The sequence below is a fragment of the Apteryx rowi genome, unplaced genomic scaffold (assembly GCF_003343035.1).
Source record: "Apteryx rowi isolate R43461 unplaced genomic scaffold, aptRow1 scaffold_67, whole genome shotgun sequence".
NCBI classification, from domain to species: Eukaryota; Metazoa; Chordata; class Aves; order Apterygiformes; family Apterygidae; genus Apteryx; species Apteryx rowi.
The window spans coordinates 1,125,035-1,195,196 of record NW_020450949.1 but is presented as its reverse complement, the minus strand read 5'-3'; the positions used below and the strand labels follow the sequence as shown (position 1 = coordinate 1,195,196).

The 70,162-nt window shown below is 52.1% G+C and overlaps 1 protein-coding gene across 1 annotated transcript; it reads left to right on the top strand.

The window, feature by feature from the left end:
• Positions 1-28,525: 28,525 nt before the first annotated feature.
• Positions 28,526-64,869, top strand: AJAP1 (adherens junctions associated protein 1). Its single transcript, XM_026085437.1, has 4 exons — positions 28,526-29,300; positions 57,503-57,590; positions 62,561-62,803; positions 64,797-64,869. Exons 1-4 carry the CDS (start codon positions 28,526-28,528, stop codon positions 64,867-64,869), a joined length of 1,179 nt encoding a protein of 392 aa, XP_025941222.1.
• Positions 64,870-70,162: the final 5,293 nt, after the last annotated feature.

Here is a 70,162-nt window from a genome sequence, read left to right as displayed (position 1 = left end):
ATGACCGGTGGCAGAACCCAGCCTAATCAATGTTTTCGAGTTTAAGATTTTTTTTTCCTCCCCTCTCCTTTCCTGAACTAGAAGCTGCCACATGGAAGAAACTCTTCAGCCAAGCCCAGAGGGAAAGCAAGCAGTCGTTATTGGTTTCCCCTAGTTCCCAAAGCTGGAGCTTGGCTCTCTGCGCTGAGTACACGTTTTTGATCGAATGATTTTTTTGTTGTTGTTTTACTGGAATAATATAAAACTCTGGACCTGAACTGCCCCTTTAAAAATGAAATTAGAGTCGATATGAATATTTCCTATGGCTCCTCTTACTGGGACCTATATGGCAGAGTTGGATAGCTTACATAATTTCCTATGATGGAGATGTACTTCATTTAATTTCACTTTGAGATACATTGATTAAATCAGAACTGCTGAGAGATTTAAACTGAATCTCTGTGGCCTGAACTTAACTGTGGGAGGTTTACCTACCTTTATCCTTCAACACTGATTTGGTTTTATGAGGATTCCTCATGAAATGAGGCTTTGTCTGGCACTGAATTGCTTCTGCTTTCTGGTTTTATCAATTTCTTTCTCTGGCCTTAGCAACTCGGCAAGTAAAAACTGTATTAAAACCTGCCTTTTAGCATTGCATCGGAATGCCTTTCCATGGAGATCTATTAATAGGTGGAAGTTCTAAGACAGATAAGCACTGGAGCATTAATTGGAAAATAATGGGATGATTTCTTCCTGCAATGTGGCCCACACTTTAGAGAAGTATTTTATCAGCAAATTACTTGGATACCTCTATATGAAAGGCTCTTGGCAAGCTGGGTTCAGGCAAGCCTGTCGCAATTCAGTGATGATCCCGCGGCATTACCGTTCTTCTGAGGTATGTGGGAGTTCCAGGGTGCAAATCCTGTCTGATGAAGCTCGCTCAGTGAAGCAGTGTCATGAGCAGTGATGCTGAGGCTGCTGTCGCCTGTGACGGCCGCCTTCGCCGCAGTTGCGCAGGCGCGTGTGAGAGCATGCCAGGAAAGCAGCTCAACAGTTGCATCCAAGATGCTTTGTGCCCTTTGAAGGGAGAGCCTGTTTGTGATGTTTCTCTTCTGGAGGTCGTCAGCACTGGAAGGACTCATCAGCGTGGACTCTGGTCAACAGTAATCAATAGAAAAAGAAATACAGACCTCAGTTACTACACTGGGGTATCAAATGGGATGAAAAAATAAGGGAGTAATAAGTGTTGCACATCTGCCTAGAATGTGCTCAGTCTGCATAGTCGGTACCTGGCTCAGAGCTTCCTTGAAACAAGACCGAACTTCCTCCCAGCTCGTTACAGTGAGGAGACGGAGGATTTTATCTCCTTTCCTGTGATCGCCTATCAAGGACTGGGGGACTGACTGAAGGGACCAAAGGAGGGACCTGGGCATTTCTGATATAGCTCTTTCTTTCCAGTGCTTTTTGCACAGCTTGTATGAGCTCATGCTTCAGGCAAAGAGCAGGCTACATTTTGAGCACAAGGACAGAAGTGTCATGAAAGGGTGAGATTGTACTGAGACATGTCTTGTGCCTTCCTCAGAAACACCTGATACTGACTCCTGGTATATGATTAGATAATCTGGAGGCCTGATCCACTCCAGAAATTTGAATTGTCTATATTTTGTCATGAGGTCTTAGTTTTGACCCCACAGCAATCAGCTGTATCCTGCCCTGACAGTTCTTACCTTGCCCTCTGTGTTCTCCAGCTGTCCATGTTGCAGGTCCAAGATCCAGATCCCAGGAAAGGACCGTTATTGCTCTCTTGGGATTGGCCAGTAAATCCCAAATGAGCAACAGCTGTAGGAGACCTTCAGCCCTGTCTTGTCTTCTGTTTCCAAGATGAGCTGCGAGGAGCTGCAGGGCCTGGGAAAATGTATCTTGTTGGGGTGGAATATCGTAAAAATGGAGGGTAAGATGGAGACTTCCAGTGACAGTCCCAAGCACAGGAAGAGCTGGCACTTCTTCAGCGCTTCCTCTCATCAGTGCTGAATGATTCAGTATTTCTGGTGTCAAGGAGCAGTAATAAAAAGCAAGAGAAATCTGGCTTCACTAGGGGTGGATGCACAATTGTGTCAATAGGGGATGCTCTGGGCGCAGGAGACACTTAGAGGAAAGAGGGCCAGCTCACAGGACAGGGAGCCCCTCGTGCTGTGGAGGCAGGAGACCGAGGCACCGGAGAGCAGCTTGCCCGAAGTCTTGCTGGGTGTTGCTGGCAGAGCAGCAAATCAAACCTGAGGCCTTTACTCCTGGGCTGAGTGCTTTTTCTCTATGTCCTATCACCTGTTGGCCAATGCCATGCTGAAGTTTGTCAAAGGCTTCCCCATGCCTCTGCTAATCCCCAAGGAATGCAGCTCCTGCTCCATCTGCCTTTGCTAGCTAGCACAAAATTAGTATAAAGCATGTCTCGCCCTTCATGGAAATGCTCATTTTCAACTCTAATCTGAGAAATGTCTCATTGACTTCTAAATAATTTATAGGGAGGAAATATATATGAAGTCATTAACATGTGATCTTTTTTGTTCAAATTTGCTCTGAAGGTTTTTTCACAAGCTCTAATTTTATGGAAGTGTTACAGCATCCGCAGTTGCATTGTATTCTTCCCGATAATAAGTGCTGGTACCTCATACATTGTGATGAGTAATGCTGCCAATGCTTATACGCACAGGGCTCGCTCCAACAGGATCCAAGTTGCCAATTTCTGCATGGTGCTTAAGGGAATAAACATCAGTCCTTAGCATTTTGTCTCCCTGGAAGCCTTGCTTGAGTGTAATGAAAACAGTTCTCCATTTTCTAATGAAGAAAATGGCTTGCAGTAAGTAAAAGCAGAGTCTCGTTGCTGTGATTTTACTGTTAGCTCCATCTTAAGCTGTCCACGGGACAAAATTTTGTTATTGTAGACAGTAGCACTAAGAGTGTTCCTTTCTGTCTGTCTGGGGGTGGGAGCATTGCAAATCCTACTAGTTTCCAAGTTTATTTTTCAAAATTAAGGCTGAGTAAAAGCTGCTTCAAGAACCACTTATATTTTCAGGGTTTAACAATGATTCTTGCAAAAGAAATATAGTTTGTGAGCAAGATGCAGGCGTGGACCTCTGAGACGAAATATAGGAGCTTCTCAGAATGCATGTGCCCTAATGTGAGAAAAATAAGGGAACATAACATATGCTTGCGCGGTTACGTGTCACAGGGTGAAGGTGAAAGTGTGGGCAAGGACATGTTCCAGAGCATAAAAATTCTTGAAAGTGGCTGCATTTATTGTACACAAACAGTTTAATAGAATTTAGCTACAATCTCTCAGTCATTCCCGTCTGTAAGGCACTTTAGCTATACATCCATTTCTACAGCATCACTGGATGTTAAGGAGAATACCTCTATGGTAAACTCTCAAGCAGTGGTTTATAGCTCTATAAACGGGCAATGTGAATAGCGTAATCCTAGCTTAGTAGCTGTACATAAAACTRCTGTAGCTCAGTGTGAGAGCGCTGGCGGGGTCATTGTTCAGAAGACGATGTTTATGGCTAACCCTAGAGCAAATAATGCTAATGTAATTTATCATTTAAGTGCGTATTATTTTGATTAAAGAAGTAGGTGGAAAGTTTGGAAATGAACCCAAATTTTCCCACTTTTGGACTTCTGGCCAGTGGAGCCATCCCTACAGCCGAATGCGTGTGGTGTGTTGCTTGCTCTCAGGTCATGTTTCTCTAAYTGCTGTTGTCCCCTTGCATGACACAAGCCTTGCTTTGGGATGGGTATGATATCATCTATTTGCTTCCTTCTGCAAGACTTAAGTAATGAAGTGTTAATTAATTGACATGGATTAGAACATCCACTTAAGTACTCAATGAAACGTCAGTGATTAATGCCTGGGAAGCAAACACCACGTGGCTGGATTTCCCTCTCCTGCCTCTCAAACGTAATCGGGCTCTGCCTCTTCCCCTTCAGAATTCAAGAAAACTGCAGAAGAGGTCTGTTTCTCGTGAACTACMGCTAAGTCCATAGTGGCTTTGTATTAAACAAGTTACGATTCCAGATGTTGACATGCATTCTTTTTAAGAAGAGCTTCCAGAAAGAATAATCTCAATTTCTACAATAGTTGCCTTTCATAGGCTTTTCTAAGTTTTCACCTGAAAGAGTGGAGATGAATTATTCATCTCATTGTTTCTTGGCTTCGTAAGAGGCTCTCTACTCCCTTAGAGTCCTCCGAAGTGAAATATTCAAAATGTACCCTGGGTTCCTGTCAAAGTGACACATTCTCTGGCAAAACTAATTTTGATAATTTTGATGGATGAGAACAGAAACGTTATGGATAATTCCTTGAGGACATTCTTTGCAGGCTTTGAACAGAAAGGGATATAATTCCATATGATTCCCTTTTGTCCTTCCTTGCACTTGAAAGGTCCAAAGCTCTGTGCGATGCAAATCTGCTAGCATACAGGCATGATGCTGGCATCCCCACTCAGGCTGTTATGCTGCATATTTCTGATTAAACCTTCCTTTTTTGGGGTATGAATAACTGTTAGCCCAGGTCGTTCCTCTGAGCATTAATGCTGAGGGATGAGGGACCTGTTATCTCCTTTGCARAGAGAAGTTCTTTTCCCGTGAGTCTCTTCTGCTCCTGTGAGAACGTCTGAATGCCCATTTCCATTGAATATGGAGTTTACTGGACCTTGTATCTTCTGCCCAAATAGGGTAAACTGAGACTTGAGGGACACTTTGTCTCTTAAAACTCCTACTGCATTTAGCCAAACCAGGAGTGTCTATGTAGGGAGAATATTTGAAGAGCTTTCTTTCAATCCGTACTGAAGGCTGTTGTGTGGCCCGGCCGAGGAGCTTTACTTTCCTCTTGTGCCAGTAGGCGTTACTGGAGTGAAGCCGGGGCACCAGGCTGGTCCTGGGCACGCGCTTTGGGGAGGACTTGTGCAGGCGGAGCTGTGTTCGTCCTGCACTTGCAGCCACCCGGGCCTGACTGTGCAGCTCTTGCTCCRAGTGCCGCGCTCGTGCGGGCAGGAAAGTCTCCCTGATGCCAGAAGTGTTTCGGGAGGTCCAGTGTGTGCAGGAGAGGTGTCCCCCGTGGCGAGGGGGGAGTGTGGTGCAGAGGAGCCCGAAGCACTGAGGTGAGACGAGGGGCTGCAAGCCAGCCTRTCCCTGCAGGAGCCTGTTTCAGGGCCCCAGCCTGGAGGATGCTTGTGGAAACAGGAGATAATGCAGGAGATGGAAGAAATTGCGGTGGCTTACAAAAAAGCAGTGAGGGATGAGAAAGGTCTCCTTGTCATCAGCATTCTGCCAGGCTGAAACCTCTGTCTCCTTTGCAGGTAATGCTTTGAAAAGTTTAATCTTTTTTGCAAAGGGGATTTTTTTAATAAGATGCAAAGCACAGTGATATCTGACTCACTAGCAATTAGACTCCAGAGGGTGTGTGCCCACAAACATCACAATGTTTTCTAGGCTCTCTCTAAAAATGAATGCCTCTGGTGACTCATATTCACCTTTATCCAGCAGGATTTCACTCCTGCTGTTCCTGTAGCAGTTATTGCCTTAGTTGAAAAGTCTGCTTGCTGCCAAGATGCAACTATGATCTTCTGTATGTGTGATGAGGTGGCAGTGGCAGAGAGAATTTCTCCTCCACAGAAAAAGAAATGGCTCAGTGCTAAAAGGGGTTCTAAAACTCTGTGTGAAAGGATCAGAGCTTTGCCCTGGGTTTCATTCTTGGTCTCTTTGCTTTCTATTTTAGCTTTGCTTTCTCCATCTCTTTGGCATGCTTTCTTTTTTTTCTGTTAAGTGTACCATATACCAGGTCGTGAAGCTTCTCCTGGAGCAGAAGCCACCAGCTCCAGCAGCCTTCAGCACAGTTTCTGAGCAAGGCAGCGCTCCTACAGGTGATTTGGGCTCCGGAGGAGCGCGAGGACAGCCGAGGATCCCCGTGCCGCAGCAGGGCGAGCTCGGCGCTTCCCGCGGGCTTGGCGTTGACAGTTTGGCTGCCTACGCAGATTTATAGTGGCAGGCAGTCCAGGGGAGTTGCTGTGTACCTTTTGCGTGCCTGCTGACTTGTATGCCACCCAAAATGAACTAAACCAAATTCTTCCGCTGAATTTGAACACGGTATGAAGAGAACACCTCTTTATTATGTTTCTACAGTGTCCAGCATAAGGCCCTCATTTGTGAGGGGGGGCTTTTAGCTTATACTGTAGCAGTACCTGTGGTGTTTGAATCTATGAATTGGTTGCACTTGTGTAGTTTTCCATCTGCTTTCCTGTATGATGGAGACTCTTGAGCTTCTATAGGCAAAGTCAGAGATTGATTCTCTTCTGTGGGATGTTTTAATTCCCATGCGACTAAGCAATTCAGTGAGGGCGTATTGGCTTAGGTAACAGGAGAGCCACCCCCAGATGTCTTAGAGCCCAGGCATTTATATCCTCTCAAGTGAGTATTTGACAGCAATGCCCCTGCTCCTCGTGGCAATTCCTTTTGGATCTGACCGTTTCAGGGATTCAGCGGAGGTATGCAATGGCTTACTCGGGAACAGCAGCCCGTCTAGCGATGGCTGCCGTGAGCTAGGATGCAGTAACAATTTCATCCAGCTTCCTTCTTGCTGCTGCATGTTTTCACAACTCACTAGATTACCTGGTGCCACTTTTTGGATGAGCTTGAGCTTTTTGAGCTGGGTTTTCTTTAAGAGCAGCAAGGCCAACTTTCTCAGTTTCTCCTCGGCTGTTGCTGCCTGAGCAGAGAAGCAGCAGAGGCTCTGTGGAGCCGTGTCCTCCCTGGCCTGTCGGCCACGAGCAGGTCCTCGCTGCCAGGAGCGAGCGACAGTGAGGAAGCCGCCACCAAAAGGGCGAATGCTTGCCGTGAAGCTTGCAGCCCTGACCACTGTGTAGTGTTTCCCTCTTTCACATCGGATCTCATGCTTTTGCTTTCTCCAGGATTTCATTTTGATGCTTTATACTTTCAAAGATTACTTTGCTTTTTTATTCTATTTCTTGCTCCGTAAAAGCTATCTGTTTATCTGTCTACTTCTAGTGGTTTTATTTCTCTCATCTTCTCTATTTCTTTAATGGTTATTGGATCGTTTGAAATTCTTTACACTCTCCCTTTGTTCATTTCCTTGTACGACTGGTCAGATTTTGTGATACTGTGCATCCGTAGGCTTGCAAAGAGACCGGGGACTTCACAATAGGAAGGCCGCATTTGGTTCTTAGTTGCTCCCATGTGAATCGAGAATCAAATTTGGTTGTTACAGGACTGTTTCTCAGGAGAATGCACAATCATGTGTGGTTATTGTGAGAATGTGATTTAGGCCTTGGTCCAGCAAGTGACTTGGGTGTTTGTCTCACTTTTGCCATGCGAATTGTTCTAGTTCAGTCTTCCCTACGGGAAGATGACAAACCCAGATGTGAGCTACTGAATGCAGGCATTTCCATTGAGTAGGAGGTTGTGACATTTCAAAAGCTATTCTCAAATGGAGTCGATGCTTATCTTCATTGCTGTGAAAATCCAATTTTTTGGAGAGATCTTCATTAAAAATTGTATTAAACATTTTTTGTCTAGATATTTTTCACATGGATCTTATTTTCCATTATTCTAGGATTCTGAGTAGAACTAAATTCTGGTACGTCATTCCCTGTGAAGTCATACTGTGTTACAACAATATGAGCCTATTTTAATTATTTTATTATAAAACTTATTAAGCTGCTACTTAATACATACTGAGCTAACTTATCTTATTTTTTAGATCAAAGTGTTTTCTATGTACATTGTAATGACACACTTGAGCACATTAATTTAGAAAATAAGATAGGCACTCAGTTTATTTAAGAGCAAAGCAGTTTTTTCAGCATTCTCATGCTAGCCTTCTCCCAGGTATTAAAAATAGCTTCTCTTCTAATTAATACACCGAGGTCTGTTTTCAGAAGGCCTGAAGTCTACCTAAGTCCCGGAGCGTTTCCTGCTGGCTTTGCCACAGATTCCTGTGGGCTGTGGAAAGGCCTTCAGCTTCCCAACAGGACCTACCCATCTGTATCACTTGGGGTGCATAGGGTTTGAAAGGATTAGTTGGTTGATGCGATGTAAAATACTTTGACATTAAAAGGTATTATAAGCAGTAGTCTTATTATAGTCATGCTTTACATAGGTTCCCTTTAAGACTAAGTGGTAGTTTGAGAAAGTTATTTTAAGAGATAGTGACTATGACTTTATGGATAGGGGTTTTAGAGAAAAAGTCCCTTTTAATGCACTTATTCCAACTCTAGGGACCCATGCAGGATTATTCCCCAAAGCACATACTCACGTTTTGCCCRTTCAACTTGGAAAGGTCTCCCTTCACTAGTCCTTTTGCTTATTGCGAGAAAACTCCAAACACTTGCCTTTTCAATAAGTCTCTGGATTTATATCTGGCTTTTACACGTTGATTTATTTTGTCAGATAAAAAAGCCTTGATCATTCTGCAGAAAATCTGGTTTGTTCGCAAATTGATTATACAGGGGATAAACATGTGGAAAAAGAATTCATGAGCAAAGCAGAGAAACCTGTCAGGAAAAACTCATTTTTCATTTGTGGCTACAAAGGAAACACATATTCCTCAATGAGCCCGCATCTGTCAGCCTCTGCGTCAAGAATGCCAATAAACTAAACCTGGCAACTTTACCTTTCAACTTCAGGATGAAAAAATGAGTATTTGATTACTCAATGAAAGGAAAATGAAAGCGCGTATATGAGAGAGATGTTCTTTTCTCCTGCCCCCTCCAAGCCACCCTGCGGCTTGGGCCGTGCTCTTCCTTGTTCTTGGTGCTGCCGCCAAAGAAAGCGGATGCCGAGGTAAGGCCCCATCCCGAAAAGCTTACAGACTGGGAGTGTGGGCTGCAGGAAGGGGAAGAACAGCGAAATTCAGTAGTGACTGGCAGAGCTGAAATAGGAGAAAGTGCAGGAAGTTTGAGTGATCGTGGGACTTGCTTTGGAGGTGCTCGACAGAAGCAGCAGGGAAAGGAGTAGTGATGAGCAGGGGTACAGAGCTAGTGAGGCAAAACGGAGTGGGAGAGGGACAAAATCGGCACGCAGGGCTGGGCGGCAGGCTGGCTGGAGAAGTATGGGGAGCAGGGCCGTCGAGTCCTTGCCTTCTGGTTGAATCAAAGCACAGCTACTAGATTTCACCATAACCTCTATAAAGGAGGCAGAGGTGGAACAGTTTGTTCAAGGCCAAATTGGGCCTAGAGCTAAACTGTTCTGTCCTTATTTATTCCTCACAGCRTTAGAGATAATCTCTAAGGTCCAGGGTTTATTGGTTTCCTACATATGTCGCAATCCCTTCCTTTTAGCAACACCACTTTTTTAATATATTTAGTAGAGGGGAGGTGTTCTCCCCTCCCTGGTTATGGCTGGGGAAAAAGGCAGTGCGGCCCTCACTGGAGGGGCCCGGTCTGGGCTCCAGCGTTGGGCAAGGGCAATTTCTCTGCCCAGCTGAAATACAAAAGACACCTGTGGGGACAGACAGTGGCAATGCACCATCCCTGGAGAGAGCAGCTGGGATTACTGAGCACAGTTCAAATAGTCCAGCATCTCCAGCCCTAAAGTCTCGTATGTTACGGAATTGTCCCGTTCAAGTGACTGAGAGGCATGCCGAGATGGCGAGTGGAGCCAGGAAGGGTGGATACGCCCTGCTGCCCGCATGCAAGGCGGTTGTTACTGATTTAGTAGGTAAAGGAAAATTTGTGTGATGACCGGAAAGCTAGGCAAATTCTGGGTGGGGAAGAGGTGCCATTTTTGGCATCCAAAACCAGGAGAGACTAAACAGTCGAAGGAATTGTCAGCTATAGAGGACCCAGATGAGTTAGCTGGGCCATGGAAATGAGCTGCCCTTCTCTCAAGGGCTGCCTTTCCAGGACAGGTCAGAGTTGCATGGGCCAGGCTGCTGGGGCAGGCCTGCGGTCCTGTCCAGTGGCTGATACGGAACTGAGAAGTCAATCCGGAGGCTGCCGATGCTGTTAAAGATCGTGTACAGAGTGAAAAACCGACCCATGCTGACCTGTAATTCCAGGGCATGTCTCTGGATGATGTCTGAAACCTCAAGGCTGCCGCGTGCTGGCGAGCCCCTCATATTCCCCAGGGTCAGCAGGTCCTCAGGCTTGTGTGTGCTCTTTGAGAGCACTGTTTCCCAAAACTGGGGGTGTCCTAATTCCTGGGGGTCAGGAAAGCTTCTCCATGTGTGCTGGGCTTCCCGGGTGTGCGTTACCTGGGAAAGTCTGTTCGGAGCCACAGAGCTGAATGCAGCCTAGGTTCCTCCCTGAGATGATTCGTGTAAGGACGTTTCTCTGTACTGCATGTCTGGGGATGTTTCAATTACGTGTTAGTGAGTAACRAATCTAAAAGGGTTTTATGATGCAGACTTGACAGGTCCCTTCCAGTTCTACATCTTTATCGATGGCCTGTAGAGCCTGCGTAATGGCTCCCCGTAAGGGAGCAGTAACTGCTGTTACTGCACATACTCCTGTTTCTACCGGGGCAGGTCTTATGCATACAAATGCATGCAGAGGTTTCAGGAGACAGAAAACAGAGAAAAGGGGAGAGAGGGGGAAGAAAAAAAGCTAATTCCATAGGGTTTATTTTTATTTAGTAACATGACAAGTGGAGCTCGAGATTATGGCACTTCTAAAAGGTTGTGGGTTGATTTGGAAATGCTGCGAAGACAAACTTCCCGGCAAGTTGTGTTTGAATTGCATCTCTTGCTTCTGCCCGATACCCAGTGCTGGTACAAAATTCTGAGAGAAGAGTTAAATAAATCAGAGACAGGTGCAGGTTTTATTTTAAAAGCCAGCTCGCACAAAACCCCTTTATCTAGACGGGACAAACAGCGAGTGTTATTTCAGACAGTTTGATGAAATGCCCTACTGTCCAGCCCTTCCACACTAAATACATGCAGTGTTTGGTAAACCCCTTTGGTAGGCTGCGTTTCAGAGCCGCTGACAGCGCACAAAATTGTTGCGGACTGTGACAGAAAGCAGCGTCAGAAGAGAAGAGCTGTCAGTGATTTCTTTAAACGGCTTTTGCCTGGCGGAGAAGGGGTACTCGGGGGCACAGCAGGACTGCTTAGGGTGCCCTGCATGGAAGGGCCTGGCGCTGGACCGCGGGGGCCAGAGCTCTCAGCTGAAATGCTCGCTTGCTCCGTGGATGGTCCGAATCTGGGGACTCTGGCTACAAATTCGGGGTGTTACTTGTGCCAAGTGGTTCCCTTTTAGCTATACATTCACCAAAGGGTCGATAGCAGTGAGAGATTTTTCTCCACGCTTTATCTGTCRGGCTGGACTTTCCCCAGCACCTGAACCATCTGCTGACTTTATGCTGGCATACAAACTGACACGAGAGCATGGAGAAGCTCTGTGCAGCTTTCCTCTGTGCTCCGGTTTTCCTGACCTTAAGCATGTGTGGCTTGGCTCTAGATGCTCACTGATGTAAGAGCCCATGTGTAAGGCAGCGTAAGCCCATGCTGGGATAGCGCTCTGGGTCCAGTTGTGGAGGCAGATTTCAGTTCCCAAAGACATGGTAGTGAATTTGTTAGCTATATCTTGATATGAGATCTCTGGGTCTGAGCTGTCTCCTTGTTTGGGATTTGAGCAAGGATTCCTGCAGAAGCCTGTCTTCCTTTCTCCGTTTTCCAAGAAGAAACACGAACCTCCTATTGCTTCTCCTTGGTGCAGCTTTTCTGACCTGGCTGGTAGCCAGCTTAATTGCTTTCCTCTGCCCCTTTCACAAAGCAAAGCCCTCCACGGAAGGGGAGGCTCAGTGCTGGGAGTTCAAGGTTTTCCAAACACTCATTGCCTTACGATGTCTGAAAGGTAGAACTGTAACCCAGGGAATTTGCATGGGGGATCTAGACAGTATATTGGGTTTTTCCTAATGACAGGCCAGACCCTCTTCAGAATAGCAGAAGGTGAATAACTACACTCAGGTTTTATACAGAAGAGCTTGCTGAAACCATTTTTTCTGTCTGAATGTACATGTTGAATTCCTGGGGTTCTCCACCTCCCACCCTGACACTTTTCAAATCATATCTGAAATAATCCCGTGAGACCAGGGAAAACAGTATATAACAAAAGTTGTCTTCATATTAGAGCAAATCAAAGTATGCTGGAAATCTTAAATGACATTCATTACCTTATTATGTGCATCYAGTGGATCCCTGTTACATGACTCACCTGTGCCAATTTTCCCACTCACTTCCGTGCCTGTCAGTGAGCATTTGGGAGCCGGGTGACAGGGGACCATCATTATATGTTGCTCATCGCGCAGTGAGGCTTCGGAGTGAGCTGCGGAAGAGCTTCGCCCCCAGCGTGCCTGTGCGCAGTGATTCCCCCTGGGAAGGGGTGTGTGCGAGCCCAGAGGACCGGCCTGGTGGGAGCTGTCCAGACCAGTCCTCTCCGAGGCAATCGGGCAGGGCCGTTGAGCGCTGAAGGTCTCCAAGGCTGTCTGCTTCTCTCCTCCYGTGTGCCACAGGTCATAAAACACCCCGTAACATGACGACAAGCAGCTGTCCGTTAGTGCAAAAGCCCAACGGCCGCAAGCGCGACAGTGTGCCACAGGAGGAAAAGATCATGGGCCTCTTAATGAGGCTGGGCCTGAAACGTTCAAACTGAATGCCTGAAGTTAGGCGCTCAAACTGATCTGCAGGTTGGTACATACATAAGTAGCCTGCTAGCGTTGAGTGCCCCTTAGTCCTGCTGGTCTCTGTCAGTGCTGTGAGACAAACTTTAAATCTGGATTTCCAGCTCAGTTCCAGTTTTGAAATGTTTAAATGCATACTAAGCATGTGGCTCCTGTGAAGTAAACTTGCGTTTCCAACACGGAATATTTCGTGCCTGCTTAGACTGTTCTCTTTAGTGCTATTTTGTAGGGCAGCATGGGAAAAAAAAGCTGCTTACACTAATGAGGTGGAAAGTGCTGATGCKGTTCAGGGTCCGACCCTCAGGTGCTGGGTTAGGCTTTGGGGACCAGCAAGGCAACGTTTCTGGTGAATGGCACTGGTTGGGCCTGTGATAGTATTTGTACGTCCCAGCGAAGATCCACCACAAGGGCTGGGTGGGGGCCAGTCTCCATCCCCAGTGAGAGCTGCTGCTGGTGGGTGAAGGCTGGTGTCTGTCTGAAGTTGCTTCCAACTTGCTGCCTGGGCGACAGAGCGGAAAGAGGGTCATGGCAGGGAAAAGCTCAGCTTGGCGCACCTGGCTTGAGGTCCCGCGCACTGGTAGGGGCATGCTTGGGTCCCTGCCTGCTCAGGGAGGAGGGAGGRCCCCTGAAGATTAGGGGACAGGATGGAGCCGGACAGCTGTGGGCTTGGGCTTTGGTTTGACCTTTCTCTGCTGCTGGAAGGACGGGACCCAAATGTGTGAACAGAAGGGGGCCGTAGCACTGCTGAGCCAGATCTAGTCTCTGACAGTCTTGGCAGGGTCTGTGTGTACAGTATCAGCATATTGGAGATACCACTGGGTATTAATTATGCCTTCCACACTCACTGCTATTCAAATGTTAAAATTATTTATTTGCAGCTGGGTGAGCTCAAGACAGTTGCAGAAATATCCTGTATATGAATTGCTCCTCTCTGCTGCTGTTCACCTTCCAGCCTACCCTTTCCTCTGTGCTGCTCCTCAGGATGTTTGGAACAGCATAAAATAAGGGAAACAGAGGGAATATATGTCGCTTCATAGGCTGAGATTTTCAAAGGAGTCCAGGGAGTCGGGCACCTAAACGTATCGACATTCAGTAGCAATTGAGTATGTAATATGCTCTGCTCGGAAAATACAGAGCCTAAAGGACTTACTAGTGTGAAATTGTAACAATTATGTGTTATGAGGGAGACTTGATTTTGAACAGAGAGGGCACCTGGAAGCCAATTTTCTCTTCAGGGAATATCCTGATCCTGCAAATGCATTTCAGGAGTGGGGAGCTCGGCACAAGCTGTGGTTTATCTGCTGTGATGGCACAAGGGGAGCAGGTAGCAAGGGTGCTCTTTGAGCTCATCCCTTTCGTTCTGGGTGGGAGACGGTCAAAATGCTGCAGTTCATGTTCAAGCCCTGCAGAGCCCCAGGCTCCCAGGAGGTTTTTCTCTCGGGGAGGTTAATTCCAAGCCACGCTTGGAGGGGCAGGCTGGCTTGTGGGGGTTTGCATCGTTTTGGATGCAAAATGGTGATCTGTGAGACTGTTTTGGCTCCCCAGAACAACAAGACATTGGGCTGTCTGTTGTGGGGTTAGGAGGTTCTCCTGGGCCTCAACCTGTCTCTGCTACGCTTGCGTTATTGGCTATTTAGCTTTTTTTGTGTAGTCCGTTCTTGCACAATAGTAGTCCGAGTGCTTCTGACTCCTCGCTCTCAAAAATGAGGCAGTTTTATCGATATGAATTACCCTGGAGCTACTAGGGATGGAATAATCCAGTCTTTTATTTTTACTAGTTCTCTTCATCAGAGCACCTGGTATCTTACCTCCGTGACTACTCCCAAGCAGAGGGCAACTTGCTTCTACATCCATTATAATGGAAATGGACACTGTCCTTCTGGCTTCAAAAACGTAGTATTGAGAATTCAGCTATTTCACCCTCCGCTAATTTTCTTCCATAATAAATCCCATCCCTTCCATCTCGGGAAATGTTGTCATTTTAATTACTTGTGAGGAGAAAGGGGGGAATGAAGCAACTCTAGAATGGTTTTAAATATTTTTATTAGTAGGTAATCCTAAAGCTCAGTTCTGTAATATAAGTAGGTAGTGATGTGGCACATTTAATTTACCTAGGTGCTACTGTCTATCAACTTTTGTGCCTTAATTCCCGGTCCCAGCTATAAAGATCTTTGTGGCCATACTTTCTCAAATTTATAATTATCATCAGACACTGCAGTGAATAGTGAATTGCAAGTTCCCTGTTCTGCCAAGCCTGTTAGGTCTGGGCTTAGAGTGACGTCTCGTGGCGCAAAACATCACGTAGGAGAGTGGAAATGGTAAAACTGTTGCCTCAGAGTGGGACTCGTGAATGTGCAGAGACTTCCCAGGGAAGCCTGAACTGCCRCTTACCATCCGCGGGGGCCTCGTTCGCGCTCCTACGTTTGAGAGTCCCTGTTCTCCTCCAGCTCGTCCCCCTTCGGTGCTGCCAGCCGCATCCGTAGCGGAGGGCGGGTGCCGCCTCGGGTGTAGATCAGCGCAGGCAGTCCACGTTAGCAGAGCCTCACGCCACAGAAGCTGAGAGCATTTCCTTTGCACTTCCCAGCCCAGTAGCTTGTAGAAGTGCCCATCGCACGGCCGTGCTCCTGCCTTAGCGGGGAGCAAGCCTGCGCGGCTCTCCAGGAGCTGCCCGAGGAGGCAGAGCTCCCCCGGCGTCCCTTCCCCGCACTGGCTGCTGCGGCCAAGGGCGCCAGCCCACCCGTGTTGCCTCGGGGAAGACGGGTCCATGAGATCTAGCCTGTTACTGAGCTTCGTTATCCCATGATGTAAATTATCACATCTGTTTTGTCATCAGTTGGTGTGATCTTCCAGCCCATCTGAGGATTCCGTTCAACCCTAGAATAAAATGGCAATGCTCTATTTCCGTGGCAATGTCTCCTAGTTTCGCCATGAAGAACGGTCACTTTGCTGCAGGGATCATGACATATGCGCAAAAACGGGGCTGGAAATGAGAAGTGCTGYGGCAGACATGGGTGTCTGCAGTCCCCACCTAGGAGAGGGCGCACAGTTACAGGCCAAATAATCTGCTGCCGTTAAGACTTTCCCCTCTCTTCCTTTTGCTCTGGTGAGAAAGTCACCTTCCAGGATATGGCAGTTTTTTCTTTGTAGTATGCTAGTGAATTCTTGCAAATATTCTCATAATGTGTCATTCTCTGAACTTCTTCATAGGGCATAAAACTGGATTGGCAAAGATGCTTTTCCCAGAGCGTACTGCATGTTTYTTGCCTTGTTAGAGCAGGCTTCCTTGAGGAAGCCACGCTTTGCTTGAAACACAAGCTAATGTCACTTCATAGCTCTTGTCACAGCTACTGGTTGTACTCTTGGCATTTGCGGGAATATTTTTATCTCTGTTTTACTTGGTATTTGGCAATATGAAATGCTTAGAGTTCATAAATCATCAAAACAAGGGCATAACCTTGATTCTCTGTGCAATACCAATATATTACCTAACGCAGTCATGAAATGGAAGAATGGTTCCATTTGTATAATTCTGCCTTAAAAATCGGCCTATTCTGCATTTCGTGCTGCCTGTGAAGTGTCTCCCCACTCATGGGAGAAAGGGGCCATTTTTGGATAGAAAACAAGTATCTTGTGAAAAGGATGCAAATAAGCACCTCTGTGCCGTTGCCCTATAGATTCACACTCGAGTGAGTCTTTTGAGGCTTCAGTGAAACGGGTTATTTGCAAATGGCTTGCAAGCTGCTGACAATTTGTATTTTGCAATTTATCTAAACCGCTCTGTGGCCATGATCCTAGCTAATTGCTCTGAGAAATTATCAAATTCAGGGATTTCCAGACGTGTGGATATACAGCAAGTAGCTTAATTCTGCAGCTGCTGGATTAACCCGTTTCGTGTCCGTGGGATACGTAGCTCTGGGGGACCCTGAGGAGCCCGAAGCCCGTTGTGAAGGTGGCCGTGATTCCCTGAGCCTCTCGGACTGAGGCGTCTCCCTCTGGCCTGCTGGGCAGAGCCTGCTGCTGCTGATCACTCGATTAACAGAAGCCTGCAGAGATGTTTGCATTCCTGCTATTTGTTGTGCCCTTTCTCTGGGTCCATAAATGTCAGACAGTGCCTGAAAAGAAAGTGCAAGGTGACTTAGATCCTGAAACGTTTCGGCTGCGAACAGTGACCTGTCTTCCCTTCCTGTCCATGTAGCTCCTCTTGTTCATCAGCCGTGTTGGATTTGAGCTTGGGATTTTTTTCTCCTGTTCTGAGTATAATTCTTTCCCTGAGGTTTTTTGTTTTGTGTGGTAGGGCACTTTTTTTGTGGGAGGACTCTTCCTTTCCTTCTCCCATCTTATTGCTCGTTAACCCATCCCTATACAGCAAGGGAAGATAAACCCTGGTGTGCGGAAGGGGGGGAGGTTAAGCCTGCGTGCCCGCCCGYGGGCATGAAGACGGGGCACCGGGAGCAAAGCTGTTCTGTGGTACCGGCTTGGTGGCTCGTTGCCGTTGCAGGCAGGGTGCCCACGTCAAGCCGCAGCGGTGTCCTGCGCATGGGCAGCCACCGTGCTGCTCGCTGCCGTGGGCTGCCTTCGGTGCCACCAGCCGCCTTGGGCCTTCTGAGGAGCTTGGTGGCTTCCTGGAACGAATTATTGACCGACGTCTTAGTGAAGCAGCTTGCGCTTGATCACTTGCTGGCAAGGCTGGACCTTTGCAGGCCCTCCGTGCCCGTCCCCAACCTGCCTCAGCTCCCTGGCGAGAGCCCGTGATGCTCGCTGACGGCTCCCTTCCCTTTCTGCGTGCAGGGGTTGGCATTGCACCGAGTTAAACACAAGTGGATAGTTTCCAAAACAATGTCAGCTTCCCAAAGCAGAGCTGGATTTCACAGGCTTCAGAATGTGGCACTGAGTGAATTAAAAAACAGGCGTTTTACCAAAATAACAGCTTTTCTGAAAGGATCTATTTCTTGCCCAGTCATGGCTACCTCAAATGGTTCTGACCTCCTGTGTCTGAGCTGCAGAGCACAAAGAGCAGGCATGAAAAACGGCTCAGTGTGAGGCTGAGGACTGAGGAGGCATCRGAGCCGTGAGCCCAGGTGCCTTGGCCCCGTCGGGGCCTGAGAGGTGTCTGGCTGGCGCTCGGCCCCGCGTGGCTCCGTCTGCTGTTGCTCGTGCCACGAAGGCTGAGGCGCYCAGGGTGGTGAGAGCTGCTTTGGAAGTGGTGTTCTGGGGCAGAGACAGCCCCAGGGAGGAGGCTTGCTCGAGGCCAGCAGATGTTGTACAGCTGGGCCAGAAGTTGGACCTGGTCCTCCTGCAGCAGCCTAGGCCAGCACTGCGCCTACCCTTGGGGTAGTAGAAGTGTGAAATAACATGCAACATAAGGCTGTTTCATTCCATTTGTCCTGGCTGCTCTCATTTTTCATGTTTTGGTTTTCAATACATATTTCTGTCAAATATTTCCATGATCCTGTTAGGTACTATCTTACTGTTGCATACAACTCCATCACTTAAAAAACAAAGATAAACTGACCCCTTAATGCTTGTTATTGGCTTGGAAGCATCGTGTAATTGATACAAATAATGCTTAGCTCCTGTATGGACCGTGCGTATGGTTCAGGTTTCAGAAGTACTGCAAGAACCGTGATTGCAGACTGGCAGTCCCTGGGAAAACACTGACTTCTAAAATGGCAATGTGCAGCGTGTTTGGTGTCAGGTTCTCTCAAATGGTTGGAGAGACGCTKGGGACTAGTCTTGGTAGTCCAGGATTTTACATGTTTGAGGTAAGACCTTAGAACAGTGATGATAATATCCTAGAACTGAGACAACAGTGTAATCTTAAATTATAGGTTATAACATAATCCTAGAATACTAATTAACAAAACATTTCATTTGCACATGCTTAATTTTCAAAATGTCCAGGGACTTCTGGGTGCACATTAAGCTTCTCGGCATCACCTGCAGGAATGGATTCATTAGGGCCCCTATCGTACTGGCGGGGAAGAAGCTGAAAGCTCATGAGGAACGAATGGATGAGCCAGGACAGGGAGCCCGGCATTTCTGATCCCGCTGGGGGTGATGAAATGGCTCTGAGACGCAGAAATCTAAGTGAAACGACCCCTTGGAGGACGGAGACCTTCCTTGCCGAGGGCCGGGGAGGGTGTGATGATGGGCCCTTGCGGTGACTGCTTCCTTCTGAAGTGGTATTAACTGGTCAGCTGCTGAGCCAGGGCACCTAAAGCTAARCTTGGAAACTGGGCTGCAAACTGGGCTTGATCGGGGTTTCTTAAGCACTCTCCAGTGTGTTCTCCTTCCCCCCCACTCGGTAACGTGGCAGAGACAGGTTTTGCAATGCGTGCCCCGCGTTAGGCGAGGACTTGGGCGGGCGTTGGGCTCCGAGCCCCCTTCCCGCCCCTCCCCGACGGGTGGGCAGCCGGGTGCTGCCGCGGCACGGCCACCGTGGGCGCTCGGGCGGCGGAGACGGTGGGGATCGCTGCCCTGCAAGGATCGGCGCCCTGCAACGGCGCCTTGCTGGCGGGAGCGCGCAGCTGAGGCAGGCGAAGTAAGTTAGTTAAACTCCTCCAAATTTCTGAGTTTGGCTTCATTGCCGACAGGCCAGATTCGAACCCCAGACGTGAAAGCACATCAACAGACTTCTCAAGATAAGCAAAGAACATAGTAAGCTCAGAGCCTCGTGCCTCCTTGAAGTTAATCTGTTTCTTAAGTGCCAACTTTCCTCCTCTTCAAAGGAAATTGCTGTGTTTGAAAGGATTTAAAAGGGATTTTCGTACTGGGGAAAACTTTCAAATGTATCATTTAAGGCAGCAAGGCAGGTGCTTGGTCTATCAGGAACGCTTTCAACGTGTTCTGCGTCGGTAACGCAGTCACCTCTAAAACAGAGGCTCCCTCTGCTTAGCTCATCTCATCTCAGCAAAGTGGTAGGAGTTGAAGTAAGGACAAAAAAAGACTTCACAAACACAGGATTTAGGCTTTGCTGCTAGGCTGGACAGGGAGAGCCATCTGGGAAGGAGTAAACTCTCCCCAGGCACAGGCGAGCGGCTGGGAGCAAGGAGCTTGCGGGAGCGAAGCAGAACTGCAAACGCTCACCTCCTAACCAGAGCCAAGGTGATCCGGTGGCATCTCCAGCACCTTCCTTAAGTCTCCGTTGCTCCTGGAGGCCGAGCGCGCGCAGCCCCTCCTGGGAGCACAGGGGTGCTTGCAGCTCCTCTTCCTAGCGCGTGCCTAAAAAACACGCTCAGGCTTCATAGGTAGCGTTTGGATGCGTCTGCTGCAGCTCTGGAAGGCCCTTGAGATGCGTGAGGAGCTGCCTGGCTTTGCTGGGCCCGAGGCCCCGCTCCTGGCGTACGGCCTGGGCGGATGTCCCTGGGCGCTGCGCCGGGGCAGGGCTGGCTGTTTCGCCCAAGCACGGATAAAACGTGCGGCCGCAGAAGTGCTTGCGTGCCGAGCAGTGAGATCCGCGATCCGAGTGCTCCCTGCCCGCTCTGGCATTTGCAGCGAGAGCCTTAGGCAGCCTGCCGGCATCAGCTGTAGCCRTTCATTAGCGAGGGCCTTCGTGAGCGTTAGCTTCAAAATGTAAAATACGCCGATTTCTCCCCCTTGCTCTTCCTTGCTTCTGACAAAGGGATTTAATCTCACAAGCAAATATTCGTTGCTGATGTCTGAATTGCCCCTCCCTGAAAGAGAAGGGGAAAAGGGAAGAAAACCAAATGACTAAATATTTATGTATTTTTATTTCTGCCGGGAAATTAAACTCTGGCTAATGGTCCCATTAAACTTGGTCTGGAGAGCAATGTGTTCTGGGCTGTCAGCAAAGCAAGAGGTCTTGCCGTCACCCGCCAGCTGCGCATAGGCTGATGTTAATGTGTTGCCGGTTGCCAGGGAACCGTTACAGGGAGACTTGGGTAGCCTGTGCCGGAGCTGAGCGACAGCGTGCGAGGGTGGGAGAGGCACGGCTTCCTCTGCGATTTTGCACAGTGGCTGAGCAGCTGTATGCTCTCGGGATGCAGAGTGTAACTTGAGAAGCTTGTAGGCCCCATGTAGCCTTCTCCCTACAAATGCCACCTGCCCAGAGAAGCTCTGCCYCCTAATGTTCGGGGCAGTGCTGGGGCTGGTACTGCTCTCCCCATGGCTGGCCTGGAGAGGAAGAGTACGTGCTCTGCTCTCCGGCACGCTTCTCGAGGTGCTCRTGCATGCAGCATGCTCCAAAAAGAGCTGCTGCTCCAAGTCCACGTGATGCCCGCAGGCTCGCCTGGGCAGCGAGCTCCTCGCTTCTCCTTTGCTCCTTACTGCCTTCTCTGATACCGTCTCACCTTCTGCCCGGCTGTGGCAGATGCTTCCCCAGGCACCCTGCGCCCCTGAGCCCGGGGAGCAGAGCTGCGCTGGCGGCTCGCAGGGGCGGGCGCAGCCTGGGAGCCCGGCCCGGGCAGTGGAGGGGGCCAGCGGGTGTGCTGCCGTGCTCCGTCCCGCTCTAGCGTTTGTGCTGCGTGGTCGGGAAGGCGAGGAGCAGCGGTCAGGGCTCGGCAGCTGTCCACCACGCTTCAGTCCGCGCGCCCTCCCGTCTGCGCCCTCAGCAGGAGGGCACCGCCGAGTGGCCTTGCTAGGCCTGCAACGCGGAGGGCTCTGAGCTGCATCGCCCCTTGCATCTGTTGGCTGCCAGAGATGGTCCTGGGACACGTCGGGCAAACGGTAGCAAAGGGCAGCTTAGCTTCCCCGCYGGCGAGGAGCCTGGAGGTGGCTGGGAAGGGGGACCGGGACCGCAGCGGGATACCTGGGGGGAGTCGGAGCTCGCTCAAAGGCCCCGTGCCTGCGTGCCCCCCTCCCGGGTGAGGCTGACCTAGCGCGCTGCAGGCAGAGYCTCGCTGGCACGGCTGCCAACTGCGTGTCTGAAGCGATCGGAGAGCAAGCGAGGAAAGAGTCTCCTTCCCCGATGTTAGGGGACAGGTAAAGGAGAGTGCGACAAACCCGGCGCTGTCGACCTTCAAGCGAGGCAGAGGTGCCGGGGCGGGAGGGAGCCCCGGCCCCGCTCCTGCGTTGTGCTGCCGCGGGCCCCTGCCTGCTGTCACCTCCGGTCCCTTGGCGCCAGGCCCTCCTGGGAAGGGCTGGGACGGTGACGGAGGAGGGTGGAGCGGCTCTGCAGGGCCGTGCGCCCTGCCTGGCYGCGGCTCAGGCCGGCAGAGCGAGGCAGCCTTGTTGCCGTGGCACTTGCGTGCTGAAAAGGAAGAGCCTTGCCCAGACAGCCGCCCTGCGAGAAGCTGGCTCCCAGGGCCGTCCCCCCGGCCGGGCCTGCGGGCGCTCCCTCGGGCTCGGCGGCCGTCCGCCCTCGGTAAAAGGGCCGTGGCCAGGCATCTGCCCCGCAGTACGTGTGTCGTTCAGCTATAAATGCTTCTTTATAATCAGTTTGCTGAATGTGATGCTCAGCTGTGAACACGGTTTTAAAGAGGCTGGTGACGTCGTAAAGAGAGGAGGAAGAGCTTGAGAGGCTGCGTCATCCTCGGCCGGAGCCTGGCCGCCAGCAGCGCCGCTACCTGCCGCGTTTCGCAGGGAGGCTCCTCGGCGCCGTCAGCTGTCCGGCGCGCCGCAGGTGGCCGGGGTGCGGGCTCCGCGGGGCTCGCCGGGCTCTGCAAATGCCGCTTCTGCTCCACGTGCCCCGGCGCCGCGTCAGCAGCGACAGGAGCAGCAGAGCAACGAGGCGCTCGTGCCGCCTCCCCGCGCCGCCCCCGTGCTGCGGACGACGGGGTCGGAAAGCCCCGTTCCTCGGGCCCGCTCCTCCCCTCGCCGCCCCAGCAGCCTCCCTCGGCGCCGTGGCGGAGCTCTCGGCTCCCCTCGCGCCACGTGAACCCGCCTTCTCGCCACCATCTGCGTGCCTGCAGTCACTYGCAGTCCTTCGCTCTCTTCCTCCCACTGGCAATCCACCTTCTCCTGTACTGTCAAGTTAAAAAGAAACCTAATTAAAATCTACATAACAGGCATATAATTATCCAAGTGTTTAGCCCTAGAAGTTGTGCCTCTGACGTACTACCATACTATAATTTCACCACTAATTATAAAGTACAGGAAAACCTCTTTTTTTTTTTCCTTTCTCCCTTTTTTGAGAAAGATGTATGGAAATAAATAAGGTCCTTATGGAGTCTGCTGCAGGCGGCCTGATGTGCCTCTTTCTTGGAATAAAACTTTTCCAGGTGCTGCCTTATTGGTGCTTTGGCCCGTGAGTGTTTAAAGGTCCCTGCAGGCCCTGTGCACACAATCACTATAATTATCTGAGTATTTTCACTGAAATCAGTCAACTGCTCTTGTACTTATAGTTAAGCTGATGTAAATATTTGTAGGAGTTTCTCTTACTGCGTGAAAATAAGGCCTTCTTACCATCCGTTAAGCTAGGGGAGTGGATTTATGGATCATGAGAACAAAGGATTTTGAACAAAGGCAAAGAAGGAATTTTTTTTTCCGGGTGTCTCTGCTGTTTTTCTCTTCATCGAAACTCTGAATTTCTGTTCAACTTTTGCTTGAGTTTGAGAAATATTTTGGGACAACATTTCTCTTGAACCTCCAGGCAGGGAAACAAGTAATGCAAAAATTGTCCGTACTTTCCCCCACTTTCTTTGCAACAGAAGAAAAGTCGGCAGGAAGGAGAGGTGAATGATAAAAATCCTGATTTCTAGAGAACGCAGCCAGCTGCAAGGCTAACGTAAGCGCCAGCTACGAATAGGGCTTTCTGTTCCTGGCCGGCTCTTGCCCACGCAGCCGCACYGTGGCACCGCGTGTCTGAACGGAAAGTCAGCCGGCCCATTCCCCTCCCGCCCGTGCGGAAGCAGGGCCGTGCCGGTCGGAGCCCTGCCGACGTGCCTCCCGCCCTGGCCCACCTTCTCCGCTYGCGCCGCGGGCCCGGTGCCTTCGCGCAGCTTTGCTCTCCTCAGCTGACCTTGTCACGCGGGCCAGCGCTTGAGCTGTGTCTCCAGAATCAGGACAACAGGGTACTGTATGCGCTGCCAACTTATTTATCCATCTTTCAGCTGCATAAAAATCCTCATTTTAGTGCGTTTGACAAGAAATTATTCCACATACTGAGAACAGTTAATATTCTTGCCTCTGCTTTCCAACTGGTAAGATTGTGCAATTGAAGAAGGGAAAGCAGCATTTGATGTATAACCAAAGATGATCATGCATGTCCTAAGAGTCCCAAGTCTCTGAAGAGCCGCATAAATAGCGAGGACCTCAAAGCAGCTTGTGAACATCAGTGATTTTATGCTCATGTCTCCAGAGATGTAAGCAAATATTTTTATTTCTGTTTTCTGTGTGGGGAAGTAGAGGCATGGAGACTTTCTTTGAGCCGCAGACCTGGCAGTCTTGGGGTTTTGTGGGCAGACTCGGGTTGCTTGGACGCCCCTGTTGTCCGTCTGCAGTGAACGCAGCGTGGTGGCAACCTCTGGGGCAGATGCGTCCTGCCCTGGTACTTGAGCTCTCCTCTGGGACTGCTTTTCTCTTTCCRCCAGTTTTTTTGCAGAAACCTAAGACAGGTGGGTCCTAATTTATGGATGTGCAAGCACCACGAGGATGAAACGTGTCCCAGCCTCCCAGTCAGTCGAGCACCAAGGTTGAGGGAAAAAGGGTATTCCTCCTGGCAGAGCCCCAAGAAGCACAGCAAACAGAAGGAGCTGGTCTTGTTCCCTTGCAGCACCTGCCACAGCTTTTCCTTTGAGGCTGCAGCATCCCCACTGGTAGGTCTGAACAGATCGGCAGTGTGTTGCCTAGACAACGGCAACTCCTACACATTGCTATTTATTCTGAAGGACACTTTCTCTTATCTGTTGTTGCAAAGCCCTCAAAAGATTGCATGTCACATGAATTCCTCCTTCTCTCCTGTGAGGTAACTGGACCTGAAGCTCCCCTTCCGAGAGCTGCCTCCTGGGGACATGCCAGCCAGCTGGGTGGCTGGGAGGACGCTCGCCGGGCGCAGGTCCTCACCCAGTACCGCACAAAGGGACCACAGCACGTGGGAACATCACCCACAGGATCTTTAGGGCAGGATCAGGTGCTGGCCAGCTGCCTATTACTGCGACTGCTTCTTGTTGCCCTGTAGAAGTGACAGCTACTCCTCCTGCGTGCAGCGTCCCTGCCCCAAAACCTTAAACTTGGAGGCCGCATTGAGCCAGTGGAGTGATGCAAGGGACCAAGGCTGCGCACGCTGCGCGTGCTGCTCTCCTCTGCACTCCTCTCTTCTGCTCGGCAGCCTCCAAACAGGCGGTGGCCTCTGGGGACCCCGCGGAGGGCTGCCCCGGCGCGGCCCCACACTCGCAGCCGGGCTCCTGCGCCAGCCCGTGCGCGGGCACCGCCGGTGGCAGGGCCGCCTCTGCGCCTCGCCCCAGCGCCGCTGGCCCTGCTCGGGCCCGTGGTTCCCGGCGTGGCCGCGGGGTTGTACGCAAGGCGCGCGTGGATGATGCGGAGCCTGGCGCCCGCATATGGCGGTTTGCTGCACGTCTCCCTGCTACTGCAGTGGAGCGATAGGTGATGTCAGGCCAGGCCACCGGAGAAAATGCGTACGATCTCCGTGAAGTCTGGAGAGCCGTGGTGACTCTGCGCTGCGCCTCTGGCTCTGCTGTTTCAACTTGAAAATGTCTTGAGTAAGCAGAAGGAAATAGGAAGAGGGGAGAAATTTGGTTCTGCTGTGAGCTATGAATCCCAAGTTTGGAGGGCTGGGTTTTGTCTTTCAGCAGATTAAACACTACAGCTGGGCTTTAGCTTAGCTCCAACCAAGTTTGGGCTGGTTTCATTTTCCTTCTCCTCATTCAGAGGCTATTAATAAAAGTGCATCATTTGCACTGTTTTCTTGTGGAGAGCCGAACAAGCAGTGAATACGTTTTTGTGTGCGCATGTGTGCATGCATGTGTGTTAYGAGAACATATTACCTAAAATGAATGTACTGCTGGGGAGGTGCCTGGCATCTCTCCTTTCTTGCAAGGAGAAATTTCAAATCATATTAAGGAGTTAGGCAAAGACTGAAATTGGGTCTGACATGCTGTTAGAGTGACAGCAGGGCTATGAATATTATTAAGGTGAATCTGTGTTCAATGTTCTCATTGGAAACCTGAACTCCTGACTTCTTACCGGTAGAGACGGGGTTTTACCTACTGAGCTGCCGATGCGCAGCATATGGGGAATGTTCTTTATGCTGAAATACAATTGCTCTCACGTAGCAGGTCATATAGCGTGTCCAGGTTTCCAGAATCCGGCAGGGGACCACACTGCRTAGATGACTCCGGAGCGCAAGCGTTCCGTTAGAAACCTGGGGCAAGGAGGAGAGCAGACGTGACTCTTCAGGCCTGCAGTGCCCTGGGAATCGTGCTACCAGGACAGAAACCAGGGAAGCCCAGGGAGTTTGCCGTGAAGTGCCAGGGATACGCTGTGTGAGACGGAGGGATGTGGCTGCTCCGCGGGGAGTGGCGCCGGGTGGTGGGGAGACTGGCTCCCCTTAGGGACCGCGAGCTTCGTGTCCGCTTCGGGTCCTCCTGGGTGCCGGGGCCAGGGTAGGGACGGAGCGGGGAGTCCTGCTCCCATCGCCCCCCCCCCATCGCTTGCTGCCCTTAGCTGGTCTGCGGGCAAGGCGGGCGGCTCGCGCCAGCTCTAACGCCCCTTGTATCTGACCCGGGCTGGCGTCCTCGAGGGGCCGCGCCGACCTCGTGGGCCCCTCCGCTGGGCAGCTGCTGGGCTGCGCGCGCCCCGACGCCTGGGAGGCGGCAGGCGCCAAAGCGGCGCCCCGCAGAGCCCGGCGCCCCGAGGCGCGCAGCACCGCGGCTCTGCCGCGCTCCCGCTCCACCGCGGCCCGGGCGGCTTCCTCGCAACGTACTTTGGATTTTTGTAATGCCTTGAAGTTCTTCATCCCTCAGCCCAAACTGGTTTGGGTTGTGATAGCTGTTTCTGCCTCTTCCCTTTCGCCTTCTGCACTCTTTCCCTGCACCTCCGTATTGCTCCCCAAAATAAATGTCATTATGCTTTGAAAAAATATCAGATTAGAAAAAAAGGGTTCTTTGAACCTAGAGAAGACTGTATCTGAGAGTATCCAGGGCAGCTTCTTTAGCGTCACCTGCCTCACGCRCAGAGTGAGTGTACAAATTCCTCTGTCAAGCAAAGGCACATTCCGCAGTGCTACCAGCGTCTTTACAAGGTACAGTGCTGAGGAGGATTAGCCTGTTTAGGCATCTAAAGCTCTCATTAACTCCTGCTGAGTTCAACAAAAGTCGCTCGTGTGTAAATGCTGAATAAAATGGAGTAAAGATTTTCGGGATTTGGCCGATGATTGTTGCTGAACAAAGAAACAAAAGAAGATTTGTGTTTCAGACATCTTTGTATCATGAAAAACTGTACTTYGTGTGAAGGCAAATTTTGGGGAAGGGTAAGAGTTAGAGCAGAACTTTGCAAAAGAAAATATAACTGAGGAGAAAAGAGTGATTTGACATGAAGTAATGGCAGCTTTTTAAATCAAAGCAAAACTTTAAATAGTTAAGCTGCTGGCAGTTCAGAGTAATTTCCAACTATTCAGTTTAGCCGCTAAAGAGCAGTTAAAATGTACTGCACTTTATTCCTTGCTATGTTACAGCCTTCTTTAAAAAACAAGCAACGCGCAGTGCAACGCAAATCYGCACACTGCAGGAATGCGAACTGTTACTTAATGATGTGATTTTGGAGAGGGTGTTGCTTTGCTTAGCTCTGCAGTTCAGCCCTGTGCATGCACTCTGGGAATAGATGCTCCCTCTGAATCATAGACGACCTGATTAATAAGTGGGTTACACATGCAAAAGCAAGAGTACATGTACTCTTAGGCGCTGACTCGTTGACTGACGAGTACGGCTGCCTTCCGTGGGCCTGCGTAAGGAGYGGCAGCCTCCGGAGCCGCTCGAGCTGCGTTCCAGCGCCCGGCCCGATGGGTGCGAGCCCTGTGCGGGGCTCTGCTCGTGCCAGGCTGGTTGACGTGTTCTGTGTGATCCGCAGGCTGCAGTGCATCTCCTCTCCTGACCTGCTTCGGTTTCTTTCGTTTCGTAAGATGTTTTACAGCGTGGCAGATGCACAGCATGGAAAGGAAACATGGGCGTGCTCTTCAGGATCGCTCCATCCCTGAAATGAGAGATGGAAAGACCCATCAGGTCAGCTCGCCTACATGGTCTTCATAGGAGAGATGGAAGGACATCCATCCGTGGCTGCTTTTCATATTTGTAGCCTTGGCATTTAATTTAGCTGTTAGCATCCTTGCTTTGGAAGGAATACAGGACACGTCCGGCGTTATCAGACAGCAGGCTCAGGGCTCCTGGATACCCGCAGGAGCTGTACAGACCCCTCTGAGCAGAGCCTTGCTGCTGGTGGCTTCGGGGTGGTTGTGCAGCCTCGTTACTGGATAACTCGCCTAGAACTGCTGAGTTTGGGCATACGCAGGCTCTGGCCATATTCCTAAGGGTATTTCGTAATAGAATCCGTCCTCAGTTCATTCAAAGCATGAAAATCTGCACCTTGTCGTGTATCGACTTAAAAATAACTGTCGCAATTTCAGAGCTGGTTATTGATGTGAGGTGCCCTGTTATTATTATTAGCATTTTTGTGGTGGGAAGAGAGGGAAGGAGGTGATAAGGGGGGGGGGAAGATGGCAACCTGAGGCACATCCTGTGATGTCAGTTCTGAAAATGGAAAGTGTTGGTTTAAGTGCCCAAGAAAGATGATGGTGTATCCCTCTAAAGCTGCTGCGATGTTTCCCTGTGTTTCATCTGATCTGGCTAGTAGCTTTTTCTTCTCAGCTTGGGTAAATCAGATGTGTCGTGCTGATAGATGCCAGTCTGTTACGCAAATYGCTTCCTTTCTGTTTTTCTAATACAGTTTGATGTCTGTCCGCAGGTCAGGTTGCCCGGTAGGAAGCCATGCTTGGATATTAATAGCCATGTTTCAACTAGCCATGGATTTCACCACCTGTGAATCTGTAGCTGGAAGCCACGGGTTTAGGCTCTTGCAAGGACCATCGCCCCGGCACAGGTTGTCCCGTAGTCCTTTGTGGAGTTTTAAAAACGGACAGGAGCTGYGGATCCCCGGCCCCTCTTGGACCTATGTCTCTGCTCATCCCGACCGGCCTCACGGGCAAGCGCAGAGGTACCGTCCGCACCGGCCGCCCCGAGCCGCGGAGCAGCCCTGGGGCTCGCCCGCCAGGAGCGCGCAGGCCGAGCAGCCCGCCGGCGCGACAGCCGCCCTTCCCCTGGCGGCAGGGAGCCGCGGGAGCGGGCGCCGGCAGCCTCGCGCGGCGAGGGCCAAGAGGCACCTGCGGGGCAGCGCCTTCCGCCAGAGAGACAGCAGGGCCACCGCCGTGCCCGAAGTCATCGTGTGGGGCCCCACGGGCGAGGAGGACTCCGTGGAAACCRGCACGCTCCCCGGGCCCTTCGGCTCCGCCACCACCACCTCCGCCTGGCAAACCAGAGCGACCACGGCGGCCACGACCACCACGACCGCCCCTTCCACCACCGCGCCGCCCAAGGGGCCGACCCCGGCGCCAGCGGGGGACGCGCACGGGAGCAACCCCGGCCGCGGGAGCACGACCGAGCCCTACGCCGGCCACAGCGGCAACGGCAAGGAAGCCCGCCCGCCCAGGATACTGGGAGACACGTCAGGTATTGTCCGTCCGTCCGTGCCGCTGGCGCGTGCCGCGGGTTGAGGGTGGCGCCTCTGGGGCGTCGGTGCCTGCGGGCCGGGGGCCGCCGTGCCGAGCTCCCGGCAGCTCGGTGCGTCCCGGCTGTCCTCGGCGGCGATGCCGCGAGGGGGGCGCGTGGCCGGCCCCCTGCCGCGGGAGGGAGGGGAGGCCGTCAGGGCTGCGCAGTCCCCGGGTGTCACGTGGTTGGCTTTTCGCAGCCGCCTGTCTCGTGCCCTGGTATTCGGGGGAGCTGAGAGCTGATGTAAAAGCAGTCGTCTGCTGGGGCTGTTGAATGGCTATGGCTAAAAAGAAATCTTACCTGCCTTTCCCTCGAATTGAAGAAAAACTGCATGCAACTGTATTTTATTTCCATACGCGGGAGTGTTTTGAGGTGTTTCTGACCTGATCAGGAAGCGCGGGAAGTCTCCGCGGAGACTCTGASCGAGACGTGAATCCTGGTTGTGCCCACGTGGCTGGGATGAACGCCTCTCTAGACGCTGGGGATGTTTATCGAACTAAACATCTCGCCGTTCACCCATTCTAGTTTCTCTGCATCATGTCACTAATCATGTACATATTAAAGTACTCGGTAGTTTCGCAGTCTGTCTTGCAGATACAGTTCTTACACAACATAAAAACTCGCTGCTTGGGAGTGTAGTAATGAGGATATTTGAGGCRCGTTGTTGCAGGTCCATCTGCAAAGACATAGAGGTATATAAACACCGGCCCCCCGACTCCAGGAACGGCCAGCTCACGACAGTCAGTCTGTCCCGTTCTTCCTTACCCGAGCGAGGCGCTTCGCCGCAGTAGGCGTTTCCACGGGCCGCTGGCGTTGGTCCTAGCGTTTCCCTCTGCCCTGCAGCAGTGTTTCTTGCTCACAGAGGTCGCGCAGGAAGCGCGYTGTGGAGGTACTACAGAAACATTCGCGAAAGGTTTGTTGCATCAGTTCAGGTCTGTTAATGACTTCCCGTGTTCAYTCGTGTGAGCGAACGTTTGTTTTCAAGGAGGCTTTCAACGAGGAGCGTGCGCCGGTGCCCTGCTCTGTGCGTGCGTGGGCATTCAGAGCCGGCGCGGCACCAGTCGCTCGGAGAGCTGGGGGGGCTGGCAGATGATATCGCTGGACCGCAGCGGTCAGACACACAAGGCGATAAATAATCTGGCATTGTAGCTGTGCTCTGCAACTCCTGTTTGAATTATTTCCAAAATTATTCTGACTATTGGCAATGACGCTGTGAATTTTTTTTAAGTGAATAGTTTGTTAGCGAAGCGGTGGGATATTCTGTCATCAGATTGTTCAATATGAATAATTTACCCAGCACGACTAGGACGCCGAGGCGAGCGCTCTCAAAGAGCCTTTGCCGTGCCCGGGAGCTAGAAACGCCTCACCGGAGGAGCCCGTTCGTGCTGCTGCTGCAGGGCATACGTTAGCTTGGGATCTCRGCTGTGCTGAGCTCCTGGCAGTGCGTGCGCAGCCTATGAGACAGAAGGGGACCGTCACCCGTCTGGCCCCGCAGACTGGCTGCTGCTGCGGAAGCTGGCGGAGGGGCCGGCAGCAAGCGCGAAGCCGCGTCCCTTCCAAACGGGGCTGCGAGCGCCTCTGGCCTGCAACCAAGCAGTAGAGAGTACGGTAGAGTCCGGGTGCGTGGCAGAGGCTTATGSCAATACTGTAGTATGAATAAATACCAGGGACTGACGGTGGTCCTGGAATGGAGGGGTTTGTTGCAGCATGAACTTTCACTGGAAAATGTTGCTGAATACTGAGATAAATACGTGATTTTAAACAAGAGCGCTTCGGAAACAAATGGAAGCTCTGGTTCATCATTTTTATCAGAGACGTTTTCTAGCAACTTACTGTGTTTTTCCTATTATCAGTATACATCCACAAACCATCTTCCATAATCAAATTTAGTGCAGCACTCTGTTACTGTGATATGTTCCACCAGCACTATTTGCTGTGTGGACATGGATGAGAAAGCAGGTTCCCATTTATTTCAAATTATATTTGTTATCACCAGTATTAAACTGTGGGATACTATTATTGTAGTTTACAGAATTTATTCACTGTGCATTGACTGCTTTTAGTCAATGTGCACAGTGATTTTCTAGTAAAACAAAAAAATGTTATTATCTAATCTTAATCCCAATTAATTTATCTAGCATACCCTGCCCRGGAAAAAGAAAAAAACCCACCATAATGTTGTTCCTAACATAAAGAAGTTATTTATAGCAGTGAAAAAGCTCCCAACCTCCACATCTTTTTGCATGTTAGAATCAGCTGGCTAAATTAGAGACAGACTATCAATAACAATTACCAGCGTAAATTGTTTGCCGAGTAAAACGTATGATGAGATGTTAAGCCTTGTTTCCCCAGACCTCTCTTGGCCGATGTCTTAGAGCAGAGGGCGACGTCCCATGCCGTTCTCACTAGCGACACGCACGCCGGTGGCGTGTGCCTTTCCGCACGGGAAGCGCATCGGAAGCGCGGGGGAGCCTTCCCCACCGCTTGCACCGGGCAAAGTGCCGCTTGTCGCCGCGAGCGCGGACAGCGTCACCGCGCCCGGATCTCGGGGTGGATCGCCGGGCGCGGAGAGCCGGGAGCGTGCGAAGCACAGCGGGCCCCCCCGGGGACAGGCCGAGGACGCGGGCGCTCCGCCTCTGCAAACGCGCCTGCCGCTGCGTCGGGGGCCGGGAGCAGGGGCCTGCGCGGAGATTCGACTCCCTGTTTAGACAGAGCGCCGAGGTCGGGAGCCCACCCTGGGCTCCGGCGCTCTCCTCCAGGCCTTGGGCTGCATAGCTAACGGTTCTTGGACGCTTTAATTGCTGTTTTGCCTGGGGTTCGTCAGCAACTAGAACTGGTCGCCGATGCTGTCGGTGAGTACGAGCGACGTGGTATTGATGCCTGTCAGGCTGAAGTCACGGTGAAGGTGACACTGCCGTGCATCTGTCCTGGAGCTATCAGATAGTCACTTGCTAAAGCCGTRTTCATGTATCTCCCAAGAGACCAATCTTACCAGTACGGGGAGGCTGCTTGCTTGTTCACCGTTTCTCTCTTTGGTCTTTTTGTGATACTGGTGGTCTCCAGTGATCAATCTCAGAAGCGTTGCTCCCTTCTGGACAGCAATGAAGGCGATTCTGGCATCTGTTTCTGGTTGGGCAATAGCTCGGTCTGTAAAGCTGACGAAAGTACTTTATTTTACATGCTGATACACTGTAAGTAGGTATAATAATGATCAGTGAACAGCAACAACAAAAATCATTACAGAAGTGCAAATACTTGCCTTGTAAATGCAGTTATTTTCTGCCATGAGATCATTTGAGAAAGCACCATTTTAAGCACTTGCCAAGACCTTATGGCTTGATCACTCAAAGAATAAGTATTCCTTGTTATAGTTCGATAGTTCTCCTGACAGCATGTGTTCAAACTAAGGAATGCAGCCAAACAAAGATGACTGGCTTCCCATGCTTCAGAAACACAATTGCCCTTTGTTTCGGTTGAGACTTTGAAAATGGGATGTAGTGTGTTTTTCTGGTATCAAATGAATTTTTCTGTCTCAAACATTTTTCAGCTACAGGGACCCTGATTTTTCAGATGTGACTTGGAGCCATATCATCCGAAGTATGTAAAACCCCAGCATGCTACTTTTCAGATTTCACACTACTTTCATTTTGGGTGCTCATAAAGGAATCTAATTTTCAAAGGATGGATTCTCCAACCTTTCTGATACCTCATGCCGGGCTCCAGATTTTGATGCTGGAAGTGCAGGCCTGTGGTTTCAACAGCGCCACAGTTTTGTATAGTGCATCTTAAATTCTTGTGCTGTGAGGCAGCGCCATATATTGCACAGGAGAAGATAAGCCCAGACGTGTTCTGCTAAGAGCAAGCCGTTGCTCTGCGTAGCTTCTCAGAGCTGGCGCTCTAGTTCGGCTTGAAGTCAAGGATGAGGAAATACAGCTCCTGATGGCACAGTGCTTTGCAATCTTTGTTTGTTTTGGATTTTGCTGGTGCACTTCCAAGAACGCTTCCTAGGCTGCTCCGTCCCTATCAGCGTGACAGCTTTAATGTCCTTTAGCTGCCTTCCCTTGCTGATAGATACCACGAGCCAAGGTCTTGCTGGAATATCAGCATTTGCAGATACCTAAAACCTGCAGCTCCCTAACCACTTCCCTCAGCTGTGAAACCTGCACCTTACTCTAACTGGAGTCGCGTGTGGCAAATGAATGGGAAGGTGCCTTGCCTGAGCCTCCTGCAGAGGGTATAAATCTCCGCTGCGGCTTGCCGGGGCTGAGCTGTGGTCCTGGCAGCCGCCCTGGGAGCTGCGCTTTCCCCGGGGCTCAGCAGGCGGCAGGGGAGTTGCAGGACTTCCCGTGATCTTCGCAGGTCGGGTCTCTGCTGTGGCCTGCCGCCAGAAACGAGTCCTCAGCCGGCTTCTTCCCGTACCTGGTGCTTGCGTCCAGCCCTCCTCGCGGCCCCCTCTAGCCTTAGACGTAGACAGTGTTTCAGAGGCGTTTGGGAGTTGAAAACTCTCCAACGGACTTTAATCTTTTAGCTCTTAACTCTCATTAGGGACTCTTTCAGAATCAGAGTTTTTGCTAATTAACCTCTTTTTACTGCATAGCGAATACAATAAACTCCTTTTCTGGCTAAAGGACCTTTTTGATCTCAGCCTATCCACCCTAAATTGAAAAGTGCCTGAGTGCCACATTTGCTTTTGTTCCCGTTATCCGTATTAAGCACGCTGGCTGCCTCCAGGACCTTTTCTGGAAGCTTTCCGCGGAGCTCTTACTCACTCTAGGCTAAATCCCAACAAGGAAGTGAACTTTCTCTAGCCGACCAAGCTGCGTGGCCTCCTGTGCCGTGCCCCAAAGGACGGTTCCCAGCGCGGGCCGTACTTCGGGCTGGGGAGCCGCGAGGCCGGAGCTCCGCGGGGCGGGGGGAGACGCCGTCCAGCAGAAACTGGAGCCTTGCGGACGCCGATACGGATACAGCCCTTCCCAGTGAAGGACTGCGGCCCGTGAGCTGGGCTGGGAAGCGATCCTAGGCAAAAGCAGCGTTTTGTCTTCCATTGAAAGCCTCTCTGTATCGTCGCTAGTGCCTAGAGGGCAGCGGTCAGCAGAGTGATGGCTCCTGCCCCAGATCCCGCTGCTTCCCTCTCTGCTTATGAGGTGTCACTGATGCAAGGAATTACACGAGGGAGCTGCATGAAATCAGAACAAACATTACGGCAGCAGCAGGGTCTCCATCAGCCCTTGATTGTGGCAAGGAAGCAGCCGACTCTGTCTTTACGCCCTGTGGTATCGTGGTTTTTGTTAGTGGTATGCATCTGTAAGCCCAGGCATTTTTCAAGTCCTGTTCCTCTCCGTTACGTAAGGTTTAGCTGCTGGAAGCGTTTGTTCTCTGCTTGGAGAAACATATGGCTACAAATTAAGGTTGGGTAACTTGTTTGTACTTTTTATTTGGCTCAGTGAACATTAGGAATCGTTGTCCTACAATCCTCTTACCTGCTGGTTTCTGTATCACGGTGTAAGTAGAGGGAGATGTTGCTTTTAAAGGCTGTTCCAACAACCCCGAAAGATAAAGGTTTCCCTCGTTTTCAGTGCTGGAGACGGAGCAGCTCTGAGGACGGGGGGACCGTGGGAGAGGCTCCTGCTAGCAGGAGAGCATCGCGCTCGGCTGGGCTTGAGGTGCCGCCTCGTCCCTGTCCCACACGGTTCTCTATGGATTCAGCACATCAGATGCCCTGGTGCTGACAAAAGTGTCTCTTTCCCTCTCTTTCTCTCTCCTGTACGATGGCGCACACCTACATGGGTTTTGCTACAGATTTAGGAGACAAAAGCTTTTGACTTCCACTCTGCAGGGTTTAGTGTGGGATGAATGCTGTATATGGAGATGTGAGTCAACAAAACGACTGAAAGTGGAATATTAATTCTCTCTAGAAACGCTTTCAAACGCCAGTAGAAACCATCGCGTGCACGAGCATGGCCGTGCCCTTGTCCGCCGCCTTTCCTTCCGCGTGCGTGCGTGCGGACAGAAGGGGCCTTCGTGCTCCCGCGGGGGGAGGAGAGCCTGGGCGAAGCCGGGGCCGGCTGGCGGGGCGGCCGCCCTCGGCCCGGGCCCTGCAGCCCGAGCCCGCTCCCGGCGGCTGCCTCGCCGGGCGGCAGCCCCTCGCGGCAGCTCGGCTGCCAGCGCCGGCGCGCCGGGACCTCTTCTCCGCTCGGGGCCGCAAACGTCCCCTGGGGGACCTGGGGGCTCGCGCTCCAGTTTGCCTGTGTACAGACAGAGCGGCTATAAAGTGGCATGCAGTCAACAGCTTTTATTTAGAAGAACGAATTCAAACAATCTTACTCAGTTAAGTCTTTTTCTCACCCCCACTCCTTCTTGCTGAAGAATAGAGGGGGAAAAAGACAAAAACGATTTATCTGTGACTCACCAGGAACAAAAACAGGCTTAAAAAATCTTGTGGAATATAAAACGTTCTGCTTATAGGTAGGAGAAAAGGTAGAAAAGTGAATATTTTTAACGTCTGGAAAAAATAAATAAATGAATAAYGAGTGCAGTTTTGGTTATGGTTGGTTTAGTCGTGTAGGGATTTTTGTATCGTTTTTTGTAGCGGGTTAACTAAAACCCAGGTATGTTTCTCCCTGTGCCACCTATGTCTGCTYGGTGCCTGGCAAGCGTGCTGATAGCAGTCAGCTGGGGACTCAATATGTTCACCCAGGCATAGTTTATGCTTACGCTTTTCAAAAATGTGCTCCCTTTTTGGGGGCTGTCAGAATCGTTTGACGATGGAGCCCGTAAATAGAGAAATAATTAAAATTCCTTAGTGCTGCAGGAGATGAAGGTTCTGACGGGGCTTTTATYGGCGCGGCAGAAGGGATGCTATCTGCGAAGGCTGGTGTCTTCTGCAGAAGCCGAGCAGCCTCTTTACTACTGGATAGGCAAGAGGAGAAAAGCACGATGAATCAAGAGGCTGTCGAAGTTTAGGCATGAGTTGTGCTCGCTGAGTTGTCTGAAGCTTTCCTTGCAGTATCGCTAGAATAAAGCCATCTCTAATTAAACCTTTAAGTGCTTTATAAGGCAGAAGACTTTATGTGCCGTCTGCTGCTCTTAATGGTTATTTAATGGCTGGTATGCGATGAATTGGCGTCTTACTGCGGTTCTGAATACACGGGTAAGGTGCTCATAAACGAGCAGTGTCGGTGCTAATTGGCACCTCTGCCCGTTGGCTTGGAAAAGAGGTGAAGGATCGGCTGGGTGCAAGGACGCCGCCGGCGCCTTCCGCTCCGGCCGCCCAGCGGCGCCCGGTAGGTGGCCCAGGAGGCGTTTCTGGGGGACGGAGCCGCCGGTGCGTGGGCGCGTGTGCTGCCGCGTGCTCTTGGAGGCAGCGAAGGCTTCGGTCTCCAGGGCTGTGAACCAGAATTCAGTTCTTTGCCCGCCCCAGCCCGCCCCCTTTCCCTTCGCTCSGTTCGCTAAGAATGCGAAATGAATAAGTAATAATGAAGAGACATTCTGCTTCCCTGCTGGGAAGTGACCCTATCTTCCAAAACAGGGTGAGGGAGAGGGGGCGCTGGATGCACAACGAGATAGCATATGCAGAAGGCTTCAAAGGAATTAATTAAAGATAAAATGTGGTTAAAAAAAACCCCCGGGCGGTTGGAATAGGACTGCCTCTTTGATCCACTTTGCTGAGACACCAGGATCCGTTGCGGACTCTGGCCTGCGGAAGCAGGAGAGGAGAACACGGGGCTGGAAGGCATTACCGAAGTGAACATCTGCAGGTCATCGTGATAGCGAGCGTGCCGTGTCCTCGACCTTCCCCAGTCCGTGGCGGCCGTCGCGGGACACCCCCGCCCCGGGTGGCAGCTTCCCGGCTAGAAAGGCAGAGCAAAATGCGTTGCTTTGCGAGGGGTGAGAGAGCCGCAGCTGCACGTCCGGGGAGACGTAGCACGCTCGTCTCGGCTGCACGCTCCCCGCAGGGCGCGCTCCCTCGGCGCTCTCTCCTCAGCTGCACGCTCTGAATTGTGCTCTGATTTATGCCTCGCAAAGGTGCGTCAGCTCCGCTGATTCTCTCGGCGCTGGTTCGGAGCCAGCCCCYGGGGACCCGGGGCGTTCTGCGCCCRCACCGGAGCGGGTCAGCAGCCCCGGGATGTGCGGAGGTCCGAGGCAGYGCGCCGGCGGCCGGGCTCGGGCCGTGCGTGCCAGCCAGCCCCTTCGGACAAGCCTTCTGGGGAGTCTCGTGCGAAATCCACATCTCACCAGCCTTCAGAAGACAAGCCCGTGGCAGTCTGGAGTGATTGATTATTAATCAGTTTGAGCTTCATCTCCTTGGTGGTGAGTTGTCATTCCTAAATCCTTTCACAGGGTTGTGTTGAATAATGGCAGGAGGCTTCTGCCGGGCTTTGCGCGAGTAAATACCGCGTGCCTTCGGGGTGATGGGGAGCGAGGGGACAACGCGGGCGTGCGCAGGCTGGCTGGATCCCCGCTCCGTTCCTCTATAGCGTGCGCTTTAGCTGTTCTCTTTGCTTATTTGTCTTTAGTTAATATAGGTGAGCAGGCACAGACTGACAGGCCTTGGGAGTGAGCTGCAGAGCGGCGTGAATTTTCTGCCGTGACCCGCTGAGCTGAACTGCGGGAGGAGCTGGCTCCCTCCCTCCCTCCCTCCCTCCCAAATTTGCTTTCCCGTGGGGAAAGGGTAGGGTGCTCTCAAGAAGGGCGGATGTAACAAAAGGATCCGTCCTGGGCTGGTGGGTAAATCTGCCTGTCTTCCCACACTCTGAAGCCTCCCGCAGGTGGGAGAGCCTTGCTGGGAATCGTCTAACGGGAATCATGGCTGTCAGAAGAGGCACGGAGGCGGGAGAGAAGGGCTCAGCTTGCCCGGTCTGGGGCAGTGCGCAGGCTGCAAGCGCAGGGCGGCAGCCTGGGGGGAGCGCGGCTCTCGTCCCACCCCGGGCAATGCCATGGTCCCTGCGGTTGCTGCCGCGTCGCGGTGGAGCAGGTGGGGCCGGAGGAGCAAACTCGCTGGGGCCCTATTTGCAGAAGAGCTCGGCAGCCGGCAGGAGGAGGAATGGCGAAGGCAGGTGGGTCCTGGCCTGAGAGGAGGGGAGAGCAGACGCCCCCGAGCGTAAGGCCGGAGTTCGGGGAGCAGGCCGTGGTTGCGGGGAGTGCAGCTCCCTGGCGGACGAGTCGGCTTCCAGCGAGTGGGAGTAAGAGGAACGGCTGCAATCGCAGCTCAGACGGCGGGACCGACTAGCCCCGGCTTACACACCTGGGCCCTTCCTGTGGTTGAGCCCAAGGCACTCTCGGGATCGCAGCACGGCTGAGGTTGGAAGGGGCCTTTAAAGATCATCTAGTCCAAGCTCCCTGCTCAGGCAGGGCCCCTGGCTCCCTTCTGGGGGCTTCCCTTGAGCGCCCAAGGCCATCCCCCCCTCGGCACCYGAGGAGCCATTCCCGCTCCTCAGCACTGCCTCGCCGGCGTCCTCTTCACGCGACTTTGCGGCCCCTGAGGTTGGCTGAAAGGCTCGGGCCGTGGCCGTGCTCTTCACCTGAGCTGTCTGTCGAGAGCTCAAAGTCCAGCGGATGGTTATTTCTTTTCTTTGCTTCTGTTGCAAGTCCTCGGTGGGAAGTCTATTGATTCTGCAAGATTATACAGCTTTTGATTGAAGTCTCTCTTCAAAACCTAAAATAGCTTCTTCCATGCTCAAGCTCACTAGAAATGAGGCTGTGTTTAGTCTTAATTTGTCAGTCATCCCATTTTCAGAAGTACGGAGAAGGTTTGTTTAGGCATTTCTGCTCTGGTGCCGAGTGTTTGGCTGAGGTTTTGGTCTAGGCTCCCCGAACCACAGCTCGGAGCTGCAGCCTGGGCTGCTTCCTCTCCCCCTCCGCAGCCACCACCTTTGACTTGGCTAACAAGTGTCGGTTCTCTTTCCTGGGTTTTGCAGCTGAGGATGGGGAGAAGGAGTACCTGTCCRTGGACAGTCTCCCGGCTGGAAGTTGCTGTTGATGCCTGGAGTGGAGACTCCACTTGTTTTATTTCTCTTCTTTAATCCCGTGGCTAGGGACACAGGATGGCGTGCCGCGTGTAGGAGCGCTGCGGGCCTCACCAAGCRTCTGCTGCGAGCCGCACGCTTGGAAGCAGACGTGCGTGCAAAGAGTGTGTGCGCGCGACTGGGCAGAGGGGGATGCTACCGGTTAATCCTCGCGGTTTTTCTGCACGTCGGCTGAGGTACCGCATACGCTTACCTCCTGTGGGTCTGCTGCGGGAGAGCCAGCCAGGCTGCTGGCAGGCTATCGTCCCAACCCCAAGGCACGCGCWCAGAAAGCAAGAAAAATAATTATTCCTTTGGTTGCCACCGCTTTGTAGCACAGTAAAACAAATCCCCTCCTGGCAGTATTTACAGGGGGCAAGGTCCCAGCCGCGTGAGAGCTGCTGCCTTGTTCCCTGCTTAGCCCTCGGTAAATGAGCGGTGGTTTATGGCTCCGCAGATCCGAGGCAGGCTGTCGGGATGACCTGCCCGATCTCTCTGCACGTGTTTCTGCCAGGCTGGGCACCGCGCGCCCCTGAATTATCGCAGCAAGGCGGCTGGAGGGCCTGCGACACAGCACCGTGAAAAGGAGGGTGGCGAGGCACGGAAAAAAGGTTCACTTTTTTCCCCGGAAGACTTCTAAAAGATTCTTTAAAGGCCATACATCACCTGTGTAATAATGTGGTTTTCCTTAAGGGTGAAGGAGTTGGAAAGATACGGGTGATATCTGAAGCAAGAAGCGAGTGCCTCTGTAAACTGCATTTTTTTCTGGCAAGGGAGAAGGGATTTTTTTTCCCCCACAAGATTAGCAGATGTCATGTGTGCGTGTGTGCTTTCACCCACGTGTGTCTAAATGAGCAAGAAACTCTTGCTCTGTTCTCAGAAACATTTATTGCTTGGTAATACTTGCTATAGCACCTGAGAAGATGAGTCCCAGCATCTTCAGCATAAGCCTTTAGGATCTTCTTTCTTGGCAAGAATACTTCTAAGCAGCAGCAGGCTACTCTTCTCCTTTCATCGTTCCAATCCCAAATCCCAGGAGGCTTCCAGGAACCTTGGCTGCTTTGCAGAATGCTCTCTCCTCGTTGAGTTAAGCTATATGCCGCCCACATCCTTCGCAAACCTGATTAGGCTGCCCACATGCGTCGGGGGCTTGCCTCCATTGCTGGCAGAGCTGCATTTTAACCTCGGGCTTATTAGCGCTCGCCAGGCGGGGTTATAGAGCTGATCTCAGTGATTTAACAGCTAGAAAAATAAGGGACTTCGCCTTTGCTTAGTTTTCCCCATGGGATGACTGATTTACCTTTGTTTTCTTCGGGCAGAAATGCAGTTTGTGTAGTCAAGGTAAGAATTTAGAGACTGTGATTTACTAGTAAGACTAGTAAAACCATCTGGGTTTTTGCATCTTGGCTCTCCGTGGGATCCAGAACGTCCCTTGAGCCAGCGCTGGGCGCAGCCAGCCAGCCGCCCTGCAGAGCAGCGAGACGCGCCGCGCGGTGCGGGCAGGCCTGCGCTGGCCTTCTCGAACGACCTTTTCGGCTCCCGCTCGGCCCGAGCAAAGGCGCCGTGCGCGGGAGAAGCGGCACGGTTGGCTCTGGGTTAGCAGCCAGGGAGCTGTTGTAATGGGAGCGGTTGCGTGCCCCGGTGTGGGCAACTCCCGGGCTAGCAGGAGTTTGCTTTCTGGTTACATTTCTTGCGGACCCAAGAAAATTTTCCAGTGAACGTGGTCAGACGGCCTGGGTGAACTTGCTTTTGCTTTGCTGTCCGTCACCGCTCCTGCGGAAGCAGTGCACGCCTGGTTACCCTCCTTCTGCCGACCTGACTGTACGCCGCCGTTGCGTTTGCCTGGGGAACCGCTCTGCRGCGTCCGGGCTGGATCACAGCGGCGCTGCCCTGCCCTCCGGGGTGGCTGCCTTCCTGCTCTTGCATGCGGGGAGAAGAGCGTTGGTTTTTATTACAGTCCGAGATACCGTTTTCGCTTAAAATCAGATGTGCTAGCAATAACGTGAACAGACTCTCRGTTTTGGCTCTATCTGCCTCGGGCTTGGCTTCCCTTCAAGCAATTATCTGTAAGCAAGAGGCCGTGCACGAAGCCTGAAGAAGTGGCATTCGGCACTGCCAGCGCTAAGGCGAATGAACATGCTTGTGCTCATCTCGTGCAAACGTGCTGGACGCACACGCTTGGGCGGCGAGCAGGGCGGGTGGGTGCCACAGCACCAGGTGTCGTCTTGCGTTGTGGTGGCTACGACATACACCAAGAAAACTCCTGCTGTGTCTCTTCCTCTGTGTCTAACCCTCTTGAATTTTGGGGAATTATTTTTCTTAGCAACTACTTAACAGTACCAAGAGATGGGTAGAATTACAGCAAAATCTTCTGGTCCGCCAAGGGAAAAGGCCATTTGTGGCTATGATTGCTACAGAATGGTCATGAAGCACTCTTGATAGAATTCATCTGTCCTAAAGCAGTTTTATATATTAGATGAGGCTTTTAAGGATCAGAAACAAGATTCCTGAGAAAATTAATGCTATAGCTGTACCATTTATATCATTGAAGTGAGACGTGTCAAGCAAACAGCCCAACTGCGATAAACTCAGAGTAGCTGGTACATCCTTGAGTGGGAAGCCTTGTTATGTTGCAGTTTCTAGTAGATCATGAAAGAAGCTGTCATGCTTCTCAGATAAAGCCGGTTTTCTCCAAAGTCTCCATGATGGTCACAAGGGCTGGATTTTGAAGTAGTAAAGTTTTCCTAAAAGCGGGATAAGGAATCAGGTGGTAATGTTGGYGCTCGCAGAACCTGAGAGACTCGGAGGAAGGACTCGCCAAGGGAGCAAGGACGCTGGTGTTGTAGGTAGCAGAGATGTCTCTGATCAGAGCGAGAGAGGCACAGCAGATATCCACAGGTCAAAGGGGAAGGCAGGTGCTGGGGGGGTGTTGTGAACGCATTAGGTGCTTAGATGCTTTGACCGCTTCCTAAGTAGTGCTTGGGGTGAGCATWAGAAAGAGAGAGAATGGGGAGAAATAGAGACAGAAACACACTGGCAGAGCTTTGCCTGGATCTCCGTTTCTTGTATAAAGAGGCTGGTGCAGAAATGTTTGCAGAGCCCCTGTATCTATTGACTGCAGCTAACACACATCCCTGGTGGAGGTAACTGTAATTCAGAGTTTCCAAACATTTGGMGCTCTGAGAAAGGGTTTGCTTAAGCTAGGGAGAGGTCTGTGGGGAAGAAGGGTCAGCAATCATAATGGGCTTAGAGCGAAGAAAGGCGACTTAAATTCGACATTAGGAGAAATCTCTGTAGCAATAAGGACAACTAAGCGCYCCGGCCCATTGCCTAGGGAGACCGAGGGATCTCCGTCAGCGGAGGATTTGTAAGAACAGATTAAGTAAACTCCTGTCAGGATTGCAATAGGGATGGTGTGCAGCCTTGATGCAGAAAGACAGACTAGATGAGCTCCGAGGGTCCTTCTCAGCCCCGCTCCCTGCCTGGGACGCTGTGGAGTCTGTGCAAGAAGATCCCACTTCTGTGAGTAGCGGAGAGCGAGCCTCTCGTGAGGAAGAGCTGCAAATTCCTCCTCCTCCTCCTCCTCCGGCGGCACCTTCCTGCACCACGGCCAAACATAGCTAAGCAGTGGTATCCAGAGCAGAAAGGCGACCAGATACATGACTCACATGTGCTATTAACTGAAATTAAATGGCTCTTCTCGGGTTGYCTGCCGTCTCGCATTGTGCATTTCCTTTCACCAGAGATGTGACATAAATTGTCATAACTGGAGTTTTCCTCGCAGTCCTATTTCTGGGCTTGCTTGGCTGCAGGTTCAGTTCTTTGGCTGTATGTGGTCTGTTAAGACTTAGGGAAGGACCTGGGCAGGTCAGATGCCATCAATAGTTACTAAGCCCACAGAGAGAAAGCCTTTGCTCGCATAGTTATTTGAGTATCAGGTACTGGGCAGCCTGTCAGGCTCGAAAATGCAGCATGACCAGCTGCCTGATGTGCCGCTTTCTGTGCGGAGACGAATGCTGGGCAGAACAGAGGCCGTGGCAAAAGCAGGAGCTTTTCGGATTCCATGTAGGTTTTGAGGCTTTCGTGGTAACTCGCTGTGGAAATTACCCAGAAGGTTATTTTGGCCAGGAACAATTCCCACAGGCAGCGATTCCGTTTGCATTTCCATTTTTGCTGCCTTTATAAGTTTCTCTGCTGCTCTCAAGAGCCAGTTTCTTTTTAACACTTATTACTGCTAGCATATTTCAAATAATCTTTCCCTGACCAGAAATGATGCTTTGATTGATTAGAGAGAGAGATGTTAGGGCCTGACCTTGCATGTATAATTCCGTGCTGCAATCAAGTCCTTATTTCTCTGGCTCACCCCTCGCGATTCGTGTGTGCACCTGGATTCCTTGCTGCTGAGAACAAGGAGCAAAGCGCTCGCTCCAGAGGGTCTCCCTGCAGTATCAGTTCCACTCCCTTGGAGCGTCTCCTAGGATGTTTTTAGGTTGGAAAAGTCCTTCCCTTCCTCCAGTGCGGAAAGCAAGACGGCTTCCTCGGGGAGCTGCCTTTTTCTTTTAAAGAGAGGTCTTGCACGGAAAGCTCCTGTCTGCGTCCATGCCTGCGAACTCGGACCGAGTCACCCTCGCAGCTGCGCCTTGCCCAGGGGACGGATCCGTTTGTCTTGCAGCAGGAGGCCTGGAAGTCTCTCTCGCACGTCAGGGTCACAGAAGAGACGAACCTGACCTCTGGGTTGCCAGAGCGGGTGCCCGGGGGTCGGAGCGGCGTCCTGTCCGGCGGCCCCTGCCAGCCGCTGCGCGCGGGCTTTGCACAGGCGTCCTGCCGAAGCGGAGCGGGAGGCTGCCGCTCCCCCGGGCCGCGCTGTGATGGTGCGGCTGTCGGCTAGGGTCTGCGCCCCTCCTGCGCTCCGCGGGGGAGAGCGTGTGTCCGTTCAGGGTAGAGCGCTCCCCAGCTGTAGGTTTTAGCATCCTTAGCTACTGCAGCAGCAGAGAAGCATGTCTGAAATAATTGCAACAAATTGAAACAAACTCCTTTTTCCTGAGAAGCTGAATGAGTTGGATGCGCGGGGTGAGCGACGCAGGTGCTTCTCCTGTGCGAGAGCCAAGGAGGATCAGCCACCTCTCTGCCGGTCCATCGAGAAGAAACCCTGGCAGTCCTGTTAAAACTGACTTGAAAGTAATTGGCCTCCTGCTTCAGCGAAAAGCATGCGGTTCTGGTTTGATGGCATAATCCACTTCACGTGGCCTATTAGGGGGAGAGCTCTAGAGACGTCCGCTCCAGTGGCTCGCCGTAAGCAGCGCTTGTTCGGTATTGCTGCAAATCCGTGCGCCGGGCCGGGCGGCTGCGGGGGCCGTGGCTGGAAGCAGAGGGACGTGCGTCGACGGCGTGGGGCTGCGTCCTCGGAGAAGGGGTGTGCGTTTGGGGACATGGTGGGGGAGCCTTGGACGGGCAGCCGTGGGCAAGCTGGCAGGGGCTCCCGTGAATTCCAGCAGGAGACAGCAAGGGCTGGGAATAAGGAGGGAGCTGATGCGCCCTGTGCACAGCAGGGCGGAGGGAGCGCGTGGGAAGCGGTTGAGGAGGCAGTTTGCGCGTGCCAGGAGGAGGGCAGGGTGCCGGGAGGAGGGCAGGGTGCCGGGGTGCAGCCCCGGGGGCCGGCGGGCCAGGCGGGAGCGCCAGCGCGGCTTCCAGCAGTGCCTGCGGGGCCGGACCGCCCCTCCCCGTGACGTGCCGGGGCGCTGCCGTGCATCAGGTGGGAAATCCACCTCTTTGCCTGTCTAGACCGAAATTGCCTGCGGGGTAGTTCTGAGGCCGAGAGGTAAAAAAAAGAGTCAGTGGAGGTGCAGCGCGCTCCGGGAGGCCATCACTGCAGCGCGTGTGCGGGAGGGTGCTGCGGTGCCGAGATGGCGCAGGTAGGCAGAGCATCTGTTGCTTTTCTACCATTAACACGAACTCAAGATTCTACTCTGCAAAATAAAATGAAGCCTTTTTTCTTTCTTTTTTTCTAATTTTATGCAGCTTGGAGGCCTTGACGAGGGTCTTCAAAGAGTCGCAGCTCATAGCTGTTTTGATTGGGAAAATGAAAAATACGGTCTTCATAACCAGCGCTGTTGAAATAAAGGCCTTGGGGGATAGAGGTTCTCTTTGTTTTTAATAAAGAGCTTATATCTCCTGTTCCCTGCCATTGCACACTTCTGCAATGGCAAGACATTAGTCTCTAATGGATTTTCTTACGGAATTAATTCTATTCCTGAGGAGCTGTCCAGGAGCTGATTCAGAGGATGGACAAAAAGGCCAAAATTCAGCACTTTCATCTTGATAGCAAATATATGGTCTCTACAATTACAKAAGAAAAAAAATCCTAGTATTTGTTTGCTTTGAGAAAATTGGATTTTTTTCCCATGATTTTGGGAGCTTGGAATTGGATTTTACAGTTTGGCGTGGGTGTGCTGTCCGTACGTCTGAACAGACATGTCTGGCAGCTTCTGTACGTGTAGGTGCTAAAGCTGGATTTCTGCGAGCCTGTATGCCTTGTTCTCCAACACGAGGAACATACAATGAAAATTCCTCCTAGGAATCAGAGTATCTTAGGTGCCAGAACTTCATCCGAGTAGCCCGTAGTTATAGTCAGGGCAGCCGGTAGGTGCAGCTGTGACGCTGAATGCGGGCAAGCTGCGTGACGCGGCAGTGCCGAAGGAAAGGCTGGCTGACCTGGCGCATTTGCCGGCAGTATCCGCTAGCGGAGCTGCGGCAGGAGGTACAGGGCCAYGTCTTTCGAACACAGGCCTGCAACCCAAGTAGCTGATTTCCTCTTGCAGGCTCAGGATCTAGAAGTGCCTCCTTGGTGCTTTGCAGATGAGAAGTCCCAGCTGACAGCAATATCCAGTAGCACGATGCAAGCGTGGAAAAAAGGCAGTAGCATTTCAGTATTTCCAAAGGTTCAAAGAGCATCTTGCTTTTTCTCCTGGCATCTGATACATTAAATTCTGCTATATTAGGAGAAGTTCAGGGTTTGGACACACTTCAAACTTCATTAAGTACTTGTCCTGTAATTACCTTTAAGTTAAATGGTCACTGCCTCAAATTTACTAGTAAATACCTTGTAACAGTAAAATGTTTGCTGTCCCCCTGCCATTATGTGGTATTTACACTTTGTACAGCTACAGCTGTCTGCTGCGACACCCGAGCAGTGGTGTCGTACAGAGAAACAGCTCTGTATTTACCCACTGATAATACGGTTCATCCGATGCAATTATTGGACCTTGTTTGTTCCCTGGTAATTAACGTGTAATTAAATGATCACCTGGTTCTGTGGTGTTAAAAAAGTTAACTAGGTGCATTCAGAGCTTTGTGATTTTAAAAGTTACTAGTCATCTTATTTACAAGAAGAGATTCTGGGTGGCCTGAACTGGGAGCCCGACGCCTTCAGCCCAAGCCTCGCGTTGGCAGCCCGGCCCCRCGGTGGCGAAGCAGCGAGTCCTTGCGCAAGGCTCCACGAACAAGCCCCTGTGTAGGTAGCTTCTCGCTGACAAGTACGCACGACACGTTTSCCGCTGTCCCAGCACATGCTAGGACCCTGCGATCGTCAGTTCTTCTGGGAATGTGCTGAAAAGTTTACACTTCGATAAGGGGAAAAATGTGAGTGTCGAGCGCCTCCAGGATTATTTGAAACAGAGTTGAAAAAAAGTTAAGGTGAACAATGGCTTAGATGCCTCCTGGCAGCGTACAGAGAAGGATTAATTTACCAAAATCAATTATTCTAGGACCATTCGTACCTCGGTGTCTCCCCCTAAACAGCAGCCTACCCTGCTCTCACACTTTGCATGCTCGGAGAACGTTTTGTGGTTTTCCTCTATGTGCAGAGACAAAAACACAGAAAGGAAAGCTGTTTATTACCTCTCCCCGTGTCTCCTCAGTGGGAGTTGTCATTTCTTTGTACGGTTCCCGCAGGAGACGTGAAAGTGATGCTGCTCTGATTTTCTTCCCAATGCAAGACATGTATAAGAGGGAAGGGAACTCAAGTGCCTGAGCAGAGACTTGAACGCGGTGCGTCTGAACGGTACGGACGCGTACTCTCCAAGCCTGGCAACAAATCGTCTTGAAAGGAGACACGAGGCTTTTTCTTCTCCAAGTTTGCCATCTGCACGCTTCCAATTACTAATGCAAACAAAGTTCCTCTCGGTGCCRTTTGCATGTTGGTCTAAGGTGATCCTAAGCGTATTCATTAAACATGGCAGTGGTCTCGCTGCTGCCCGGGGAGCTGGTGGTGAAAGCCCTGCAGGAATCGCAGGCCTCCAGTCCCATCGTGATATCCATCCTCCGTCACAGAAGCCTACTCTTAGCAAGTGCGTTGCAGTTTGGATTTCTTTGCTGAGCTGCCTCGGTTGGCAGGAAAGCTCCGCGAAGGAGCATCCGGCACTGGGTAAACAGTACATTCCCCTTTCTGGCAAAGGAGGAAGTAATAGGAAAAAAGTCCTAGAAAATGGGGGGATGTTTGTTATGACACAGAGAAAGTCTCTACGCTTCCACGTGCAAATGGACTTTATATTGAGACAGGTTGGGTGAATACTCACCGCCAAGGAGGAAGAGCTCTTTGCTGGGGACACGGCRGCGTCTCCGTTAGGCGGGCTGCGCTGCGCTGTGCTGGGCGCGCGGGGCCCTGCAGAGCCGCACCGGGGCAGCTCGTGCGGCGCCCGCCTGGCCCTGGTCCGCAGGGGCCATGCCCAGCACTGCGGGAAGCTCTCCTGACGCCCGGGGAGCCCCGTGCGGAGCAGTATCGGTCAGGACACAGGGCGGCTCTTGGTGCTCGAAGGCAGCACAGAACCGCGCAGCACAGTGAAGCTGTAATGCCGTATGAAGCACCTTGCTGCAGCTACGTGAGCTGCGTGTGCAGCAGCGCGTGCTGATGGATTGGTTTTAGTGCACAGCTGGCTGAAGGGTGACATACGGAGTAATATCTTGCCATTTCCAACTCTGCTGCTGGGGCTTTGCCCACAGAGATTCAAGCTGACAGATTTTGCTGAAGGAATAAGTAAATGAGGGCGCCTGTTTAAAGAAATCAAGATAATATTCCTTCAGAAGACAAACCAAAGGAAGGGGAGAGTAAGGCAGCTTATGGCTTCTTGCTGTGCAAATCTAAACTGACACATGGAAAGATGCTGCATTATCATTACTTCCGAGAGCATTAGAAGCAGGCAGGCAATCGGGCGCCCCGCTGCTCTCCGGCGGCGCCCTGGGCAGAGACGACGCTCTGGCCGGGCTCTGCCCTGGCTTCGGGTCAGCCGGGCCGCGGGCGGGTGGCCGACCCCAGGCGAACGAGAAAGAGCCCCGGTAACGCTGCCCTCGGTTCATTTCCTCCTGGCTGGGCAGGAGGTCGGGTTTTTAGGGAGCTGCAGCCTCGGCGCCGCAAGCGTCGGAAGCCTTCCCCCGCTAAAGGGAGAGGGGTGGTCTTGCTTTGTGAGCAACTGGTTTCTTCTTGCAGATCCCTTTCCTCCACGTGGATTGGGTTCCTATAGCTGTGTTTAAAATCGCACTTTGCTCTTCGTAGCCTTCTCTCTCTTTCGTCTCACCTCATTCCCCAAATATTGTCCCTTATGGGATATTCCAGGAATGTCCCATCTGTCAGCCCCAATCTTGCGAACCGTGTGCTTTTGTTTGGTTTTGCATTGTGTGGTTATGCAGATGGCTTGGAAGGCCTAGAGGAAAAGATGCGATACATGTGCTAAGTAAGAGGAGAGACACCTGCCTCCAGATTAGTCTCATCCCTCCTTCCAGAGGAGCAGGTTCCTGTAGTCTGAGGTGCGTTTCTCTTGCTGGCGTGTGGCTCTGATCAGTCAGGTGTTGATGAGCCGGCGCCTGCCCGGCTCTGGTGCGCTCAGTCCCTGTCCCTCGCCTACAGGCCTGRCGTGGCTGCGGAGGGAGGCAGGGAGCAAACAGCTCGGGGAGGAGGCAGCAGATGAGAGGATCCAGTTTGTGATGTTTGGAAAAACTAGTGAACCTGAAGGTCTCAGGGTTACGGGGCTGGTGCAGGCAGCCTTGCTGTAAGGCGCTGGTCGGTCACATCGCTGGGGAGAGCGAGGGGAGGCCTGGCCTCGACCTCCCGAAGGCTTTTATAGGGGCAGCGCTGCTGCCTACGTGTGGTGCTGCCTTAGGACTTCCTGAGAAATCATCTTAATTACCCTCCAGGTCCCTCACCCTGTTTCTAGCACTGCTGTGCTAAACGCTGCTGCTGGGGAAAACAGTTCAAGTTCCCTTGAATCCTCCTAGACTCGGGTGCGGAATTAAATGTGTGATGCAAGGAACTTTCTTCTCTGCTAGTGCATATGGCAACTTGCGTATGTGATGGAGTCTAAAATTATTCAGCCGTTCTTAAAATCCATGYGTCCTGTTCAGATCTGCCATCCTTCGTAGTACTCTGCTACCCACAGTCTGTTCTTCCTGCGTTTTTCCGATTATGCAAGTGCAAGGTTTAATTGCATCACTAGGTTCTCCCGTGTTCCTACCGCCTCGTTCTTAGCTCCTATCTTTACAGGAGGGCTCATTTCTGAGGCTGCTCCTGTTTTCAAAGGAATCCAGCACTGGGCTGTTTTTATTTTATTTTTAGATTCTTTCTTTTTGTCGTTTTCGGCAGTGTCCCACTGGGAGCTGGTCCAAGCTGGTTTTTGCGAGCAAGGCGGTCAGGCTGGTTGTGCCTTACTGCTGCTAGCGTTTGCGTTGCTCCTGACCTTGGCACGCACGTGGCAGCTCGGCRCGAGCAGGAGAGCTCCGCGAAGCGGGTGAGCCTGTTTGGCGCAGGAGGAGGAGCTGCCGGCGGTCACTTTGGTGCTCAAATCCGTCGTGACATGCCTCCTGTTGCCATCTCACTCTGGGGAACCAAACTGTGGGTGGCCCCCTCCCACCTGCCCGGGCCCGTCCGTGCGGAGTTAAGTCTTTCTCCGTGCTTTGCCTTCAGCTTGGTGCCGCAGAAGAGCTCTTCCCACCTGGCAGTTATTTGTCAAGAGTAAGCAAAAATGCCGGAGAGGTTCCTCTGGCTCCTTCAGCCTCCTGGGCGGTGGGAGCCTCCCCGGCGAGCGACTCGGAAAGCTGCGGCCCGGCCGTGGTTGCCCTGTGCGCCGCCGGGTTACCCGCTTMGCTCCGCTGTCTGCGGAGAGCGGCACCTCCGGGTTACAAGATGGCCAGCGGAGAGGAAGCGGCGGCCGTAGCCAGCGGTGCCCCGCTCCGGGCCGTTCGCTCCGTGCGGGGTTCTGGAGCGCCTTTGTCCCACTGGAAGGAGAGGCAGGAGATGGAAGGCTCTGTCGCATTTTCTCTCTCAGTTCCCAGGGGAAACGAAAGTCAGAGACGGAGCAATAAACAGGCAAACAATTCAGCTCTGGCTCACAAGTTTCTCTTATGAAGTGGATAATCTCTCTAATTACTGGTAACAATGACTCTGACAGTCTGCGCAGTACTTGGCTGCATGGCTTCCCAAGAGATCCTGCCTGCCACGAGCAAAACTTCGGCAGATGTTGGCTTTTAATTCAAAGTTCCCCCCGAACCTGCATAACCGCGAACTGCTGCTGTGAAGGGCACGCTGTATTTTCATCTTTCAGGACACAAAATCTAGCCAAGACTGACGCGAGTCAAGTGCAAACCCATTTCAGATCGTTCTCGTGGTTGTTCCCATGGCAGCCTTGAGATCTCCAAAAGATCCTGCTGACGTTTTGGATTCTGTCTTCCCATCCCCCTTGACGCACAGGTCGCCTGTGGCCTGGGCGAGATGCGGGACGGCTGACCCGCGGCTGCCGGCAGCGCGGAGGACCAGCTCCCTGCGGCTGAGCGCGCCTCCCGGCACGCTGCCGGAGCGTCGTCTCTGCCGTTCTTGCTGCTTGCTGCTGGGGCTCTCTGTGCTGCTGCCTGGCTGTAGAGCCAGCGAACGGTGCCGTGCTGCTTTTGTGGGTGCAGGCGTCCTTTCCTGCCTCTGCTTTTCAGTAAAGCGTCTGTTACCAGCACGCGTGGTGCCTGGGCATGTACCTTTCCCCTGGAAGCCTCCCAGGAGTCCCCGCAGACCCTCCACCGGSAGCACATTGCTAGTTGGCTTTGGGGATTTTCTTCCTCTTTCGAAACAGCACAGCAGTTTCTCCAAATGCTCCCTGCTCTGTAAGGGTTCTCCCGAAGGCCCCGCTGCCTCGGGCACGGAAGCCCGGCGGAGCGGGGCCGCGGCGCTGTCAGCCCCGTGGCCTCCCAGCTTGGGCGGCGGTGGGTGGGCGCAGGTGAGATTCTCCAGCACATTTCTCACGCTCCTTCCCCGCTCTGACTTTCTGAGCAAATCTGGCCTGACGATCTGACATATTCACTAGCCACGAGCCACCGAACGAAACGTGGCACAACGCAGAAACCTTGCTGCTGAACGAAAGCTAGTGGCAAATCTCGCCTTTCCAAGCTGCGCGGCTGCATCGGGGAGCCTGAAGTCATCCGTCTACAGCTGGTAGTAATGCAGAGGTGCTACTTGTACCATAACAGTCTGCCACCGCCTGCGTTCATCTGGTGCAAATCATGAGCGCATTATATTTTGCTTCCCATGACCCTCTCCTTTGTTTTGGCAGCTGTTATTGCCAAGTGTTCTCCAGAGGAACCTTGTCACAGTTTGTTTGAACCAATTCAAACGTAATTGGGAGTAAATGAAGGAAATGGGTCATTTGCAAAATAGGTGCTTGAGTTGAGGGAGAAAAATAACCCTGACTCATCTCTCTGCGTTCCTCCTTTGCCATGAAGCTGTGGCTGGCAGACTGGCGAACAGCCATCTGTTGGGTCCCTGGGGAGGAAGCGCGCGTTTCACAACGGGAGGGAAAAGAGGAAAAAACCCAAAGTGTACGGGTTTTTTCAACATTCTTCATCTCCACGCGTTTTGGTGAACTACTGCTGGGGAGAAGCACTGCGCCTTCCCCGCTCGCCGGGCTGGAGGCGGCGGTTCGGCCGGGCCGCGGGGCGGGCGTAGGGGAGGCCGTGCTGCCCGCGCGCTTCTCTGCGAGCGGCCTGCGAGAGAGGCCGGCGGCTGCGCGCGGCGAGGGCGCCGCCGGCACCAGGGCTGCTCGCGGCGGTGCGGGGCTGAGGAGCGGTGACGCCAGGCCCCGAGCACAGGCCTGGTTCGGTGGCGAGGTTGGGCTTCCCCAGCGCCGAAGTCCAGGGCGGCCCCCGGGGGGGAGTCGCTTGCCGCCTGAAGGAAACCCTCTTTCCCGCTCAGCGACCAACGTACGCTGCGAGTTCGGAGTGCGAGGGCATTTCTGTCCCTCACGCTGCTACGTTATATTGCGCATAATGAGACAACAGCAACAACAACGGCTTGAGGTGTAGGAATTATCAAGTTACACCAGTCTGCAAAACTGATCTTATTACCAACTGCAACAATATAACCATCAAGGGGGAAAAAAGCCTATCGATTGATTTATGACTTGCTGATCCATCTGTCCCTGGCCGTTTTCCCCTGTATAATTTTTCATTATATGCATGATAACCTGGTTCTCCATCACAAGGAGACACAATGTGCAATCACAGAGGAGCACAAAGAACCGCTGAATATGTTGGAATAATAATGCCCTCCGTAAGCGCCTGACAGGCTCTCGAAGCAGCGCTGCCTCGACCGGCGTGTCCCTGGCATGTTAAACTCCAGCCAGCGAGCAAGCATCCCTGGTTGCTTTCCAACCGAGAACATCGGTCAGCATCAGGCGAAGGGCAGGGGCGTCCAGCGGTGCTGCGGTGGGGAAGAGGCAGCCTCCTCCTGGCTCCGGCGTTCAGTGAGGGTCGGTCACCTTACTGAGCTGCTCCCAGGGACCAGAGATTCTCCTTCCTCTTCCCAGGGTTAGGTACAGCCCTTGCGAGGTGGGTGTCGGCTCTCCCCCAGCCGGACCCCCCCCCCCCCTTTCTGTGGTAGCTCTAGAGCACATGTGGTGAATGATGAGGGAGAAGATGGCTTTAAGTGCATCAGTTAAAGCCACCTGATAGTCAACCACAACTCATGAGATCCTTATTTAAAGCTGAGGTGCTTCCTGCTCTGCTCCTTTCCTTCGGCAGCTGGGGCAAGCAGGAAGGCAGAGGAGGGTTGCTCGCACAACCTCTGGGGTGGAGGCCACCTCTCCGGGCCAGACTGCTTTATCACGTCGTAGTGGTAGGGTGGAAAGGAAATAATAGCAAGAGCCTGGACCCAGCAACCRGTTCTGTTGTGGACCGCAGCAGCTGATAATTCTTCTATCAAGAAAGGCCCTGCTTGTAAACAACGTTCAGAGGAATTTTCCATTTTGCCTGAAATACTTCATTAATTTTTGGAGTAAAAAGGTCAGTGGTTGGGGAATTGGGATGGGCTCGGCRTCCACATCGTGGGTGATGCTGGCTGAGAGCAGGGGTCCTGGAAAGCTGTGGCCTGAGCAAGCTGGTTCTCCTCTTGGTTCATGTAACTTGTGAATAGAAACTTGATTTCAGCAGCCCTTCAGAGGCTCTATTTCTCYCCAGATTCAAAGTCCAAGCAGTGCAGCAGGAGTTTGGAAGGAGAAAAGATGGGAAGCAAGAAGGCCGTTTTGCCCAGAAAACCAGCTTTAAGAGTGAGGTTCAGGTTCTCCCTTAAAAACCCTCACAGCCTGATTGTGTTGCTTTCAGTGCATGGATCTGGGTGTGAATCGCGCCAAGAGGAGGGAAGGAAGGAAAGTGCTTTCTTTCCGTCATCAGCGAGAATTTTCCAGTTGCCCAGCGATTCCTCCCCTCTCTTTCTAACCRATTGCTTCCGAGTGGCTTCCTTCCCAATGTACGCTCTAGGAGGGTGTTTTCTGTAGCYGGCTGCTCCCGGTGGCTTTTGACTGCACTTCTGACACAGCTCGCAAGCCACCTTCGAGGGGGCTGGGGAGCAGAGATTTCGCTGCAAGCCGTCATTACCCAGGCGCTTGGCAGTGAGTGTGCTGGTGAATCAGACCAGTTGAAGGTGACCTTCGTTTTATTATATTAAACTGTCAAGACTCGCATCTTGGAGCGCTTGATTTATGCTGGGAATGCATCCTGGCAGAAAAGTCTGCATCGCTTCCTAAAAAGATGTCACTTCTCACTGGCATTGTTTCTGCGCTCCGCTCAGCTTCGATGCTCTGCTGGCTCTCCGCAGCGTTGAGCGATGATCCCACCTGCTTCCTCAGGCTGCCGCGTGCAGGGGTTGRGGCCGGCGGTACGTGCGGCTCGGGTAGCATCGGCAAGGAGCAGGATTTAATAGCGATGGTGCTCAGCTGAGTGAGGCATAACGTGTGTGTCTGCGGACAGAGCCTCAGCTAATGTAAACTGACGTCGCTTCATTAACGTGGAGTAATGCTAATTTATGCCRGCCGTCTTTAACAGTTCCGAGTAAAGCGGTGAGCAGTTGAGCTCCCTGTCAGAGGGGCCGTTGAAACGCGAGCCGTACACCTCGGAGCAAATGCCGCTGACCTGCCCGGGAGAGCCACGCGCTGCGAGCAGAGGTGGCAGCGGGCGAAGGAGAGCGCGGGGCGGCGGCGCGCCCCGGTCCCCTGCCCTGCCGCCTCTCGTGCCGAGACGGCGCCCGCTCTCGCCTCGGGAGCGAAGGCACGTTGCAGCAGAGAGCAGCTCGCAGGCGCTGCTACGTCTTGGCAGTTGTACGGCTTCTCTCTCCCACTCTTCCTCAGGTCAGAAACCTTTTCCGTAGCATTTCCAACTGCATTAGCAGTTCTTTGAAAGCGCGTGGGTGAGGGAGGCTTCAAGCGCTTGCACACCACGGAGAGGTGGCAGCTTTGCCCTGGGAGTTGAGCTAAACTCCAGCAGCTTTTCCCCATTGATGAATTTTCTTGGTGTCGTTGGGAGACTTCTCAGGGAGCATCTGCGGTGCAGGCATGTGCACGGGCTTGTAGGCTGAGCGAGTGGAAACCAACCCCTGGGACACGCGGGTAAACAAGGGGAAGACAAGGTAGCAGATTTCGAGGGAGCYGGGACTTTTGTCCTTTGAGGGAAGACGGAGCAGCAAACACAAGCTGCGGTTCAAAACACCTCGGGTATGTGTTATCTAGCCTTGGTGTCCAGCGTAACGCTCGGGCTGTGAACCGGGCGTGCTGTACGCGGCGTGTCGCCCGGGTTTCTAATGAGAACGGAGTACTCGGTACGAGTGGGTGGGCTGCGAAGAGAGCAGGGGAGGACGACGCCGTCGAAGGCAGCTGTTTGATCTGTAATCTGTTATTCGGGAGCACAGGAGAGTCCGGGGCATGATTCACGTAGGAGCATGAAGATGCTCTTTGCGAAGTTACAGGGCRGCTACCGAGAAAGACGGAATGAGAAGCAGGTCCGCGGCAGGAGCGCCGTCTGGGCGGCCGCAGCGCCCGCGGGCTCAGAGCTGCGCTGTGGCCGGGGGCTGGCCGGGGGCCACGGGGCGCCGAGCCAGCCCGGGGCTGCCGCGGGTAGCAACGCCACGCAGGGCTCCCCGGTCCCGCGCCCGCCGGGAGACGCGGGGCGGCGCGAGCTCGTCTCCTTGCCCGGCTCCGGCAGCTGCCGCTCTGGAATGTTGTTTCCGTCATTTTTCTTCCAGAGTAATTTTGTGTGCTGCCGAAGAGGAGCCGCTTCTGGAGCGCGGCCAGTTTTGTTGCGGAGGAGACGTGGCACAGCCACCCGCTCTGCAAACGGCAGCGRTGAGCCCGCTCCGAAGCGGCTGCTCCATGGCGACAAGCGGCTGGGCCAGCAGCTAGTCGCCTCCTGCCCACCTCTTCCACAGCCTAATTCTGAAGTCTGCGTGTCGGAGCAAGGATGTGCCGAAGGCGTCTCCTCGGAGCGCYCTGCCGGCTGCAGCGCGGCTGTGGCTGCTGCACCAGCTGCGCAATTGCCCCGGCGCTAGCGCAGAACCGGTATTTACCTGGGGACCCCTGGCTGCGAGTCTTTGCTTTCTTGCCTCGGAAGAAGCGATTTCTGTGCCACACACACCCACGCAGACTAGGAACGTTACGTATAGATTCCACATGCATGCGCAGACACGTATATATAACTGCTTGTTTTCCTGTCATACTAACATTTATTTATTTATTAAAAATATCATCCATCAGGAGCTCTAACATCTGTTTGTGAAAAATAGCACATCCTTGGGCTGCAGCCAGGAAAATCATTTCATTACAAAATTGCAACTGTAAAGCGGCACAAAAATCACAAACATACTGTACATTGAGATGCTTTTGTTTTCAAACTGCTCATTAGGAGTGATACACGAGCCAAAATTATACCCTGTGTAAGGTGAATTAGGAGAAAATGAGCCCATCCGACCTTCTAAGTGAACAGCATTAGTACTGTAATTATTACGTCTGGTTAATCCTGCACCCACCGCAAAGCTGTGCCCGAGTTTCCTTTTCCACCCCAGAGGGTATAYGTCTTTACGTTTCTTCCGTTCTTCGTGCTTGATGCAGGCTGACAAGGAGCATACTTGAGAGGGTAGAAAATGAGAAGCCGSGTTTAAAGATTACTTTATATAATGCAAGAGAGAAAATTAAGTTGCTCCTTGCTGCCGGCTGCTTACCCAGCGCCCGTGACGTGGGCCGGGAGGGTGAGCGAGCCTGGTTTTGGGGGCAGCCGGCGCCGCCGCTCGCCCGGGGTCCGTGGGAAGGCTTGTGCYGCGGGAATAGCCACCAGCCAGCTCTTTCCCGGGCCTGCCTGAGGGTGATGGCTCCCTGCAAGCAGTGACGGGACGGCRGTGAGAGCAGCGAGGAACTGAGCACGCGGGAGCCTGGTGCCCGTGAGCGGGTGTATGAAGGGTCGCGTAGGCTCTGTCCCTCAGCCCCAAAGGTCCTTTGGGATGGGCCGGAGAGCAGCAGTGTCCGGGAGCCTGCCGGGACCTTCCTAGCAAGGAGAGCAGCGAAGCCGCGACGGGAAGCCCCTCTCCGCGTGCCTCGGCGCCGCGGCCTGCGCGGGTCCAGCCTTGCCGTGGGCTGTGCCGCTCCGCAGGGCTTGCGCCGCTGCCTTGTGCCGGGGAAGGCAGTCCTGCTCGTCGCGTGCTCTGCGTCCTCGCTGCTGCTGTGCGTCTGCTTCCTAGGGTGGTAATTCCCGACTTCGCCAAAACCTTGAAGTTGTACCAAGCGTTTCAATTTGCCGTTTGGGTTTTTGCTCAGTGTTATCCTGGATCCCCTTTGTTTCCTATCTCCACTCTCTCTTTGATTTTTTTCTTCACAGGTCTGGCAGTTCATCAGATAATCACTATTACAGTGTCCCTCATCATGGTCATAGCTGCTCTGATAACAACTCTTGTCTTAAAAAATTGGTAAGGTCCACTGTTGATCTGTTTGGCCTGAGTGGTGGTGATGCTGGAGTGCGTGCGAGGGGCTAGGCTGGGAAACGGGGAGGATACAGAAAGTGGTGCCTTTGCAGCCCTGCAAGTTCAAGCCTGTAGCATCAGCCGAGACGAGTCGTGAAGGGCGTTTCAGAAGAAAACGTGCTTTTTGTGCTGAGGCTTCCAAAGGAGGCGCAAGAGCCCGAGTCCCCAGCCGCTGCAAAGACTCGCTGTTCACCGTGCCCAGGAAACCTCTGCTCCCTCTTCTCGTGGTTTCCGATTCCAGACTGGGCACCCTACCGGACACCGTCACGCGTAGCTCCAGGGCGGTGGCTGCCGCCCCCAGGGCCCGAGAGCAGCCGTGCCCGTGCGGGTGCCCACGGCAGCGGCTGCTGGCCCACGGGAGGCAGCGAGGGCTTCCCGACCGTTGCTAGCTAGTCGGTGCACTCGCACCCTCCCGAAACGTCTCGAACGAATGCTGAACAGTTGCCCCACCTCTTAAAAGCCTGAGCTCTGGGCTTCAGCGCGTTGTCAAGAGCGAGTAGCCGAGATTCACRTTAGGGGCCGACGCATATTTCCGCTTCCTCGTTGACCTAGTCCAACGCCTCCGCAGTGACGTCACCTGGTGAGGTCAAAATAATGTGTTCTGCTGCAGCGGGTTTCCCTGCCCGGGTGCTGAGACCTGCCCTGAGCTAAACGACTTTTCCTCKGCCTTGTTGCCTGGGCTCTGAGCGGCTGTCTGGACCCAAGCTGTTCCTTAAGACACAGATCTGGCTCAGCATGTAATAATTACATTTTATGACCTTTCCTCCAACTCCAGAGATTGAAGTGCATCTTCTGAGCCCCTTGGTTGCAGCCGGTTGTAAGTGTGCCCTGTCCCCTGGAGCGCTCATGCGTTCCCCTTGCTTAATTTGCTCTCATTTATTCTCTAACATCGGCTGTGCGTATGGTAAAATAGGTTAGTTTTCTGCTTCAGGCACTTGTGACTTTACCTATTTTCCCAGAGAAACTGGCCTACTTTGGGGTCGGCGTTGCGGGCTGCAGGAATACCATTGCACCTCTGGGATGATCGGAGGGGCTGCAGCACGGCCCGGCTCCCCAGCCCAGTGCTTGGCCTTTTGCGTACCTGCAGTTTCCCCCCCCAGCGCTGCTCTCCGATAGCCTCCAAGCCTAGCTGTCTTCTACTGTCCTTGGCCCACATGAGCCCAGTGCTCTCTGCAGGTGCTGCCTGAAATCAGTTCCAAAGTCCAGAAGAAAATTAGAAATACAGGTGGTTAAGAAGCTGCTCACGGGCCAGAATGAAGACGAAAACCCGTCTGCAGGGTTATACAGGAATCTTCATCAGCGCAGGTTTTTTAACAAGACACTGCAAGTGGGTATGGTCAGTCCTGGTCTTCCACAGGCACAGCGCCTRGGCAGCTAGCAATCCCAAGGGCCTGTTCCTGTCGGGACCAGGGGAATGCGTTTTCCGAAGACATTAGCATGGGTTTCCTGTGGTCGTTGAAGACTTTGAGCCCCACCATACCAAGGTGCCAAAGCTGCACCGTCTCAGAAGGACCGTTTTCTGAAAACATCGAGTGTCCGCTCTCTGGAAACCTGTACAGGCCGAACACGAAGCRTGTGTAGTTCCACTTCTGTTCAGCAAAGTGTTCGACCACGTGGTTAACATCCACTGAAGCCACGCTCGAGGCTGGCCACGCGTCCGCTTTGCTAGGACGAGGGCCGTGCCGAGGCACGGAGGCCGCAACGGGCGAGCTGGAGGCAGCAGCGCAGCGCGTGGGGCGGTCAGGCTTTGAGCCAAGCCCGGCGGGCGGAGGAGCGCCCGCCTGCAGCCATCCGAGTAATCCCGCCAGGCCCGGGCCCCAGCTAGCGATAAACCAGCTCCACGACGCCGGAGGCGAAGAACGGAGCAGTAAAATCCCGGTCACCCGTCGGGCTGACAGTGTCGCCAGGACGCATTATGCTGTGGCACGTTATTGCCGACCCGCAGGGCCTCATCCGGAGTCCGTCTGATCCGTCGCAGGGGGTTTGCGCCTGGCCCCTAACCGCTGCCATCGCTCGGGACGCAGCGCTCCTTCCGAGCCGCCTTCGCCTTAGGCCAGGCCTCGCATCCGCCTGCCCGGCAGCCCGGCTGCTCCGGCAGCGTCGTAGCCTTCCCGGAGGGCTGGTACAGGGAGGGAAAGCTTTTAACGTCAGATAGCGCTGCTGGGGTCGAACTCGGCAGCAGCCCTGTGTAGGGCTCGGATTGGGTCTTCGTTAAATTCCCTCTCCCCTGTGAGATGGTCCCGTTTAAGTTAAAGGTGGCACGAGAGTGAGCAGCTTAATCGCCGTTCCTGTCTGCTAGCCGCTCCAGTTACGCACAGCTAAAAGAGGCGGCGTCGAATGCTGCTAAACAGTCCTGGGGACTTTTTTTGAATTTGGGGTATTAGCTGACATACTCGTGTCACTTTGCTTCAAGACAGCTCTGTGCTCGCGGTTCTGCGACACCAGCGTTAGAAAGCGGCTTGCGAGCTGCGCGGGAGGTCGTTCCTGAGAGCGGCCTTGAATGAGAAGTGCTGATTACGGTCGGCTCGTTCTTTTAACTGTGGAGCAAGCAGAAGTCAGGAGAATTTCCAATGTTCCTAACAAAGCTGGGACTGAGAAGAGAAAGCTGTGAAAAATTTCATGTTTTCCTCTGTTTTGGACTGGATTTGCTTTACTAAGCTTCCCTGAGCACAGCAGTATTTCAGTGAAAGAGCACCAAAAACATTTCATAAAACACGTCTGTAGGCTTTTTTTCCCTCTTAACAGAGGCCAGAAACAGTTCCTATCATTTATCTGGCCAACCACAGCATGGCAGAACAGCTCAAGTAACCTAATACTGAAGCCAAAAATGAGAAAAAACCCAAACAAAAAACCTGTGACCAGCGTAGTGTGTAGAGCAGAAATTGTTTACAATCAGAGAAATTGCGACCTCGCTGCAGAATACACGCAGGCAATCTTGGTCGGCAATCAGACGTGTCACGAACAGCAAAGCAGCGCTGCGATGGATGTGCTCGGCTCCGGGATTTCCGCGCCGGGCCCGCTTTCCTCACGCGCGACGGCCCCTCCGCAGGTGAGGAGCGGGGCGGTGCGGGGGCCGGCGCGGCGCGGGGCCGGCGCGAGGAGAGCCGCGAGGCGACCCGGCGGCTRGCTGCGAGGGTGGCCCGGATCCCGCGCTTCGTCTTTGGCTCCGAATGGGACGCAGCCTCTCCCTCCATAACTTGCGTAATGCCTTGCTGCCCTGGGGAGGATGGATGAGTGATGGCTGTATGCAGTGCAAATGTGATTGTTATTCTTTCTGCACATCTGCAATTTGGGAACTGATTATTATTTCAGTAGCTGTCTCTTTAGGTTGGATCAGTCAGTGCAAATTAAACTGCATCTCGTTGCTGGCAGCGAATGGGGTGTTGCAGCCGGTGGTGGGGAACGCTGTTCCCTGCCGGGGAGGCTCCCGCTGATGTCCCTTCACGGGGTTACGGGGTGGGAGCTTCAAAATCTCCCGCCTGCCCTTGGCCCTCAGATTTGCCATCTTCCAAAATTCCACTTAAATATTATGATAACCCCTTTTGCGGTCCTATCTGATAAAAAGTGGGATTTTAATTAAATACACCTTTAATTAATGCACCTAAATAGAAGCAGCCTGGTTTACGGCAGGGCTGAATGATTCCGGGATCTCAGGTGCCGCTGAAGCGGGTGCTGAGCAGTCTTTGCGAGCTGTCCTTTCGGCGGCGAGCACCCTGCTCCCAGCTGGTGGCTTGTTTAGAGGCACGAAAGGAGCCAGCCACGAGCCCGCCCGAGATTCGGTCACCCGCCACCAGGAGGACGATAGCCCGTAGCTTAGGTGGCAGCCTGGAGCGGGCGGCTGCAGGGAAACGCGGCATCGAGTGACGCTTTCCGCATCGTTCTTCCCAGCTGGTGTTTTCCTTGTTTTATAAACCAGAACAGCGGTAACCCTACCAAAATATAAATCTTCTGTGACCCTGAGGTCTTATTGAACCTTCAGAGTTAGCGCAGGACCCTCTAAGCAGGGCTTCTGCGCTACCAGGCTTTCATTCCCAAACGGATTGCGATTCTCATCTTTCCAGCGCAATTGGAGCAGGTCAAAAGATGGAAGAGAAGGAATGTTCCTGCCTCTCCCCAGCTGTTGTATCCTCTGGGAATTAAGGAACTTAACATGACAGAGATTGTTTCTAGTGGGCCCCAAACTTCCCGTAGTGTTCCCATCCGAAGGCTGGACGCTGGCAAAGGCTGCTCGGGGAGGGACGCCCTTGTGCTTGACCCGTTTCGTGCACTTTTGCCTGAAGCTTTTGCTCCTGGCCGCTGCTTGAGCCAAGGGCCTGGATTTAGCTGCCTGAGGACTGACAGCCCCTGGCTGTTTTCCGGAGGTGAAGTGGGGGCCTGACGCTCCTGCGTGCCCCGCAGCTGTGGCCAGGCAGCCCAGCTCGTGTTGCAGTCGCCTGGGGGCTCCTGCCGTCTTTTTCAAAACCTCACTTATGCAACTGCTTTTTCCTATGAATCCACAAATCTTTCTCTGTGCTAAATAGAGAGTGTATCTGTAGTGTCAGACAAATTTCTAAAGTTACTTATCCCAATAATTTAAAACCTTTTTGATGCCTCCCAAATAGAAAGGGTTTAACTTCATTGTTCTCATCCTCATTTTTTCATTAAAGAAAGCTTTCATTTCCTGCAGATATAAACGTATGACTTGCTAAGTAATTCTTCTGGTAGTAAAAAGCTTATATTTAAAACTTAAATTTGATCATTAAGAAAAATAAACAAAGAGAAATGACTGCTTGATTGTGGCTGATCTTTCCAAAGTGACTGACTTATAATCTAATATTGAATGATGTATAATTAATGGCCGATAATGCAAGTTCCTCTCTCAAGTGTCAGAGATGCATTTTGTGTTGTGTTTCTTTTTCTTTCCTTTAATGTCTCAGCTGTGTGCAAAGTGGGAACACAAGGCGTAACAGCCACCAACGCAAAATCAATCAGCAGGAAGAGAGTTGCCAAAATCTGACAGACTTCACTCCTGCCCGTGTGCCCAGTAACCTGGACATATTCACAGCCTATAACGAAACGCTGCAGTGCTCCCATGAGTGTGTCAGGACACCGGTGCCTGTGTACACRGAGGAGGCACTGCGCTCACCTGGAGATTATAAAACAACTTTCAATGGAAACAGGTAAGAAGGGCATCCATCGCGTTTTCCGTGCATCTTTCTAGTTAGAGCATTCGCTCTTAGGTGGGTTAACAAGTGGCGTCTTATTATGTTCTCTGGGTCCCTAGATTCGTTGCCCCCCTCTTCCTTCGGGGGAAATCCCRATTCATAATAGATATCCAAAGAAAGTCCGGCAGCGAAGCACTGGGCTGAATTGGCTTCCTCTGGCTTTTCAAGCCGTGGCGTCCAGCTACCTTCTGAAAACCAGCTGGTCACTTGAACACGCTGGCCAGCTCGTAATTTGGTTTGCTTTGTGCTGATCTGTGGATTTTCCTGTTGAACTCCTTGTCCTCCAGACGAGGACAAACGATTAGCCTTTGCCTTTGCGACCCGCAGCCCGTCCTGCTGTTGCCTCTCGCTCGGCAGCTTAAGCAGCTCCTGTCCTTGCAACGTCAGCTGGCTTACCTTGAGCACATCTCATCGAGCCCTGAGAGTGGTTAGCACTGCACATTTTTCAGTTCCCTGCTTCCACCTCCAGCAAGTAAATTCACCTCAAATCCATCTTCCAGAATTCCTATTCTGTCTTCCAAGTAGCACCTAAAGAGCTGCTCCGTTGTGAATGAGGGACGTGATTAATGAAGGAGTAGGCTGCATAAACCTAACGAACCATTTGTGTGGCATGAAATAATGATACAGTAACAAGGGGGCATAATAGGAATTGACAGTGTGGTATAAAAAATGTGAGCTGTTGCTGTGTGTCTCTCGTCTGTAAGGAAAATGAGACGGACGGGAGGACTTGGTAAGTGACCTCTCCCCAGAGCGAGCGCGGGAACGCCAGCGTTCGGCTGGGACCCCGCTGCCGGGGCCAGMGGTTCGCTGCGGGGGCTTGGGGTTGCCTCTGCTTTAGGAGGAGGGTTTCCACTAATGATTGGTGCAGAGATTTACCGGTATTGCTCCACACAGTAAATGTGTGTTTGCTGTTAAATCCACAAAAACCAGGACTGTCTGAGGGAGAAAAACAGCAACTGCTTCTTCCAGTATACAGCCTGGTTGGACTGTGACTCTCTTGTTACCCACGGTTGCTACCTAGCTGCATGAAGGACAGAAGCCTGAAAGTCAACAACTTAATGTCTTTTTTAACTATCTTCTTCTCTTTGTGCGTGAAATTGTGCTAGTTTGCATATTCTGGGGTTTCCTCAGGTTTTGGAAGGCAGAGAATTGGCAAGGATTTTCAAACCATTTCATTGAATGTGTGTGTGTGTGTGTGTGTGTGTGTTAATTTTGACGTGAACCCCAGCCAACCAATGCAGGGACCCAAAAGGGGAGAGGTTGCTTCATTTTCCTGCCCTGTCTCTGCGCTGTGCTGAACACCGTCAACGTCTCCTGCTTGCACTGCTGGAGATGCTGGTTGCTGGCCTAGGAGCATTGGTTGGAAAGGGTTCATTGCTTTTTTGTCTTAAGGTAATGCTTTTTGGGAGATTATTGGCCGCTATGCATTCCCACGRAGCCCGATGCAGCTGGAGAAGTCGCCCTGCAGCGCGTTTGCAGAGCCGGTGGTGCAGACGCCCTCCCCGGTGGGCCAGCTGGCCCCTCTGCGCTGTAGACGTCTGCATGACCCGTTTCCCTGCGCCACGGCAGCACGGGGCCATGCTCGTGTTCTGCGGCTGGCGAACAGGAGAGTGTTGAGGAGGAAAAGGAGAGAGAAACCAAAGATACATTTTTAAGTGAAAGGCCTATAAAGATATGGGTTGCGTCAAATATACCCAGACTGATTGGTTTTGTTAAAAGTTACTTTGTTTGCCGGGGTGAAAACATAGGATATTATAGTCAGTCTTTTTCGTCTTTCTCTGTTTCGTACAACTGTAGCTTGCAAGGCCAATAAGCCCATTCAAAGCATTATTTTAGGGATTTTTTTTTTTTCCACTAAAAAAGCTAATTTTTGCAGCAGGCCTGACTGGGCTTGCTTGTTGTGTGTTACGTACCGGCACGTGCAAGCCCATTTTTCTGCTYGCTGCAGACCCTCTTCTTCTGATCGGCATCTTATTCCTGTGGCCTTTGTGTCTGAGAAATGGTTTGAAATCTCCTGCTGACTGGCCGAAGTCTGTTTTACTTCCTGGGGGCAGGGCAGACGCCATGTGGCTATTTCCTGGTACGTACCACTCTTAAGAGCTTTTTATCCAATTACCCCACCGTTTCCTAACTATGAACAGCTTTGTGCGCAGCGAGGCCTTTCTCATCACTGTGTTGCCTGTGTGATGCTAACCACTGAAGTGATTCTTTTTTCAAGGCGTTTAACCTGACCAAGATGCCTCATCCAGCCGCCGGTAACTGTCTTCCACCGTAAAGGGGAGATTGGGTGCAAAAATGACTTCTCCGTGAAGGTGAATTAGAGATGGGCCTGAACTGAAAGTCAGAAACTTAGATGGATGTGGACGTCAGGGAGTGATGGATCCCTTGAGCCCTTGGGCTTCAGATGGTCAAGCTTGAACTTCTGGAATTAATGCATCTAGTTTTTTTGTTCCAGCCCACCTCTAAACCTCTTTTGCTTTCAACAAATGACAATAATTTCAAGGCTATAAAATTTGTCATTAACCTCCCATTGCATGATGGACAGTCTGCCTCGTTGCAGGGATCATGCATCCTGTGTGCATTCTTCATCGATACCCTAAAGCTCATCTGCTGGGTTTTGCAGTAATCGGCATTTTCACGCTTCCACGGCGCTGGTGCCAGCAGTCCTCCTGCTCCTYCCGTGCCCCTTCTCTTCCCTGCAGGAAACCGTAGCGGCTCTCACGTATGCGGTCCATAGTAGTCTGGGTTCACAACTGGTACAAGAACAGTTCCAGCAAGCTTTTTGTTCTGTTCTGTTGTTTGGGGATATTTGTTGGTTTTTTCAGTTAGTTTGAGCCATTTTCTCCTCCGTGTCTGTCTTTGGAAGGTGGCGTTGCAGATAGCGATGGCAGAAAAAGCAGTTAGGATAAACTCTGTGGCATTTTACTGTGGGGCAGCAATGCCAGTTTGAGCCATGTGCTCAGGTAAATTAATTGGTCTGTCCCAAGTCCCTGCTGTAATGAATCATATATGCAGGGTAAATGAAATTTCCAGCCTTCCCGAACTGCAGCTTACTCAGAATCGCCTGTTTAACATTATGCTCAGCTATTGCATACAGAAACATAATTAGATTAGAGTGGAAAGGGAATAAAAAGCTAATGGTCTCTGCTGTGCTGTGGTTTGGTTGTGTCTGGGCAGGCCAGGTGAGATGTGCCCCTGTCTGTGAGCACTGAATTAGGTCGAATATGCCAGAAAGCAAGTTTTTTATCAGTCTTTTCACTGGTGTCTTTATCCGTGGTGGTATCGTTAGCGCAGTCGCTAAAACTGGAAATGACACCGCTTTGGTCTTTCACCGTGCGTGGGGCAAGCCAGAACCTTTTCCGGCTGGAGGAGTTTTGCTTTTGTTTTGGAAAAATCTCTGTACCAATCAGAGTGAGATGAGCACGGGGCTTTTCCGTGGTGTTTGCAGAACGTCGGCGTGTACTTCAGATTCCATAAGCTCTGCGGCTCCGATGCCGTGGCTTGGCCCGCGCCTCGGCGGTGGAAGGGACGAGGGATGAGGTTGCAGGCGCTGAGGTTACTGCCCCAGGTGACAGGGAAGGCCTCGGTGAGGAGGAGGACGCAAGTCGAATTGTCCGGCTGTGAGTCCCCGCCGAGTAATCTGGCGGACAAAGCGGCGTGCCCCGGTCCCTCCCGGGCGGATATCGCTGCTCAGGGCGCCTTGGGCTGCAGGATATTTGTGGAGCTGYGGGGAGAGGACTTAGGTGACCAGTCGTCGTGCTGGTGCGAGCTTGAATTCCTGACGGTGCTTCCCCTGTAATCCCAGGCTTGGGGGGCTAAAGAGCTACAARCCAACTCCATTCCTCTTCAGCCCTCCTCATAATCCCCGCAAACCGAGGAGATTCGAGCAGGGCCTCCCATTCTGACCTTTAAAAATTTGTGCCATGTCAGTTTATTATAAACCGAGGGTTTTTTTGTTTGTTTTGCATTTTGGGTGGGCACCTGCTGTGACAAAGTCAAAAAGAGTTTTTTTGCCATTAAAAAACAAGGCTCTAACTCCCCATCTGTTAATGGTCTCCCACTATTTCTCTGGCTTCGTTGCTGTGGCCACTATTCGTGGCAAAGACGAAGTGCTGAGCTGGTTGGCCACAGAGCTCGTGCTAACGAACAAGTAAGGATCGGCTGCAGAAGGGACTGGAGAYGTCTTCGGAGCAGGTTTGCCCCCAGCAGCACACCCGGGCACCGACTTCAGGAAGCAAACAGCAGTCGTGCTGTAACTTTTACACCATAAGCTCTGCAGTTTGCAATGTCTGTGCCTTGGCTTAGAACAAACAAAAAAACCCATAATGTAAATTTGTCAGCAGTTCTYGTGTCTGAAGTAGACATGAAAGAGCAGAAATGCCTCGAGATACTGCCCGCTGCGGGAAGCCGGGGGACTTTCCACTGGTCCTTTCTGAGGTCCTGCAAAATTCTGTGCTGGAGACCGAGTCCCTGTTCATTTCAGTGGAGTTTTTTAATAGTCAAAAGCAGGTCCATTATGCTTTATTAAATCCTTGAAATTCACATTGCCCTGTGTTCATGGAATCCAAAAATGTGTATCGACATGCTCCGGAAAAAAAAATCTATGAAAATTGTACCTRGAGCATTAACTCGGTCATAGTGTTTCCACTGTTTATAAAGTTCTGGAAGCTGATGGCTGGTTTCATTAATATTAATAAAATAAGAGAACTCCACAGGCCTTCTCTGCATGTGCACGTGAGTCCACACGTGCGCATGTGTATTTGCACCAGGGTGTTTTTGGAATACACGTATATAACATACGTGCTACATCATTGCAAAAACCAGGGGATGGCCACAGATTCTGACAGCGTGTAGGGAACAGTGCAGAGAACGTCAGCGTGGCACRGGTAACAGAAATTGCTTTCAGCCCAAAGTGGCATCAATGCAAATCCCTTAAAAGCTCTAAAAGAAACTGCTTAATATTTTTYCCCATCCTACTATTTTTCATGCGTGTTTGTCCACCCCTTCTGCACAGGCTTTTTTTTTACTAGAGTGAGAGACTACTAGAAAGATGGCACGTAAGTTTTCTGAATGAGACTTGCAAAACCGCGTTATGCAGATATTCCTGCAGTCCAGGATGTGCACCAGAGCCCGGGACAACCGACCCCGTTCCCGCTAGCTTTCCAAAAGCCTGGGTTCAGAAGGACTTCATTCAAATTGTTTCACAGCTCCATGCAAACAGTTTTTTGCATGGATACGTTTTTGCRGTATTGGGACATTTCACAGACCAAAAAATATATCGAGGTTCAGGTGTTGCAGCGTAAGGTGAAATCTGAGAGCAGCTGGCTTGGTTGGTTTTACTGGTGTGATGCAATGTGTGAYTTGTTGCCCGTCATTCTGTCTGGCTGGTATTGTCACTGGACAGACGCTTCCACGTACGGTGAGAGCAGTGAGGCTGAGGATGGTTTTCCAGCGCTGATTTCTAGAACAGAGGGTGGCAGAAAAGACATTTAGAAGTTCTCAACCGCTTCAGTCTGGATCTCTCTTCTGGAGGTGTGAATATCTTGCTGGCTGTTTTTTATCGTAGCAGCAAACTCGCCTGAAGGTGACAGAGTTGGTCTTAACCAGATGTATCTCAGCAGAGGTAGAAAGATTTGGTAGCGAGAGCAAAGCTCCCTCCCTAGAGGGGTCCGTCGCAGCTCTCTGCTTGCAGCGAGCGCTGGAGTCTGGGAGGCGGCGGGGGCCGTACGGCGGCAGTCGAGGGGCCGCGCCGCTCGGAGGGCGCTGCCGCAGCGCAGCACGCGTGGAGGCTGCGCGCCCCGTGCCGAGCTGTGCCTGGGAAGCTTCGCCCCCTCCGCGGGCTCRTGGTCGCTCGCGGAAAGAGCTAGAGCTCGGGTCGGTCTGAGCACCGGCAATATCCTTCCTTGGAAAGGCTCAGAGCACTTTACTGGTATTAATTGATGGCACTTCACAGCCCTTAGCTTTCTAATAAGCAAATTAGTACTACCGGAGTTGAGGATTCAGAGCCTGAGGCACAAGACGGATTATTTGGCCAGGGACAGAGGTGACAGGGTCAGAAAGAGAACGCAGAAATTTTGAATAGATGAGCGCCAGGAGGCTACTTTGAGTTTAACATAAACTTTACATATTACAGTACAGCAGTGCTTGTTCAGAATGACGCGGATGCTAAACGCTGTGCTGCCTAAATGGCACTTAGAGATTTTAAGACGCTGGTAGCATCGCCAGGTTGAGCTGACCTGAGCTGTTGCCCAGAGCGGATGTAAAGCATGGCACGGTGCAGTAATCTCCTGCTTAAAGAGCTGCAGGCAGCCCTGAGGTTTTGTAAGGAAACCTGCTGAAACGCATCTAGTTACATTGCAAACAGATGTTGAAGGTATTTCCTTGGGTCAGATTTGCCCCATGCCAACATCATCTCTTTAAGGGCTGACGTGACGTCTGAGTGGTCCGCAGCCCTCCGAAGAGAGGTGAGTGTCGCTTGTGGTGAACATCTGCTGGCATTTTCCAGCAGGCTTCATTTGCATGTGTTCAAACCCCTTTGGAGTGATCTCAGAGATGAATGTCACACCTAGGCGGAAGGCAGCACACCAGCTGCTTTTGCACTTAAAATAGAGATTTCGCCCATTCTCAGCAGCCTGGCGTACAAATCTAGCAGCGATAATGTGACCCAAAGCCACATCTTAGGTGAGCAGTAAAACACCAAAGTAAAGCACTTGTGCCAGGCAACTAACTTAAAAATTTTGCCCATCGAGATTTTAAGAAGCCAAAGTATCCGTGCCCTAATCGCAGCAGATGACAGATGAGATGCGGTGCTAAAGCCGAGGTAGGAGCAGACACCTCTGTGGACAACCTAGGTGCTGAAGTCTGTTCATACAGCCRCTAGTCGATTGCAAGTCAGGACAACTTGTAATAACTGCAGTCTATTGATAAAGGTTTTGCAAACCAAAAGGAGAAAAAAAGGTAGACTTTAATGAGGACTTCGCTCAGTTCAGCTACGCTCTGCCCTTTAGGCCAGGCTTGAGCACCCGGGAGGCGTGACACTGTTGGGAGGGTTTCTGAGAGCCCACTCCGAGCCGTGAACTTGGGAAAGCGCAGAGGTCTTATATGGCCTGCACCTGGAACCAAAGCCACCTTGGCTGCTTTGCTTAAATTTCTTAGTGGCTTTGGGGCTTTCTGAACCGAAGTTTAGTATTTCACATTATTCTTGTCCTTAATCCTGGTCTCTCACCCTCTTTGACTTAAAAAAAACAAAAACAAAAAAACCCTGTAAGGTGAATCAAGTGCTGACCTGCTTTGCAGAAAGAGGCTATTTGTAAC